This window comes from Pinus tabuliformis, chromosome 7, assembly GCF_031772625.1.
Source record: "Pinus tabuliformis cultivar Carrire ecotype Pingquan chromosome 7, CPIR1, whole genome shotgun sequence".
In the NCBI taxonomy this organism is placed as follows: Eukaryota; Viridiplantae; Streptophyta; class Pinopsida; order Pinales; family Pinaceae; genus Pinus; species Pinus tabuliformis.
The window spans coordinates 2008500391-2008572479 of NC_142293.1; the positions used below are offsets into that span (position 1 = coordinate 2008500391).

At 40.5% G+C, this 72089-nt stretch overlaps 3 protein-coding genes across 3 annotated transcripts; all 3 read right to left on the minus strand.

The window, feature by feature from the left end:
• Window positions 1-12988: 12988 nt before the first annotated feature.
• LOC149256538 (transcription factor MYB1-like) lies at window positions 12989-14838 on the minus strand. The gene is made up of 3 exons (XM_089457455.1): window positions 14560-14838; window positions 14209-14338; window positions 12989-14064 (listed from the first exon to the last, which is right to left on the minus strand). The coding sequence occupies exons 1-3, from the start codon at window positions 14708-14710 to the stop codon at window positions 13422-13424; spliced, it is 924 nt and encodes a 307-aa protein (XP_089313581.1). The 5' UTR covers window positions 14711-14838; the 3' UTR covers window positions 12989-13421.
• Window positions 14839-20478: 5640 nt separating this feature from the next.
• Window positions 20479-21123, minus strand: LOC149256539 (uncharacterized). The gene has a single exon (XM_089455400.1). It carries the CDS (start codon window positions 21121-21123, stop codon window positions 20479-20481), a length of 645 nt encoding a protein of 214 aa, XP_089311526.1.
• A 3776-nt stretch (window positions 21124-24899) lies between these two features.
• LOC149256540 (uncharacterized) lies at window positions 24900-25769 on the minus strand. Its single transcript, XM_089455401.1, has one exon. The coding sequence runs from the start codon at window positions 25767-25769 to the stop codon at window positions 24900-24902; it is 870 nt and encodes a 289-aa protein (XP_089311527.1).
• Between the last annotated feature and the right edge of the window lie 46320 nt (window positions 25770-72089).

Genomic DNA, 72089 nt, shown 5'->3' on the forward strand with positions numbered 1-72089 from the left:
TTGAGTTTCGTCATCTGTACACGAGGCACCTATATGAATGTTCTCAACAATTCCAGTTTTGACTGAAATGTCAATGGCAATAGTTTGGGAAATGTTTCCCAAATTCAACTCTGAATGAGGATGTTTCATGGGATTCTGAGCGTCCTTGACATATTCAGCCGTAAAGATTGATGAAAAATCATTTTCAAAGCCATCACCCTCAGGTAAAAACGAAGATCTATGATGGAGATCTTCCCATGGTAGATCATCTACACTTAGGATTTCGCGAAGTTGATCGTCAGATGACACGACTTCGGGAAACGCTATCTGTTCTGAGGTTGATGTGAAAAGTGATTCCTCACGGACCACATTCATTTGGTCGATTTGGGTTGAACGCGGGTCGGTAAAAAACTACACGGCTTCATAAGCAATTTCATATGGACTCAAAGGCATAGCATCACCGAATGAGTCTATCTCAGATTCAGATGGGACAATCCAAGGATCATCGTAAATAATAGTATCTAACGTAATCATATGAATGAATGCGAATGAAGGGTCTGCGTTGATTGGAGGAAAAGGAAAAGTTCCCAGTAAACCGGAATCTTTAACTAATCCTACGCCAACATCCTTATAAGGGATAGTCGTTTTACCGACATGCTGGATACTCTCTGAAGAGGCTAGGTCGGATGAAAAGAAAGCCAGCTGGTCTATTGTCACGATCTTACCATTATGTGGAAACTTTATAACTCTGAAGACCGATGAGACGACCGCTGTCATAGCGTAAGACCAACTGCGACCCAAGAGAAGGTTGTAGTCTAGAGGGGCATCAACCACCTCCACATCCAGACTAACGTTTTTCCTTCAACCCCTATACGCAAATCCTGTAAAATGCCAAACGGATGGAACCCATGGCCATCAAAGGCCTTAAGAATTGTCGGGGATTGGTTCAGCGAAGGAGAACCAAGCGATCTCCAACACTGAATCGACATAATACACGTGGAAGCTCCCTCATAAATTACAGTCCGATGAATAGGCCTGTTTTTTACTATCACTGGAATCTGGAAAGCCATCTGATGAGGGAGACGCGGTGTAATATTTTCTAGATCAAAGATTATCAGGTTCGGGTCCTGAACATCAACAGCTCCTATAGCCGACAAAAGTAATTTTCGTTGTGCTGGGCATGATTGCAGCACTTCTAAAGTCGACATTGCTGAGGGTGAAACAGCTAAATCCTCAACAATGTTGTAATTCTAGGCCGCTCTCGCATGTGGATTGAAAGCAGACCTTCGAAGTACACCCTTGGCGGGCGGTTTGATTACTAAGTCAGGGTTAGGTTTCTCGATCTGTAGTGGATCGGAACCGGGAGCTGAGGTTGATGGATTTGATTGAGAAGATTCTGCTTCTTTCGATCCATCAACAGGACTTTTACTACCATAATCATGTGATCGAGTCGCAATCCATACATGTGACATCATCAATATGGGTTCTTCACTGGCACTCGAGGAAGAACCTATGATCTTACTCTCGTGCTTTGGAAATGGATCTTTCAAAACAGCAGGAGTTGGGGAACCCTTGACGATTTTCACAACCTCGGCCCGATGAGGGCAATCTCTTGTAAAATGATCCTCTTCACAAATAAGACAAGGATATCGAGGTTTGCGCTTTTCGTCATTGGTTTCCGACTTTTCTTTTTTCTCCTTTGGAGCCTTGTCTGCTTTATCCTTCTTCTTACCTTTCTTTTTCCCACCGTTTTTTGATTTAGCTGTAGATGACTCTACAGCGTGAATGTCAGCGGAAATTTCAGGAGAAGATTCTCCTGTCGGGGAGTCTGGTAAGGTTATAATGGGCGAAGAATTCTTTGAAGACTTCTTCTTGCTTTTAGTATTTACCGTACCAATCATGCCATCAGCAGCATGAGACCCCGAAGGAGCAGCAGCAATTTGATTTGACTTTGGAAGATCTGGGATCTTTTCGTGTAACGTACCCGACTGAGTATAAACTAAGTCAAGGTACTGCGCTTGAGCAATTACTTGCTCTTCAGTAACTACTCCGGCCTTAGCTAGGTCTTCAGTAATCTTCGGTAATAATGATTTAACAAACCATTCAGCTAAGATTTGGTCCAGGATAAAAACTTTCACTAATCGCCTTCGACGTCTCCATTCATGAATATGATCGGAAATATAAGTGGACGTCGACTGTTTTAATGAAGTTAATAACTCGGTGCCATTATCATACTTGACCGGCAACTGAAAATGTGTTAAGAACGAGGTAGCTAACTGACTAAAATTATAAAAAGAGGCCCGTGGTAACTCAATGTACCACTTGGCTGCGAGACCAATGAGCGTACGCTGAAAAAGACGTAAACGGATCGAATCATCCGAGATAGAATTTGAAGCACACCAGAGGTGGTAAGTCATCACATGATTTGATGGATCCTCTCCAGACTTACCTTCGAACTTGGGTATGTCACTGGACAACTTATTTGGCATTGGCGGCCAGAATGGAAGATAATTTATTGGATCGTTCGTTAGGCGCGTCAAGTCTGGTAAATCCAAAGTTGCGATAAATGGCAATTTCCGATTAGGATCCCTAAAACTCTGGGTCACAAGACCAGTCCCAGGAGGAGGATATCTAGGATAACTTGCAACAGGAATCGCATTCGGGATATTGTATCCTCTCGGAAAACCAGGATTAACCGGACCATACTGGGGTTGCTGTGGTTGTTGATAAGTGTACCCAGGATACGGTTGATACTGGTAAACCGGTTGTTAGACAGCAGGCCCGTATTGGTACTGTCCCTGGTATGGTTGATAAACAAATTGTGGTTGACTAGTGACAACCGTACTTAAACCAGGCTGCCCCACAGGCATCTGAACCATAGTTTGAATCATGGATCCAGACAATGGTAAAGATGTCTGCGGAGTAGTGGTAGAGATAGTAGAAACCGGAGCTGTCGATACTCCAGAAGTAAGTGCGGTGGAAGAAACAGATGCTGCGGTAGTTGCAACAGTCGTTTGAGATGGAGTACTAGGTGCAATTGGCGACTGAGTAACTACCGAAGGTACAGAAGTTTGAACATTAGACTGGACTGGTTGCTGGGGTGGACCAGAAACCATAGGTTGTCCAGTTTGAGATGACAACTGTATGCTTGGCTGCAACACTTGTTGAACTTGCGATGGATCCCACACTATGTTCATTCCGGGGTATTGACCCATGACAGGTTGAGGATATTGAGATCCATAACCGGATTGAGGGTAGGATTGATAATTGAAAGGTACATTTCCCGTACCTTGAACATAAGATTGACCTTGGGGTGGTTGATAACCTTGACTCGAGTACTGACCTTGGGGTAGATACCCTTGAGGTAAGTACTGATACTGGGGTTGACCTTGAGGCATAAATTGATACTGAGGTTGACCCTGGGGTACATATTGAGGCTGGTGTTGACCTTGAGGAATAATATGTACCATAGGTACGTATTGTCCTTGAGGCTGCCCCCCAGACGCAAGTTGTGTACCTTGAGGTTGCCCCCCAGGCGTTAATTGAGGCTGCCCCCCAGGCAGTAATTGGCCACCTTGAGGTTGAGAACCAGGAATTGAACCTGACATCATATAAATGTCTCCTACGCCCAACGGTTTATTACCATTGTTTCCAGTTAATGACCCATGTCCAACGGGTTGAGGAGATGCTCCTGCAAAGGTACCAAAAAGTGATTGATACCTAGTAGGAACAAAAGGACCACCATACAAGAAAGATTCAGGAGATTGAGTGAACACGGACGACTGACTAGACATATTTACAGGATTATAAATACCTCCGGATGGATAAGGAGTACGATGTGGAGAAAAACTTATCCCTGAGTTGTCTAAATAATTAGTTAACGAAAGGTACCAAGTAGTACTTCTAGGTGGACTATAAAAGATAGATTCACGCTCCCTTAGATCAATAGTAGGTTGATCTTCAAGAATAGGGCCGCCTACGTCTTCTTCTGGAGCAAGTTCTTCAATAGCTATCAAACCAAAAGGAAGATTTTCGGTGATGACTCTTTCTACCCTAGGTGAATCAGGAACACTAGAAGTTGGAGTAACAGGTTCAGATATTTCAGGTTCTTCGCCTATATCACTAGTAGATGAAAAACTACCAGCAAGCTCAGAAACTGCAACAGCTTCACGATTATAACCTGTTTCTAGACTTTGGTATTCTGGATGGACTACCAACGAAGACTCTCCTTCTTCAGGTGAACCTACTTTACTGCCACTAGGAGGAGTTACAAGGACTTTCAAACCTTCGTAATGACCCGGGACGTCTTCAGGAGGTTCGCCCCGAAGTCTACGGGACTTCCTGAACAAATCGGCCACGGTAACAATCTCAGGAGACTGGCCCCGAAGTCTACGGGACTGTCTCGGTAATTCCGCCACAGTTAAAGCTTTTAACTACTGCACATGCAAACAAAGTAAAATCTCAAAGCAAACCACCTAAAGTCTCTAAAGAACCAAACAAATTTGAATCATACGCCTAAAGAATCTAGGGCATCAAACCATACAAAAACAGTAGCCTTCCGGACCGAAAACACTAGTTGGTGTTGAAGCCCAACATCGCCGAATTCAGTACAGAAGTGGTGGGTGGAACAGTTACCCCGGCAACCTGCTTAATGAATAGACTGGCACAAGTTCCTCCAGTTTAACCGTCTCGAGTGAAGTGAACCCCCCGGAAAATCCAAGTGAGTCTAGCCGACGTCTGCTCCAGGTACAGTGGGATCTTCCCTCCACCGTCACCTCGGGTAGAATCCTAAAGATAACGGTCACTAAGGTTACCAACAGCAACAAATACACCTGGGGGAACAGTCTACGCTCCGACAGCATGCAAGGGCAGAGTATCAAGTTCAATCCCCTTGCCGGCTCCTTGACAATAATCCAAGGTTTACTGACAAGTGACCCCTGGCTCCTCGACAACGGTTAATCCGAGGTTTACCGTTTGTAATACGTGTGTATCTAGCGTCATTCCCAACGAGGGAGGATTGATCCCCTCACTGGTTCGGACACGAGCTCGTGCTTCTCCTTTAAGAGGAGATTTCCCAGAGTATAAATGCAAAAGTTGGATTTATCCTACCACAAGATAAGCTACTTGTTTGGTTTTGCTGTCTTGGAGAGTTAATTACTCTCCTACTCCAAGACACTAGCCTGATCTATATTGGTGTTTCAGAGCCCTAGTAAATAAAAATTACTACGTTGATTTTACTTTAAGCGTTAATTTTTATGGCTTTTCTTTAAGACAAAAGGTAGCGAAGATGAAACTGATGGTGTGTATACTCGACTCAAATCCACAAAAAAAATGCACTTAGGATGACTTATACTAATTTTCTTTTTCAATGAATTCCCTAGCTAAGAGAGTTGGAGAATGAAAAATTTATAAAAGACAACTTTCTTGGCAAAGACAATCAAAGAAACAATCTCTTTATCTTTTCCAAAACATACAACACATGACCACTAATTATTCTACGAAAATTCTTTTTCCTTTCAAAGACTCAAATGCTACCAAAGCAAACTTTCCTTCAAAAGATATTTTTGTATTTTTTCCTAATTAATAAAGCATGTAAAACTTACTTTAACAAAAATCAAAGTTAAAAAAGCTATGGCAATCAAATCAACTCAATTTCACTCAAAAGCAAATCTAGAGAAATCCACCTAAAAACTAAATCAAACGAGGCAAAAGCCTACTAAAGATGATTCTTGGATGTTTTACTCAGTCAAAATGAAACTAAGGACTAGTTAATGCAGAACCAAAAACCAGTCAAAAACAAAAATCAAAATCTTTTGTTCTTTTTCTCAAGAATAAAATTCAAAGTTCAACCAACAAACTTTTTCGAGATTCGCAAAGAGAAGACACAAAGGTAGGTCTCTCACAAGGATGGATTCTATGACAGGCCCGACTCCTAAGAGAGTTGAACAAAACCAGGGAGATTCAAAGTTTGACAACCTCTAACGCCAAAGTCACTACAGGTCCAGTTAAAAATCAAACCCTAAGGCAAAATCTCTATGAATTTCACTAAAACTCTCGACACTGACGAAACAAGCTTAGGTGAAGATTTATGGCAGAAAACCAGTGGATCTGGGCAGTAAAAACAAATTAAAAGCAAAAACTAAGAGGCAAAAAGGAGAAAATTGAAATTTTCTCAATTTTGACAGGGTACGCAGGTGACCTGTTTGCATAGGTGCGGGTACGCTCTGTGCACAAAGCTGCAGTGTGTACAGGTACGCACTGTGCTTAATGTAGAGGCTGCGTACTTCTAGCAAAACCAAGAAAAACTAAAATGTAATTTAACCCTAAGCTAAGCCACCCAAACACACAGTCAGACAACCAAAAATCAGAAAGAAAATGACTTATCTCAAATCAAAGTTTCACACAAAGGAAAAATCATTCACATCAATGGAGTTCCCCAGTGGAGTCGCCATTTTGTCAAGTGGAAAGAGTCGATTTTGCGGACAAAACCAACCTCCCTAGAAGCTTAAGGCTTTCTAGTGACAAACAAGACAATTAAGAGCAATCCTTCTCTAAATATGCATTTATCATACAAGAAATCAAGTGTTTAGATCCTACCTGTAACCCAACGCTGTTGTAGTAGTCCAGCCTCATCGATTCAGATGAGCTCCTCCTTCTTTTCAAAACCTACATTCACTAACAATCAAACGATTAAATAGCACCTGAATATCTCATAAAACAAAACATATTTAACATACAGACCAAGGAGTATATGAAACAACTCATAAATAACAAATTGTTGAGAAGAATGGACTTATTTGTATTAATAGGAAACAAAAGAAACCATTACAACCTGAGCCTTGGTGTTGTGCAGGTCCCTCCCAGGGTCCAGCAAGAGTTTTCCTTTACTTTGACAAGCTCACCCACTTCCAAATGAAACAAGAAAGGATGGGAATCTCTCCTCACAAGTTTCTACAAGGAAGTCCTAATTCCAGCAGCATCTACCCTTAGGAATGTTCAGCTTTCAACCTCTCCTCCTTCTGGCCCAATGCCTGTATTTATAGTGCTATAGAGGAAGTTAATCAGGTCCACCATCAATGGGATAAGCCCCTCTTTGGATGGGTTAGCTCCCCTCTTGATGGGATAAGTTCCTCTTTCATAGGGATACATGAACCATCTGGAGGCGCTCAATACACGTCAAACAAGCTTCTATAATGCTCTAGAAATGACCACAAGTAACTTATTTAAGATGAAACTCATGCCTTTTGACCTTTACAGGGGTACGCACCCATCCCTTTACATACAGAGCGTACAAGTACGCAGGTATTGTGAACTTGGGTTGCGTACACGCAGGTAAGGCTGAGAGAAACTGCGTACCCAGAGATAAATGACTTTTAAATGAATTTTCTCTCTTTCTTGGAGTTTGACATGAGAAGCAGAGGCATGAGACTTGCCAAGGAGGATAGTATGACAGTTGATGGAGCCATACTAACTGCAAATAGCCATGGTGACATTTTTTAGTGTAACAAGTAGCATGCTTGGTTCATGAAAATCTCATTTGTATTCGTTCACTTGATAGCATGCTCCTTGAGGATTGAGAGCTTCAGTCACACTCACTGTCACTCGGTCCATGTAACTATGATCTTGACCTAAATTTTGTTGGTCGTTGACCACATATGTAGAAGATTTTGACTTTGATCTAATTTGTCTACTAGGCTCATAACTTGGATATTGTTTGATTGGTTTTACTAGACAATCTTTTCGTTGGTGATTTGGAACAATGTACTCTCTCTTTGCTAAAATTTTTATGAAAATATAATAAGAATAAGAATTTGAAAGGGTTTCCCTATTATGGGTGTTTGCATGGTCATTGACCAAATCATTGTGTCTCTTATTGCTCTAGATTCTCATATACTATCTATTCCATTTACTATTCTATCTACAATTGTCATTGATCATTGAAAGATTAAATTGTTTTGAAAGATTGTTAATTGAAGAAAATTATTGGGCTAAAGTGATTGTAACAAGATAGAACATTGGAAAATGAACAAACTTTGGGCCCTTGATCGATTTATTTGAGGGCTTAGATATTTCTTGATCAATCATTTAAACAAACAATTGATCGAGCTCATGTGTAACAAATGGTTATCTAGGATGTCGATCAAGTAATGGGCTCGATTAAGCTAATTTTTTCAAATTTCCTATCAATACAACTTGGGCACAGAATTAAAACAAGTGGCTTGATCAAGCTATGGGCTATATCTATCCTTAAATCTAGATCGAGCTATAGTCTAGATCAAGCCTTAAAGCTAGATCGAGCTACTATTTAACCACATTAAGGGCTTGATCAACGGTTTCTTAAACCATCGATCAATCTATTTGAAATTTTATCTCAAGCACTTGATCGAGCTACTAAGGGCCTAAAAAATAGAGTTTTAGCCCCCCTTCTATAGATTTCTCTACAACACAGTTTTGTACCCTCGTGGACTTAAGGTAGAAATTTTTTCTTAGATGATAGAGTTGATCATGTTGGATTCGTTAAGGAATCCTCTATCCAATGGCATATGAGTTTGACATTTTCAAATTCATATGATATTTTTCGTCTAATTTATTTTAAACATAATGCTTGAATTTTTTTTGAGCAATTTCAAAGGGGGTCCAATAAAAAATAAAAACCATAAAATATACAAAACTAATTTTTTTCAAAAATACCATTATCTTCATTTACTAGTCCTCTTGAAAAGGGTACTCATGGTTTTTAAATTTATTTAAATAGTAGAAGAAAATCTTACATGAACACGTGTGTGAAAAATGCAATTCAAATATTAATTTACCAACATTGAAATAAAAAAAAATATAATTTTGCATAAAAAATAATGTTTTAGCATGCATAACATAGTTTCTCTCAGGATGTTACAAAAAAAGGGGACCTAACTAGGGTTTGAAGCGGGGATGGTTGTAACGATGGTTTCCAGTGCATTCGGCCTGCACTCAGGTCACAAAGGTTGGGAGCCAAGCAGCTCCAATGGCCGCAGGGAGCTCACGACCTCTTCAAGGAAGCCCCTGGCACGAATCCTTGGGAGATCTCTGGGCCCATACACATTCTTGAGCACAACGAACCCCATGGGGCAGGAAACTCATGGAACATAGCATCGAGGGGCACCGATGGGCTGCAAAGACGACAACCTGAGTGGCCTGACTGGTATAAGATGTGTGAGGAATAGAGATGGAACACACACAGAAATGACGATGAGGGTTTCTGCAGCAACCGTGTTCACATCTGTTCAGGCCCATGGTCAAGAGATCTTCGGTGTTCATAGCGCTGGATCAGGAAGTCTATACGCCATAAACCTAGAGGTAAGGGAAAGCACACTTATCATTTACCTTATACACAATCAAGAGTCTGGCTGCGCTGTTCTTGTTTGGATATTGAATGGATCTGGGACAACCTACCCCACCATGGAAGATGGTAATATCCACAGATCTGGTATTAATCTAATAGATCAGGTACCTAGAGGACTGAATAGCCCATGCAAAGTTCAGATCTGGGGGAATACAAGGGCTAAGATACCCCTATGCCATGATTCATGGGGCCAAAACGCAGAAGAAAGCTTGAAAGGCAAGCTAAACGCGCGGAGATCTAGCGGTTTGCAATAGGACATCAGGGTCAATAGATCGAGGTCATTCTCAGACGGATCCATACCCTACAATGATGGGCACAACACAATTCTTCATCAAAACACCAGAAGGTAGGCATTATTGTATAAGGCTTTGGAAGGGCTGCAGGATCTAGGATCTAATATATAAAATCTAGAGCCTCCTAAGCATACCATTACATGGGCAAAATCTAATATACATGGGACACTGCTTATAGGATAACATCACCGTTCAGGATTACAACATAACCACAAATTCGACCATCATCATCAATCTCTGTTTGCGGGGCGGATGTTTTGGAACAAGCTCCAAAAACACAAGCTCCTTCAAGGACATAGTCAAGGGAAAAGGGAAAGCGCAGGCCATCCTGAAATAGCCCCTGAACTTCCTAAGCCCTACATCGTTGAACAAAAAACTAAGAATCCTGCTCTTACCATTGCAATGCCTGAGGTCAATGCCTTGTACTCTGATCTATATTCCCATTTAGTTATCTGTAGATTTGATGGGTTTTGGCCTAGATCTGACGGTCTGCACCACTGGATCCACACCACCTAGACACCAAACTGTGAAATTTACTTATGCCCCAAAGGCTTCTTCATAGTAAGATTCAATACAGAACATGAAAGGGAATACATCCTTAATAAGGGACCATGGTTCTGGGGCAACACAGGGCTCTTCATCACCCTGTGGTTTCCAAATTTCGACGCCAACACAATGGTGGTATCAAAGATGCCAGTCTGGGTCAGGCTGCACAACCTTCCATTACACTTCTGGCACCACAAGGTTCTAATCGCTATAGGGAACACCTTGGGGAAATTTCTAAAGACTGATGAAAATAGACTCACAAAGGGAATATTTACCTTTGCCAGAATATGTGTTGAAGTAGATCTCAGCCAGGGACTACCAGAAAGTATAATACTGAACTTCAACAACACGCAGTGGACACAATCCTTGGATTACAAAAACACAACATTCCGATGTCGTGGATGTCTACAAACAAGCCACCTTCTCAGTTCTTGTCCACAAGTAAGAAACATACCCAACTGGAACAAGCAGCAATAGAGGAAGCCTAAAGGATGGCAACATACAGAACCATTGGATGAAGAAGAAGATACAACAGAGACTACCAAATACAAAGTAGAAAAGGATGAAAAAAAGTCCAGCACAACACACAAAAGGAAGAGGAAGCCCCTAGTAATCCTTTGCAGCAACAGGATCCCTAGGAAAGGAAATATCTAGCAACAAGAGAACTCATGGATCAGAAGGATCTGAGTCGGACAAGGACTCTCCCATAACTATAATAGAAAATCAGCTATCCATTATAACTGCTACCCCCAACACTAGAGGATGGCCAAAGGTGGAGAAAGAGAAAGGGAGAAAAGAATAGCTTTTTTAGATTTTTATTTTTTATTGGTTTCTGTGAAAACTAGAACAATTTCTCTACATATGCTCTTTAGCATCTACAAAATGTAATTTTGTCTTATGAATAAAATTATGACTTTTTCCACGGGAAAAAAAACATAGTTCTCTAAGTGTACATCATATATATATACACACACACACACATTTTAAACTAAATTATGCTAGGTTAACACACAATGCTAAAATTTGCAAAGGCAACATAATTCTCTAGAAATTATCTTCCTTGAATCAAAATTCACAATGCTTATATGAATTTTCACAACTTAAATTCTATATATATAAATATATATATATTTAATTATTTTTTTGGGCTACATTTAACCTAAAAATATAACCATTCTTAGGACATTCACCCTAATATATTAAATATATCCCTTACCTTTAAATATCACTAAATATTTTACTTTTAATTTTTAAATTTAAACATAAAATTAAAAAAACAAATATCATTATGATTACTTTACGAAATCTAATCTAAACCATCTTCAATTTTAATGGAAATGGGGCTAAAATGATAGATCTATATAAATATGAGAAATGACAATGAAATATATCTTGTATTTGAAATATCATTTATCATTATATCATCTCGTGTGCTTTGCTTTTTACGAAATCTAATCTAAACCATCTTCAATTTTAATGGAAATGGGGCTAAAATGATAGATCTATATAAATATGAGAAATGACAATGAAATATATCTTGTATTTGAAATATCATTTATCATTATATCATCTCGTGTGCTTTGCTTTGTAAAATGGCGGCTACCAATATACCATCTTCTCTCTCGTCATCACCTTTTAGTTTGACACCGTTAACATACTCTACACTAGGCAAAGTTATGTTTCTCTCACCAACGTTAAAATGCAAAGTTTTCTAATTTCAAGTTATGTGTCTCTTAGAGAGAGTTAAAATGTAATGTCTTTCACTTCCATTTGATGACATTGTTATTTAAATGAAAATGCTGATTGGTCACATTTTTATACAAGAATATCCCAAGCATAGTTATGTCGAGTGATCAACTATGAAGAGTTTAGCATTGGCCCCCTCATTGAATCAATGTTCTTCCCTGTGGTGACCTGGCAATGGATGGGGACGGATCCCAAACCACCACTCTAATGCATTGCACCACTCATTGAATTAATGATCTTCACTATGGTGACCTAGAAATGGATGGGGATGGGTCCCCAAATCACCGTATCCTGAGGATGACTTCTGTTTATTAATAGATTTGTTCCAAAGGTTGTATGTCTTCCTCTGCGCATAAACTTACATCACGATTATTTTGCTGTCTTGTATATTTCTGAAAGTGTCTTCTTCAGATGTTGATCTTGCTTTGACACGGGCCATCTAGCCAAAATTTGCCCAAAAGCCTCCCAGAAAAATTGTGCTAGAAAAAACCACCACAGATCTACATGGTGGGAAGGAGCACAAAAAGAACACTACACTGTCATCAAAGAAGAATACTCTAGAGAAAACTTTGAATCACAAGAAAAAAAACAACTCTCAAGACAAGCAAGGAGAAATCCCCGCCCAAGGACAAAAAAGTGAACTCGACAACCCCTTAAGCATCAACAGTTATGAGGATTCGAATACTGCACAAAATAAATCTTCATTTAACAACAAAGCAGATCTCCTAGACCAAACTTCTTCTCCATCTATCTTCAAGAGGACGAACACAATAGATTGCGAAGCTAAGACACCAATGTCCCAAGAACCAGAAGAGAGGAAGGAAATGCAGGATAGGAAGTTGGAAGACCGTAGAGAAAAAAAAGAAAGCTACAACATCAATCTCGCCAAGAAAGACCACGAGCCAAACAATTAAAAACTAAGAAAATTATAGGTCCAATAGATCAATTTGGTCTCAGTGGACGTTAACCACTATCATCATCATCGTCATCTAAATGAAAGATGATATACCTCCTTTGTTAGAAACAAATTCCTGAAATAAAGTGAGTTTTAAGATGTTCTTTATACTTTATAATAATGAAGTAAAATAGCTTCCATATATAAGTCTAAGTCTGAGCATTAAGTAATCAATGCACATGGCCTTTGTCAATATTGTAAATGACAAAGTAAGTCTATGTCCGCGATGGTTGATTCCCATGCACGATTCCCCAAACCTGTGTGGTGAATCACGATAGGCAAGTTTTTAAATGTTCAAACATTTCGATGTATCTGTAAAATTTGCTCCTTCCTTTGTCATTTTCAAGTGAGACAATACCTTAATAAATCTTGGGAGCATAAAATATTTACAAGATATATCCATATATAATATAAAACCATGAAGTGCTTTTACGAGAAGAACCGAACGCAAAGGTTCACGTAATTCATCAAGCCAAATTATATTCTCACTGCACTACCTAGTCACATGGCCTACTATATTCTATGAAAGAAGAATAGACTGCTCCCCCGAATCTAAGAAGCTGCCAAAATAAGAAGAAATAAAATCTTTAGAATGTGGGGATTCCTGCTGAATCAAATCACAAGAAGAAGAAGCATGATTTTCTTGCAATATTATACTTTGACTAACGAAAGGGGACTGAGGCTGGTGCTGATCATCTGTTACATTGCTACTGTTTGGTTGAAGCCCACTAATCTCTTCCAATAGGTCGCACTGATAATCTCCCATGCAATCCTCCAACAATAATTGGCACCATGATTTGGAGGTATCTATTTCCACAACATGATGATTTGTTGCTTTCAAGCATTCTTCTTGATTAATACCATCATGGGTATCTGGTACACAATCATGATCATAACTGTCAAGATTGTCTCCATCTACTATTGCCCTTCCACAGTGTCTGACTGCCCTTGTTTTCAAGCGTAGTATATCATAGCTATCATTATCTTTATGTAGGAATCCTTTATCATAAATTGAGGGGGGAGGAATGGCCCTTTCTTTAAAAGCCTCCTGATATTTGAGGTCGAATTCACCCATTTGGACTCTCTTGCCTAACTGGGTATTCCAGTAATTCTTTATTTCATTGTCTGTCCGACCAGGGAGTCGACCTGCTATCAATGTCCATCTGCACAATACCAAGTGATATTAATCATCCTTTCACATTATGTATATATCACACTGAAATCATTGTATTAAATTCGTTTAAATGCCTTTTCCAAACATTCTATACAAAATTAGAATGTCATCAGATTTTGAAAAAATTAGATACCTATTGCCAAGAAGACGATGTAATCTAACGAGAAGTTCGTCTTCCTCGGGGGAAATATTTCCGCGCTTAATATCTGGACGAAGATAGTTCAACCAACGCAATCTACAGCTTTTCCCACATCGTCTGAGACCTGCAAAAACAAATTTCTTCAGCTCAAGCTTGTTCATGAAAGGAAAATTTATTCGAAAAACTTCAGAGATATTTGCTAGAGTGAGGTACAATATTTCTAGTAAATCAAACCACGTATACTACTTCGCCTCTCTAGGTTAACGGATCTTATTTTTGTAAAGGGTAGTCGGCAAATACGCATTATTCATAGTCAATCTACTCATAATTGGTAAAAGGTCTCACCTGCTTTCCTGGGAAGATCTATCCATTGAGCAATGCCATGAGTCTTAATGTATTCAATCAAAATCTTGTCTTCGCTAGGTGTCCAAGCCCCGCGTTGGAGACGCTCCTCATGTTTCGAATATCTCCAACAACCAGGAGATCTACCCATCATCTATCTATAACCTAATCGATGCAACAAACCCTCAACCAGCAGCTTATATCTTCCAGAGACCACTTCTTGATTTCTCCCCTCCGCAGATCAATAATAGGATGATAATATATAGAGAGAAACCACTCGACCACAGCTTTATCGCAATTTTTCCAACCACTTTTCAAATAAAGTGGGCCTCGTGATCCTACAAGAAAATCTAGATGCAGTTACTAAATCCTGGTGACTCACCGGACGAAGGCAATAAAGAGCGAAGGACGGCCAGTTGTGCCAAAAATGTATTTCCACGTTAACATGTTGATATAATTTCGCTGTTAATGTTCTGCTGTCCTTATTGTAATTATTCAATCCTTCGATCTCGCCACGAAGCCCATATTATATTGAGTTTGTGTTATAGTTTTAGAGGGCGTCTCATGTTCCTACCAGTCATTCTTAAGCACAACTGCCGTTCTTCAGCTCGCATCGAGAAAACAATGGCTGAAAGCATATAGGATATTCTAGTGGCAATAAATTAGTTTACTTAGATAAATTTATGACAAGCTCCAAGTTCAATGTATTGCGGCATCGATTATCCATAAGAAAAGTGTGTGTAATGAGAGCTCCAAGTGCAATGTATCGTGGCATCGATTATCCATAAGAAAATATGTGTAATGAGACAAGTCCGAAAGGAAGTTTTTTTGTTCACAGATTTGACAAAAATAAATCATACTCACATAGAACTATTATTGTGGCATCGATTATCCATAAGAAAATGTGTGTAATGAGACAAGTCCGAAAGGAATTTTTTTTGTTCACAGATTTGACAAAAATAAATCATACTCACATAGAACTATAGTTGGATTCAAATTTGGTAGATGTCAAGCTCATTACTAAAAAAATAATAGTAGTAAAAAAGGACATAACATAAAAAGACTAGACAAAATGAATACAAGTATTAATTTATATTTATTTTCACTTGCAATAATATATAGATTTAAAAGATGAGACAAAATGAATACAAGTATTAATTTATATTTATTTTCACTTGTAATAATATATAGGTAGGATTGGTTAGTTTTATTTGCAACCATATTTACCAATATGGTTGATATAGGTTGATAGGCCTTAAACATATATACAATCATATTTTCCAATGTAGTTGATATAGACTAATAGGCCTATATCAACCACAATAATAATTATTATGTGTACTTTTTAAATACCAATTATTTATAATTATTAATAACTATATAAATAATAACAACCATATTCTTAGATATTTATATATTTATGATTATTATATTAATACTATAATAATAATAATATTAGTAATATTAATTAATAATAATAAATGATAATAATATTATAAAAAGAAAATTATATTATTAAAATAATATAATAGTTATCATAATAATAATAATAATGTAGTATAATAATTATTATAGTAATAATACTATATTACTATTATAATAATAAAATCGATAATAATCTTCATAACATTAATTATTTAATAATAGCAATAATTATTTTAGTAAATGTGGTTGATATACTCATAAGGTTTTATTTCTATCTATGACACAAATCATTGATAAATATATACAGCTTGAGTGGGCCTAATGGTTAAGAGCATGTGTTTCCTCCTAAGAGGTCACAGGTTCAAAACCCAGAAGGGGGTAGAGTATGTATGCCTTCATAGACTTAGCAGTCAAATCGTTGCGCGGAGGTGGGTCCCTTGTCCCACAAACAAGGGGGTCTCATACACCAATTCGTTGCGCGGAGGTGGGTCCCTTGTCCCACAAACAAGGGGGTCTCATACACCAATTTGGTTTCTGGCTTGGCTATGACCCTAAAAATGGACATTATTATTATTATTATATATAGTAATAATAATAATTTATTATTCATTTTTTTACAAAATGTAAATAAATAATTACTTATTTTATTAAAAAATTTAGATTTTAATATTATTTTTAGAAAAAATATAAATATTTTTATTTTATTTTATTTTATTTTAAAAGTTATAATAATAATAATAAGAAGAAGAAGAAGAAGAAGAATTTACTGTATCAAATTAAACTATGAAAAACCCCTTGGAACATAATTAGATGTCATAGTTGTTAACAATGCCATTGGAAATGACTATGCTCTGCAACCCTAGCAGACCTGTGACTCTGCCATGAACTAATCTTCGTCGTGAACCTAATCCTCTAATGGTAACAGCAGCGCAACAAAGTAGGAAGATGCCTGCCAGGTCAGGATGAGAAAGGAAGCTGGGGGGAGAGATCCCCTCCTATCGAGAGGCCACAGTAGGGGATTCTCGCTAGAATCCAAGCAACTAGCCGCAAGTGTAGGAAATGAACTAGATGACTGGACCTGTCCTCGGGGCATGGTGGCAGGCTCGTAGCAGGGGAAAATGCCTGCCATGTGCAGCAGAGAAACTGAGATTCATCATCCCAATGAACAAATTGGAGAGATACATAAGCTTCATGAAGGACCACACGTTGATCTGCAAGTTCATAGGAGTGTGGCCGATGAAGAAAGACCTTATCAAGTGGATACATTACAAATCGCAACCCAAGGGCCATATCGAACTCAAGTTGGGTGCTGATGAGCCTCATCATTGGGTAATTATATGGGCCTTAATTCACCTCCTAGCTTAGTCAAACCAACTATTCTCACAACTTATTGCATACTTTTGATCATATTTTGCTTATGAGATGAGTTAGAGTTGGATATTTTGCTTTGTGGTCTGATGTGCATTTAATGCAGGATTAAAGGGTAAAAACAAGGTATTTGGCAAAGATCTTGGTCAAAACTCGAATGGGACAAGGGAGAGGAGTTACAGGAGGGAAATTCTCCTCATTTACTAACCCCCCCCCTGCCATTCGAATATTCCTCCATTAGCTCGGAGTGCAACCAGCCAAATCATGAGGACTAGAAGGCAGCTGAGCAAGTGGAAGTCAAAGTACCAGTTTATCTCTAGCTTGGGAGTTGAGCCTCCCTAATTTTAAAGAAGTCATTGGAGACATCAGATGCATAATTAGAGAGGGCTAAGACCTAAGTAGGATTCGAACTTTTGATTGTAATACTCTACTTTATTTTCGAGTTGCAAGACTTGTGACAGTTGTTGATGTACTCCATTGTTTTGATAATAAGAATGATTTTTGTTTTGAGCTAGCACTGAGTTAACTTAGAGGGCTGAATCTCTTGGGTTAGGGCCCAACCTTAGCAGCTAAGGCTCCTCTTTATTGTACATGTATGCTAGCATAGATTCATGGTTTAATCGTTCATTTGCTTAAGTAGCTGCATTTCCATTACAACAATGTAGATTGGATTGGTTGTGTTTCGGATTTCTAGTTATCGCATGAGCTTTGGAGTTTGTTGTCTTGATTCAGTACTTGGTTCATTTCATCGTTATCATCTTCAATCACTCTCTTTCTGTAATATAACTCACTGAGCACTTTTGCCCAAGAAAGTGCTCTGATACCACTTGTTATGGATCTGATATGAAATAGCTCTGATACCACTTGTTATAGATCTAACCCAGAAATATTACAGATATGATATAAGAATATAAGATTAAGCAAATATACCCAGAAATAATAAGATAGACATAGATAGAAATGATTCACTTTATATGCTCTTAACCTGCAAAAGGATACCCAAATACAGAATATGAGATAGGCAAGTTGATCTTGTAGGGGCTTCAAAGTAGCATCAAATTTCTGTTGCTGGGCCTGAAGAGATTTAGCAACTTCTCTTTGGACTAGTACAAAAATTGCTTCTTCACGGGGAATATCATTAGCATGCTTAGCTAATTCTTCTTGTGCAACATTTTTGGCGGCTTGAGTAGCAGATCTCGCAGAGCGGCGTTCAACAAGCTCTATTTGGAGTTGATTGACTTGTCGGTTATAAGATGATAAGGCAAGCGAAATCCATTGAGCGGCAATAACACTACCATCAACAGGACTGGAAGAGCTAGTGAACTGAATATGTTGAAAAGATATGGCAAGCTGCTAAAGATTGTTGCGGAAGTCTGAAGAAAGTTGTGAAACCCTTGCTTCATTTTTCTCAACAATAGTTCTCTCATGTTGCAAATAGAATGCATGGCATTCTTTTCTGTATCTAGCTGTAATTGCTTCTAGCCTGGTTCTAAGAGTATCAGTAGCATCAGGGTCGGAAGCCACAAGGCTTGGAGTTTTTACCATAAGGCTTTGAATGAATCTGTTTTCTTGCTCAAGAGCCTGTAATTTTTCAACAAGTGACTGAGATCTGAGCAAGATTTCAATGGATTTTTGAAAAATTTTCACTGCACATTGTATAACTTCGGCCCAAGAATTTGGCATAGGCGGAATTTCTTCATTACCCAGATGCTGGCGAGCATTAGGCGATTCTGGAGCATGATTAATAGTTGGCTGAGCAAAAGAAACTGAAGGACCCTTCTACGCAGTGCCAGAGAGAGGATGTCTGGGAGGGATTGGCTGCGCAGTTCCTTGAGGGTTCTGTGCAGTCACTGGATGGTGCTGCGCAGCCTCTGGAGTGCACTGCGTAGTCTCATCATCATCAATAATTATAGTATTTTCGGGATCCAGATTCATATTTGCATCATAAAGATCAGGCATGACAGCATTCTCACAGTGAGGAAGAGAATTCTCCAAAATATACTGATTAAAAATCCTGTCATAAGAAGAAGCGGAATCATATTCTTGAGGATCCTGAACATTCTGAGGGAAAATATTATGATAATGTTGAGAAGTCGATCTGGATCTAGTGACAAGACCAGTGATTTCAATAGGGTTCCGCACCATGGACTAAGTTTAGGGCTTAAGAACAAAAGAGATTAAGGCAGGAACAATACTGAAACACAACCGATAATAAAACTGATAAATAAAACTGAAAATAAAAATGCTTAAGGACACAAAATTATGCAAAACACATAATATGTAAAACAAATCTCTTGTATTATCAAACTAGTTTCGTCCTTTATGGACTCATCAGTGATACAAAAGAAATGAGATACATGTTGTCCTTATATAGCAAAAGTGGACAGGGCAAGTGCCATGTTAGAAACTTCTAGAATAGAGACTTCTAGAATAGTGTCTTCTAGAAACATCATGAATAGAGACTTCTAGAAACATCTTGAACAGAGACTTCTAGAAACTTCTTGAATAGAGTCTTCTAGAAACATCATGAATAGAGACTTCTAGAAACATCTTGAATAGAGACTTCTAGAAACATCTTGAATAGAGTCTTCTAGAGTCTTCTAGAAATATCTTAAATATTTGCAGCAAAATATACACTGGTCCTGAAAGAATCATGGCCGACGATCTGAACTGCTCATGTAGAATGACCCAATCTTTCGCGGATTTCTTCAACAGATCAAAGGCTTGGGAATATGTTGTAGCAAAGGGTAGCACTGGAATTCTCCATGCAGTTTAGGGTTTAGGGAACCCCCCGAGGTTTAAAGCTCTAGTGGCTTTGCAGAAGTCCAGCTTCAACACCAAGGGGGCCCTTTTGAGGCCAGAAGAGTGAGGAGGACCTCGCGCATAGACCTGCTGCATTAGAGAATCCCTTTGATCCCAATGAACTTTGGCAAAACATGCCTGGAGAAAATCTGGTGGATAACCCCGCGACCGAAGCCTGCTGTAGAATGCACGCTTGAGCTCTAGAAACCCCAACTCACAGCTCTCTCGAAGAAGGTATCTTTGAAGCTCGTTGATGACGAAAGCCACTTTCTGGTGCTGAGGATGCCATGAAGAGAAGGGAATGTACTGATAGGCATTTAGAGGCTTCTAAAAACATCGAGTAGAAAGCTTTCCAGAGGTATGAAAAAGTGGACCTTTGAAAAGCATGATGTCCAGAATGTTGACACTAGAAGATGAGATGCAAGAAGTGATCTGAATGTGTTCAGGGTAGATGGACTGGTAACAATCCAAGAACTGAACCAATCTGTCTCTGGAGCCGTTCCAAACCAAACAACCATCGTTGATGAAACGTCTGAAAAGCTGAATCTCGAGAGCAGGAAATCTTCTGAAGACTTCTTGCTCAAGATGGCAAAGAAAGAGGCAGGCATAAACCACAGCAAAGTTGCTGCCCATAGCAGTGCCTCTAATCTGCCGGAAAAAAGTGCCATCAAACTGAAGAAAATTCCATTTAAGCACCAATTCTGCTGCACTTACCAGAAAATTGACATCTTCTGGAGTAAAGAGTTCAGCAGTGCTTTGCTCAAGCATTTCCCGTAAGGCATGCAGGCCTTCCTGAGTGGGAATGCTCGGATATAGAGACTCTACGTCAAAGGTTACAAGAAATGAATCGGCTGCAAAACGTTTGGATTCAATATCTTGTAATAAAGTAAGAGAATCTGGAAGATGATTAGGCTGAGCAAGCAAGGTGCTGAGAAGTTTGTAATGCAAGAATTTGGAAAGAGGTTCCAACATAAAACCATTGTAGGCACAGATGGGCCTACCGACAGGTGGGTTTTTATGAACTTTCCAAATGAAGTAGAGCCTGCAAGCTCTAGCATTATGAGTTTTGACTTGCATTATGTATTCCCATTGTTGCACTGAAAGAAGATTTATATATCTGGCTTGAAGCTGCCTGAGAGATCTTTTGATGGCCATCCATGGAACTCCTGCATACTGCTTGTATGCATTGAGATCGGAGAGTTGCCGGTGAGCTTCTGCAGCATAAATATCTCTATCCAAAACAACAATGCCCAGATTTTTATCTGCCGGTTTGATTACAATAGGGATTTGACGAAGACTCCTTAGTGCAAGCAGCTAGGATCTGGAGAATCTGGGTTTGGAGGAAAATCTTACAGAAGCAATGCGGTCTTGAAGGATGGATATGCCAATATGGAGAGAGTGATTAAGGTGAATATCATTAATAGGAGGTTCCCAAGTGGGATTAGGCAAGCGAAAGGGATTGTAGGTTTCGTCTACAGAAAGTCTGAAAAATCACCTGAGATGAAAAAGTTGAGAGAAGTAAGCATACTCTTTGAAGATGTCATCTATGGCCATAGGGGGAGGCTGCGGAATATATTTGTGCCCTAGGCCCAGCAATTTGGTTTGGCTGAAGGAAAGAGGAATGGAAGAAAGATTGTGGATAGAAAGATTGCTAATCCTACGATCTATCTGGGAAGGAGTCATTTTTCCAATCAGATAATCCAAGTAGGAAGCGGGGCTGATGGAGGGCAACCAGAAAAGATGACGGAGCTTGCTTACACTAAAGGAGCCTTGCCTTTGTTTTAGGCAAGGTACTGGGGCAAATTTAGCTACAGTGGCGCATATGGGGCAGCTTCCAGATTCAAACCAGTGCTCGGGAAAGGTTGGTTTGGAATGGAGGCCGACTACCCAGCAACAGATCGAGTGGAGCGATTCCCTTGGTGGAACCGCCCCCTGCCAACCCCGTTTTTTGGCTGAGGATGCTGTGCATTAGGCTGCTGGGGCAGCTGTTGAAGCTGCTGCTGTCTCTGAGGTTGTCTGCGCAGTTGCTGGGGCTGACTACGCAGAGGCTGCTGGGGAAGCTGTTGCCTCTTCTGACTGCGTAAAGGCTGTTGTTGTAGCTGGGGCTGTTATTGCTACTGCTATTGTTGTCGTTGGTGCTGCTGCTGCTATTGTTGTCGCTACTGCTACTGCTGTCTATGCTGCTGGGGCTGTCTTCATTGCTGATTATTTTGTTGCTGCTGCTGCTGTTGAGATGCTGCTGGGATGCCAGAAGTCTGAAGCTCTATGAGATAGGCAAGTTGATCTTGCAGGGGCTTCAAAGTAGCATCAAATTTCTGTTGCTGGGCCTGAAGAGATTTAGCAACTTCTCTTTGGACTAGTACAGAAATTGCTTCTTCACGGGGAATATCATTAGCATGCTTAGCTAATTCTTCTCGTGCGACATTTCTGGCGGCTTGAGCAGAAGATCTCGCTGAGCGGCGTTCAACAAGCTCTATTTGGAATTGATTGACTTGTCGGTTGTAAGACGACAAGGCAAGCGAAATCCATTGAGCAGCAATAACACTACCATCAACAGGACCGGAAGAGCTAGTGAACTGAATATGCTGAAAAGGCATGGCAAGCTGCTGAAGATTGTTGCGGAAGTCTGAAGCAAGTTGTGAAACCCTTGCTTCATTTTTCTCAACAATAGTTCTCTCATGCTTCAAATAGAATGCATGGCATTCTTTTCTGTATCTAGCTGTAATTTCTTCTAGCCCGGTTTTAAGAGTATCAGTAGCATCAGGGTCGGAAGCCACAAGGCCTGGAGTTTTTACCATAAGGCTTTGAATGACTCTGTTGTCTTGATCAAGAGCCTGCAATATTTCAACAAGTGACTGAGATCTGAGCAAGATTTTAGTGGCTTTTTGAAAATCTTTCACTGCACATTGTATAACTTCGGCCCAAGAATTTGGCATATGTGGAATTTCTTCATTACCCGGATGCTCGCAAGCATTAGGCGATTCTAGAGCATGATTAATAGTTGGTTGAGCAAAAGAAACTGAAGGACCCTTCTGCACAATGCCAGAGAGAGGATCTCTGGGAGGGATTGGCTGCGCAGTTCCTTGAGGGTGCTATGCAGTCACCGGATGTTGCTGCGCAGTCTCTGGAGGGCACTGCGCAGTCTCATCATCATCAATAATTACAATATTTTCGGGCTCCAGATTCAGATTTGCATCATAAAAATCAGGCACGACAACATTCTCACGGTGAGGAAGAGTATTCTCCAAAATATACTGATTAAAAATCCTGTCATAAGAAGAAGCAGAATCATATTCTTGAGGATCCTGAACATTCTGAGGGAAAATATTATGAGAATGTTGAGAAGCCGATCTGGATCTAGTGACAGGACCAGTGATTTCAGTAGGGTTCCGCGCCATGGACTAAGTTTAGGGCTTAAGAACAAAAGAGATTAAGGCGGGAACAATACTGAAACACAACCGATAATAAAACCGATAAATAAAACTGAAAATAAAAATGCTTAAGGACACAAAATTATGCAAAACACATAATATGTAAAAAAAAATTCTTATATTATCAAACTAGTTTCATCCTTTATGGACTCATCAGTGATACAAAAGAAATGAGATACAAGCTATCCTTATATAGCAAAAGTGGACAGGGCAAGTGCCATGTTAGAAACTTCTAGAATAAAGACTTCTAGAATAGTGTCTTTTAGAAACATCATGAATAGAGACTTCTAGAAACATCTTGAATAGAGACTTCTAGAAACTTCTTGAATAGAGACTTCTAGAGACTTCTAGAAACATCATGAATAGAGACTTCTAGAAACATCTTGAATAGAGACTTCTAGAAACATCTTGAATAGAGTCTTCTAGAGTCTTCTAGAAATATCTTAAATATTTGTAGAAAAATATGCATTGCTCCTGAAAGAATCATGGTCGAGGATCTGAACTACTCATGTAGAATGACCCATTCTTTCGCGGATTTCTCCAACAGATCAAAGGCTTGGGAATATGCTGTAGCAAAGGGTAGCGCTGGAATTCTCCATGCAGTTTAGGGTTTAGGGAACCCCCGAGGTTTAAAGCTCTAGTGGCTTCGCAGAAGTCCAGTTTCAACACCAAGGGGGCCCTTTTGAGGCCGGAAGAGTGAAGAGGACCTCGCACATAGACCTGTTGCATTAGAGCATCCATTTAATCCCAATGAACTTTGGAAAAACAAGCCTGGAGAAAATCCAGTGGATAACCTCTCGACCGAAGTCTACTGTAGAATGCACGCCTGAGCTCTAGAAACCCCAACTCACTACTCTCTCGAAGAAGGTATCTCTGCAACTCATTGACCACGAATGCCACTTTCTGGTGCCAAGGATGCCATGAAGAGAAAGGAATATACTGATAGGCATTCAATGGTTCCTGAAAACATCGAGTAGAAATCTTTCCAGAGGTATGGAAGTTTGGACCTTTGAAAAGCACAATGTCCAGAATGTTGACACTAGAAGATGAGATGCAAGAAGTGATCCGAATGTGCTCAGGATAGATGGACTGGTAGCAATCCAAGAACTGAACCAATCTGTCTCTGGAGCCATTCCAAACCATGCAACCATCGTCAATGAAGCGTTAGAATAGATGAATCTTAGGCGCATGGAATCTTCTGAAGAATTCTTGCTCAAGGTGGCAAAGAAAGAGGCAGGCATAAACCACAGCAAAGTTGCTGCCCATAGCTGTGCCTCGAATTTGCCGATAGTAAGTGCCGCAAAACTGAAGACAGTGCTAGTTGAGCACCAATTCTGCTGCGCTGACTAGAAAGTTGACATCCTCTGCAGTAAAGATTTCAGCAGTGCTTTGCTCAAGCATTTCCTGTAGGGCATGCAAGCCTTCCTGAGTGGGAATGCTGGGATATAGAGACTCCACATCAAAAGTTACAAGAAAAGAATTGGCAGCAAAATGCTTAGATTCAATATCTTGTAATAAAGTAAGAGAATCTGGAAGATGATTTGGTTGAGCAAGCAAAGTGCTGAGAAGTTTATAATGCAAGAATTTGGAGAGAGGTTCTAACATAAAACCTTTGTAGGCACAGATAGGCCTACCGACAGGCGGGTTTTTATGAACTTTCCAAATGAAGTAGAGTCTGCAAGCTCTAGCATTATGAGTTTTGACATGCATTATGTATTCCCATTGTTGCACCGAAAGAAGATTTCTATATCTGGCTTGAAGGTGACTGAGAGATCTTCTGATGGCCATCCATGGAACTGCTGCATACTGCCTGTAGACATTAAGATCGGAGAGTTGCCGGTGAGCTTCTGCAACATAGCTATCTCTATCCAGAACAAGAATGCCCAGATTTTTATCTGTCGGTTTGATTACAATAGGGAGCCGACGAAGTCTCCTTAGTGCAAGCAGCTGGGATCTGGAGAATCTGGGTTTGGAGGAAAATCTTACAGAAGCAATGCGGTCCTGAAGGATGGATATGCCAATATGGAGAGAGCGATTAAGGTCAGGATCATTAATAAGAGCTTCCCAAGTGGGATTAGGCAAGTGAAAGAGATTGTAGGTTTTGTCTACAGAAAGTCTGAAAAATCGCCTGAGACGACAAAGACAAGAGAAGTAAGCATACTCTTTGAAGATGTCATATATGGCCATAGGGGGAGGCCACGGAATATATTTGTGCCCTAGCCCTAGCAATTTGGTTTGGCTGAAGGAAAGAGAAATGGAAGAAAGATTATGGATAGCAAGATTGCTAATCCTACGATCTATCTGGGAAGGAGTCATTTTTCCAATCAGATAAGCCAAGTAGGAAGCAGGGCTGATGGAGGGCAACCAGAAAAGATGACAGAGCTTGCTTACACTAAAGGAGCCTTGCCTTTGTTTTGGGCAAGGTTCTGGGGAAAATTTAGCTACAGTGGCACATATGGGGCAGCTTCCAAATTCAAACCAGTGCTCAGGAAAGGCTGGTTTGGAACGGAGGCCAGCTGCCCAGCAACAGATTGAGTGGAGCGATTCCCTCGGCGGAACCGCCCCCTGCCAACCCCGTTTTTTGGCTGAGGATGCTGCACAGTAGGCTGCTGGGGCAGCTGTTGAAGCTGTTGCTGTCTCTGAGGTTGTCTGCGCAGTTGCTGGGGCTGACTACGCAGAGGCTGCTGGGGAAGCTGTTGCCTCTTCTGACTGTGTAAAGGCTGCTGCTGTAGCTGGGGCTGTTGTTGCTGTTGTTGTTGTCGCTGCTATTGCTGTCGTTGTTGCTGCTACTGTCTACGTTGTTGAGGCTGTCTTCGTTGTTAATTATTTTGTTGCTCCTTCTACTGTTGTGATGCTGTTGGGATGTCAGAAGTCTGAAGCTCTATGAGTTAGGCAAGTTGATCTTGTAGGGGCTTCAAAGTAGCATCAAATTTCTGTTGCTGGCCCTGAAGAGATTTAGCAACTTCTCTTTGGACTAGTTCAGAAATTGCTTCTTCGCGGGGAATATCATTAGCATGCTTAGCGAATTCTTCTCGTGCGGCATTTCTGGTGGCTTGAGCAGCAGATCTCGCTAAGCAGCGTTCAACAAGCTCTATTTGGAATTGATTGACTTGTCGGTTGTAAGACGACAAGGCAAGCGAAATCCATTGAGTGGCAATAACACTACCATCAACAGGACCGAAAGAGCTAGTGAACTGAATATGCTGAAAATGCATCGCAAACTGCTGAAGATTGTTGCGGAAGTCTAAAGCAAGTTGTGAAACCCTTGCTTCATTTTTCTCAACAATAGTTCTCTCATGTTGCAAATAGAATCCATGACATTCTTTTCTGTATCTAGCTGTAATTACTTCTAGCCTGGTTTTAAGAGTATCAGTAGCATCAGAGTCGAAAGCCACAAGGCCTGGAGTTTTTACCATAAGGCTTTTAATGACTCTGTTTTCTTGCTCAAGAGCCTGTAATTTTTCAACAAGTGACTGAGATCTGAGCAAGATTTTAGTGGCTTTCTGAAAATCTTTCACTGCACATTGTATAACTTCGGCCCAAGAATTTGGCATAGGAGGAATTTATTCATTACCTAGATGCTGGTGAGCATTAAGCGATTCTGGAGCATGATTAATAATTGGCTGAGCAAAAGAAACTTAAGGACCCTTCTGCGCAGTTTCTGAGAGAGGATCTCTGGGAGGGATTGGCTAGGCAGTTCCTTGAGGGTGCTGTGCAGTCACTGGATGGTGCTGCGCAATCTCTAGAGAGCACTGCGCAGTCTCATCATCATCAATAATTACAGTATTTTCGGGCTGCAAATTCAGATTTGCATCATAAAAATCAGGCATGACAGCATTCTCACGGTGAGGAAGAGAATTCTCCAAAATATACTGATTAAAAATCCTGTCATAAGAAGAAGCAGAATCATATTCTTGAAGATCTTGAACATTCTGAGGGCAAATATTATGAGAATGTTGAGAAGCCGATCTGGATCTAGTGATAGGACCAGTGATTTCAGTAGGGTTCTGCGCCATGGACTAAGTTTAGGGCTTAAGAACAAAAGAGATTAAGGTGGGAACAATACTAAAACACAACCGATAATAAAACCGATAAATAAAACTGAAAATAAAAATGCTTAAGGACACAAAATTATGCAAAACACATAATATGTAAAACAAATCTCTTGTATTATCAAACTAGTTTCGTCCTTTATGGACTCATCAGTGATACAAAAGAAATGAGATACAAGCTATCCTTATATAGCAAAAGTGGACACGGCAAGTGCCATGTTAGAACTTCTAGAATAGAGACTTCTAGAATAGTGTCTTCTAGAAACATCATGAATAGAGACTTCTAGAAACATCTTGAATAGAGACTTCTAGAAACTTCTTGAATAGAGACTTCTAGAGACTTCTAGAAACATCATGAATAGAGACTTCTAGAAACATCTTGAATAGAGACTTTTAGAAATTTCTAGAGACTTCTAGAAACATCTTGAATAGAGTCTTCTAGAAATATCTTAAATATTTGCAGAAAAAATATGCACTGCTCCTGAAAGAATCATGGCCGAGGATCTGAACTGCTCATGTAGAATGACCCAATCTTTTGCGGATTTCTCCAACAAATTAAAGGCTTGGGAATATGTTGTAGCAAAGGGTAGTGCTGGAATTCTCCATGCAGTTTAGGGTATAGGGAACCCCCGAGGTTTAAAGCTCTAGTCGCTTCGTAGAAGTCTAGTTTCAACACCAAGGGGGCCCTTTTGAGGCTGGAAGAGTGAAGAGGACCTCGCACATAGACCTGCTGCATTAGAGCATCCGTTTGATCCGAATGAAATTTGGCAAAACAAGACTAACACATATTTCATTAAAATTGGAACTTTTTTATTACAAGGACACTAATAGAATTGAGTTTTTTGGTTATTTTGAAATTCTAGATCCACAATTTAATTCCAAATTTAATGAAATATGTGTTGACTGGAGAAAATCCGGTGGATAACCTCTCAACTGATGTCTACTGTAGAATGCATGCCTGAACTCTAGAAACCCCAACTCACTGCTCTCTCGAAGAAGGTATCTCTGCAACTCATTGACCACGAATGCCACTTTCTGGTGCCGAGGATGCCATGAAGAGAAAGGAATATACTGAAAGGCATTCAATGGTTTCTGAGAACATCGAGTAGAAAGCTTTCCAGAGGTATGGAAGTTTGGACCTTTGAAAAGCACAATGTCCAGAATGTTGACACTAGAAGACGAGATGCAAGAAGTGATCTGAATGTGCTCAGGATAGATGGACTAGTAGCAATCCAAGAACTGAACCAATCTGTCTCTAGAGCCATTCCAAACCATGCAGCCATCGTCGATGAAGCATCTAAAGAGCTGAATCTCGGTGGCTGGGCATCTTCTGAAGACTTCTTGCTCAAGGTGGCAAAGAAAGAGGGAGGCATAAACCACAACAAAATTGCTGCCCATAGTTGTGCCTCGAATTTGCCGATATTAAGTGCCACAAAACTGAAGAAAGTGCCATTTGAGCACCAATTCTGCTGCACTAACCAGAAAGTTGACATCTTCTGGAGTAAAGAGTTCAGCAGTGCTTTGCTCAAGCATTTCCCGTAAGGCATGCAAGCCTTCCTGAGTGGGAATGCTGGGATATAGAGACTCCACATCAAAAGTTACAAGAAAAGAATCGGCAACAAGATGCTTAGATTCAATATCCTGTAATAAAGTAAGAGAATCTGGAAGATGATTTGGTTGAGCAAGCAAAGTGCTGAGAAGTTTATAATGCAAGAATTTGGAGAGAGGTTCTAACATAAAACCGTTGTAGGCACAGATAGACCTACTGGCAGGTGGGTTTTTATGAACTTTCCAAATGAAGTAGAGCCTGCAAGCTCTAGCATTATGAGTTTTGACTTGCATTATGTATTCCCATTGTTGCACTGAAAGAAGATTCCTATATCTGGCTTGAAGCTGACTGAGGGATCTTCTGATGGCCATCCATGGAACTGCTGCATACTGCCTGTAGACATTGAGATCAGAGAGTTGCCGGCGAGCTTCGGCAATATAACTGTCCCTGTCTAGAACCACAATGCCTATATTTTTATCTGCCGGTTTAATTACAATAGGGAGACGACGAAGACTCCCTAGTGCAAGCAGTTGGGATCTAGAGAATCTGGGTTTTGAGGAAAAATCAACAGAGGCAATACGGTCTTGAAGGATGGAGAGGCCAATATGAAGAGAGCGATTAAGGTCCGGATCATTGATAGGAGGCTCCCAGGTGGGATTAGGCAGGCGGAAAGGATTGCGGGAATCATCTACAGAAAGTCTAAAAAACCTTCTGAGACGGCAAAGGCGAGAAAAGTAAGCATATTCTTTGAAGATGTCATCAATGGCCATAGGAGAAGGCCGAGGAATATATTTATGCCCTAGGCCCAACAATTTGGTTTGGCTGAAGGAAAGAGTAATGGCAGAGAGAATGTGGATAGCAAGATTGCTAATCCTACGATCAATCTGGGAAGGGGTCATTTTTCCAATCAGATAAGCCAAGTAGGATGCGGGGCTGATGGAGGGCAACCAGAAAAGATGACGAAGCTTGCTTACACTAAAGGAGCCTTGCCTTTGTTTTGGGCAAGGTTTTGGGGCAAATTTAGCTGCAGCGGCGCATATGGGGTAGCTTCCGGATTCAAACCGTTGCTCGGGAAAGGCTGGTTTGGAACGGAGGCCGACTGCCTAGCAACAGATTGAGTGGAGCGATTCCCTTGGCAGAACCGCCCCCTGCCAACCCTGTTTTTTGGCTGAGGATGCTGTGCAGTAGGCTGCTGGGGTAGCTGTTGAAGCTGCTGCAGTCTCTGAGGTTATCTGCTCAGTTGCTGGGGCTGACTACGCAGAGGCTGTTCGGGAAGTTGTTGCCTCTTCTGACTATGTAAATGCTGCTGCTGTAGCTGGGGCTATTGCTACTGCTGCTGCTACTATTGTTGTTGTTGTCGCTGCTGCTGTTGTTGTCTACGCTACTGGGGCTGTCTTCGTTGTTGATTATTTTTTTGCTGCTGCTGCTGTTGAGATGCTGCTGGGATGCCAGAAGTCTTAAGCTCTATGAGATAGGCAAGTTGATCATGTAGGGGCTTCAAAGTAGCATCAAATTTCTGTTGCTGGGCCTGAAGAGATTTAGCAACTTCTCTTTGGACTAGTATAGAAATTGCTTCTTCATGGGGAATATCATTAGCATGCTTAGCTAATTCTTCTCATGTGGCATTTTTGGCGGCTTGAGCAGCAGATCTTGCTAAGCGGCTTTCAACAAGCTCTATTTGGAATTGATTGACTTGTTGGTTGTAAGATGACAAGGCAAGCGAAATCCATTGAGCGGCAATAACACTACCATCAACAGGACCGGAAGAGATAGTGAACTGAATATGCTGAAAAGGCATGGCAAGCTACTGAAGATTGTTGCAGAAGTCTGAAGCAAGTTATGAAACCCTTCCTTCATTTTTCTCAACAATAGTTCTCTCATGTTGTAAATAGAATGCATGGCATTATTTTCTGTATCTAGTTGTAATTGCTTCTAGCCCGGATTTAAGAGTATCAGTAGCATCAGGGTCGGAAGCCACAAGGCCTGGAGTTTTTACCATAAGGCTTTGAATGACTCTGTTGTCTTGCTCAAGAGCCTGCAATTTTTCAACAAGCGACTGAGATCTGAGCAAGATTTCAGTGGCTTTTTGAAAATCTTTCACTGCACATTGTATAACTTCGGCCCAAGAATTTGGCATAGGCGGAATTTCTTCATTACCCGGATGCTGGCAAGCATTAGATGATTCTGGAGCATGATCAATAGTTGGCTGAGCAAAAGAAACTGAAGGACCCTTCTGCGCAGTGCCGGAGAGAGGATCTCTGGGAGGGATTGGCTGCGCAGTTCCTTGAGGGTGTTGTGCAGTCACTGGATGGTGCTGCGCAGTCTCTGGAGGGCACTGCGCAGTCTCATCAACATCAATAATTACAGTATAAAAAATGAAAAGAATGAAAATGTAAGGCCACGAACTGCTGGTATTGTATCAGAGCACTTTCATAATAAACCTAACCAATCACTGTCCGATTCATTTCAAAAACATTTCTCCACTTTTTCCCAAGAAAGTGCTTTCTTACCACTTGTTATGGATCTGATATGAAATAGCTCTGATACCACTTGTTATAGATCTAAACCAGAAATATTACAAATCTGATATAAAAATATAAGATAATGCAAATATATTCAGAAATAATAAGATAGACATAGATAGAAATGATTCACTTTATATGCTCTTAACCTGCTAAAAGATACCCAAATACAAAATATGCGAAGAAAGATACCCAGAACATAGAATAGTGAGAGACAATAGCAAATATTTTATTATTCAGAAAGCAATGTTCACTGGCCTCTTCGAGGGGGCAACATACAATAGAGCAAAGCTCGATACAAAAATAAGACACAATGCTCCTCGTAGGGAGTCTCTATCCTTTATATATGACTCATACATGCAATACCAAGGATCAATACCATGGTTTTATTAATACCATCTATCTAATACTACGACCCATTTGCAACTAACTGTGGTCCCGTCATTAATTGCGGGTTAACCACTTACAATTATTAATATGGGCTTTATTTACTCTTGACTATGAATCGATCCCATTACATAAATAAGGGGGTTAGGGTGAGACCCTAACATGCCCTCCCCCTCAAGGCTGAAGCTGTGGAAACTGCTGAAGAATAGTGGCTAGTTCGCAAGTTGCATCTTCCTGAGAGGTGTATTTCCACTTGACGAGGACTTCCCTAATCATGCGGCCCCGCAGGTGCCTGTCTCATGTGTCTAGGACCTGTTCAGGTTGGAGCCAGATTGACCCTTCTTTGTCCAATTCAGGTAGACTGGTTTGAATTCTGCAGTTGTTCCCAATCACTTTCTTGAGGCATGAGACATGGAAAAATGGATGGATTTTTGCAGTAGGTGGCAAAGCCAACTTGTAAACCACTTCTCCAATGCGCTTAAGTACTTGATATGGTCTGTAGAATTTTGGAGATAGTTTCTGACAACCCTTGTCTTTGAGTGATGTTTTCTTATATGGTTGCAGCCTCAAAAAGTCCTGATCCCCTTCTTGAAATTGGCGCTCCGAGCAATGCTGGTCTACCTGTTGCTTCATGCGGTTTTGAGCTTGATGAAGATTCTCTCTAAGATGGGCGAGCATGGTTGTGCGGTGTTGTAGGAGTTGATCCACTGCTTGTACCTTTGAGAACCCCTTGGTATAAGAAGTAGGGGAAGGAGGGAGTTGACCATATACTGCTTCATAGGGAGTCATTTTGGTGGTGGCATGATAGTTGGTGTTATACCACCATTCAGCCAGAGGTAACCACTGTACCCAAAGATGTTGTTTTTCTGAAGTGAAACACCTAAGGTAGGTTTCCAGACATTTGTTGACGGCTTCAGTTTGACCATCCGTTTGCGGATAATAGGAAGTACTGAGTTTTAGTTGAGTGCCTTGTAGCCTGAAGAGTTCCTGCCAAAAATTGTTGGTGAAGATCAGGTCGCGATCGGACACAATAGAAGTGGGCATGCCATGCAATTTGAAGATCCGATCCATGAAAGATTGAGTGACCAAAGTCGGTGTAAACGGGTTGGGTAGGGTGCAGAAATGAGCATACTTCGAAAGTCTGTCCACAACCACCATGATGACTGACTTGTTTCCTGACTTTGGAAGACCTGTAATGAAATCCATAGAAACCTCCATCCAAATTGATGTCGGGATGGGCAACGGTTGTAATGTGCCTGGTGTGTTGACGGTCTCCCCTTTGTGGTGTTGACAGACATCGCATTCTGCTACGAAAGTAAGGATGTCCATTTTCATACCTGTCCAAAAAAATGATCTTCTGGTGCGAGCATACGTCTTCTGAAATCCTGAATGTCCTGCAATGGGGGATGAGTGCAATTCTACCAAAATACGGCTTTTGAGGGTGGATGTTGGTGATATTACGATTCTGTCCCTGTAGCGAAGAATCTCATCCTGCCACGAGTAGGCCTTGGTGGAATTTGGATCTACCTGCAATTGAGAAATGAGTTGGGAGAGCCCGGGATGTGAAAACCATTCCTTGCGAGCCTCTTCAATCCATTCTGGAATGGGGAGGGAAATTGCTAGCAGAGTACTTTCCTCCTCAAATTGGCGAGATAATGCATCTGCTACACTATTGTCTTGCCCTTTCTTGTAAATGATCTCATAATCATATCCCAGAATTTTGGCGAGCCATTTATTTTGTTGTGGGGAGGATAGGCGTTGCTCCAAAAAATATTTAAGACTGTGATGGTCTGTGCAGATTTGGAAACGTCGCTCCAATAAGTAAGGTCGCCAGGTCTCTACTGCATGTAAGATGGCCATCATTTCCTTCTCGTAGGTAGATTGGCCCAGATTCTTCCCACTTATTTGTTGGCTTGTGAAGGCCAAAGGTCGCCCTTCCTGCATTAAGACTGCCCCAATACCTGTACCCAAAGCATCACATTCAATGACAAAAGATTTGGTGAAGTCCGGTAGTGCTAAGACTGGACTGGAACACATGGCATTTTTAAGAGCTGTAAATTCCTGTTGTGCGTCCTCATTCCAGAAGAATGAATTTTTCTTCAGGAGTTGAGTAAGGGGCTTTGCTATGCGACCATAGTTGCAGACAAATTTACGATAATAGCCTGTGAGACCCAAAAATCCTCTCAAGCTCTTCAAGGTCTTAGGTTGAGGCCAATCCTGCATTGGCTGGATCTTTTTGGGGTCCACATTGACACCTTCACGCCCCAAAATGTGGCCCAAATACTCAACTTCTTCCATGCCAAACGAACACTTGGACATCTTGACAAATAATTTATGCTTGCGGAGCAGTTGCAAGAGTAGATCTACATGCTGAAGATGTGCAGCCCAAGTGCAACTATAGATGAGGATGCCATTGAAGAAGACAAGGACAAATTTCTTGAGATATGGTTTGAGAATGTGGTTCATAAGGCTCTGAAAAGTAGAGGGGGCATTACAAAGACCGAATGGCATGACCAAGAACTCATAATGGCCTTCATGAGTTCTGAAAGCAGTCTTTGGAATGTCGACTTCCTTCATGCGGATTTGGTGGTAGCCCGAGCGAAGATCCAGCTTAGTGAAGAATTGAGCCCCGTTGAGTTCATCCAACAAATTGTCAACCACCGGGATGGGAAATTTATATTTGACTGTCAACTTATTGAGGGCCCTGAAGTCTGGACACATCCGCCACTCCCCATCTTTCTTGAGCAACATGACCACCGGTGATGAATAAGGACTAATGCTGGGATGAATGACACCTGCTTCCAAAAGTTCCTTGATTATTTTTTCTATTTCATTCTTTTGGGTGAATGGATATCTGTATGGGTGCACATTTGGGGGTTGGGCCCCTGGAACCAAGGTGATGCTATGATCATGTTCCCTTCTCGAGGGTGGCAACTCATGAGGCTTGTCAAAGACCGCCAGATGGTTATTTAAAATCTGTTGCATCTCAGGATGAATCAATAGAGACTTGGTTTCGACTGCCTCGATGGCATTAAATTGAGCTATAACTCGATGATGGCCCTTTTTTAGCAATTTTTCCATCCTATGCGAGTTGATGATAGAGGGAGCTCCCGCCTGGAGTCCACGGAGGGTATGTGTGGCGCTGTTCTGCTTAAAACTCATATATAACTCTTGGAAATCCATTGTGATTGGCCTAAGAGTACGAAGCCATTCAGCACTGAGGACAATGTCGCACCCTCCCATGTGTATGGAAAACATGTGGGTCTTCAACTGATAATCCCCCATTTGAAGATTGACATTTTCACAACGGCCTTCACATTTCATTGTGCCCCCATCCACAATTTGGACTTGGAAGTTAGAAACTGCTCGTACAAAACAATGCACTGCTTCTGTGACTTTTTGATGGATGAAATTATGTGTACTTCCACTATCAATCAAGACTACTACTGGGCGTTGTTTAATAAAACCTCTGATTTTGAGAGTTTGAGGTGAAGAAATCCCTGCCAAAGCATGCAATGAAATAACTGGTTCGTTAGGGACATTGTCCTTCTGGTTTTCCTCTTCCACCACCTCATGTTCCTCTAGTGGTGGATCTTCCTCCGATGAGCTGTAGTCAGTGGCATCAATTTGAAAAAATTTGGGCTCCTTGCATTTATGACCTGGGGAGTATTTTTCATCACAGTAGTAACATAAGCCTTGCTTTCTTCTTTCGGCCATTTCTACAGGTGACACCTTTTGAACCTTAAGTGTTTGAGTCGTGCTGTGAGCCTGTGGGGTGTGACCCTTAGCGGTGAAATTTGGGCAATTGTACTGGGTTTCTAACGCACTTTCCACATTACGAGCTACCTTACAAGCCTTCGTCCATGTGGGAGGGTGGTTCAGTAAGACGTGGGCTTTCATGGCTTCTTAAAGACCGCTGATAAAACATTCCATGTAGAACACATCTGTGAGACCCCTAGTGCGGAAGGCTAAGGCTTCAAAGGCTGTAATATATTCATCCATTGTGCCAATCTGTTGGAGCTTAGTAAGACGACCCAAAAAAGAAGATTCCTGCTCAAAGCGTTCTGTAAGAGCTTTTTTGAAGGAGTTCCAAGTCCTAAAAGGTCCATTGCAACGTTGATGCCATTCCCACCATTGCCACCTTTCATTGTCCAAGTACATGCTCCCCACCATAAGCTCAGACTCATTATCCAAGATGTTATTCAGATTGAAATATTGCTCCATTTCTTCTATCCGTGCTGCCGGGTGAGAACCATCAAATTTATGCATATCCAACTTGGGAGGTCGCGGACGGGATTGTTGGTGGGGCCCCCGAGGTGAGGAGAGTGGCTAGACTCACCCTCACTGTGTCCATTGCCAATATACGCCTCCTCATGGGCTTCCTCCTTGCCCGTCGGGATTATGCTCGGGATCAGGCTATTTAGTCGGTCAAGTTGAATGTGGAGGGATTGCAAGGATTCTTCAAGTTTGTCCATCCTTTCATTGGCCATAGCTTGAGCTCTAGTTTCTACCATGCACCGACCTGATGTTTTTGAAAATTGGGACCGCCTAAAAAAAAAATTTCACTAAGAATTGAATGGTACCACCGTGCTCAGCTCGTCGTCCTGATTCTGATGGGCTAGATCACCAATAAGCGCCCCGGGAGATCTCAGACTTTTTTTTTTTTTTCTGAAAACTCCTAACGGAGTTTTACTCCTTCCTTATGAATACTGCAGTCGCCAAATCCTCAAAATGTCAATGCGGCCAAAAGTCCTGCGAAAATTATACCCCGGTATAGGAACCCCACACAACTACTCAGATCTGGTGGATCTGAGAGATCTGAATGGCAGATCAGATAGCTCTGGGTGGCGGAACAGACTGCTACTATGGATTTGATGGATCTAATAGATCGGAATGGCTGGTCTGCTAACTCGGAACTGCGGGACTGATGTCTGCTACTGCTACACCTCTTTGCGTGCTGATATGGCAGAGATGATGCGTGATCCCCAGATAGAAAAGGGAACTATGGTCTCAAGGAGTGTCAGGTGCTACAGATCGCAATATACATAAGGGTTTGACAGTAGTACTTGGCCCAATGTTTCAGGGCTCTAACTAAGGAGGATCAACCGTACCCTTAGCCGTACAACCCGACTACCTTATCGTATGGGAAAGTAATCTCTCCGAGTGCTGTTCTCGGTGTACTGTTGTAGCAAGACAGCCGATGGTTTATCTATGGCGAGGTTGCAGAGGAGCTAAGGGGCTTTCGATATACCCAGAAGGTACTTGGAAGACAGTGTGTACGTGGTTCTGTCTAATGCGCTACTACTCGAAGCGGTACCCACAGGGGTTACAAGGGAGTCCAACAAGCGTGACCACCTCTTGTATTTCCTGTGTGCATGCCTCCCCAAATCCATAGGTTTATGCGCTCAACGACAGATCCCGTGTTTTAAAGATGCCGGAACACGTCTCTAGCCAAAAAAAAAATTGCTAAGAAATGGAGATCCCACTGGCCCTAGAAAGTGCTCTAATACCACTTGTTATGCTCTTAACCTGCAAAAAGATACCCAAATACAGAATATCCGAAGAAAGATACCTAGAACATAGAATAGTGAGAGACAATAGCAAATATTTTATTATTCAGAAAGCAATGTTCACTGGCCTCTTCGAGGGGGCAACCTCCAATAGAGCATAGCTCGATACAAAAGTAAGACATAATGCTCCTCACGGGGAGTCTCTATCCATTATATATGACTCATACATGCAATACCAAGGATCAATACTGTTGTGGGGAAAAATGCCTATGCAGGACAATCCTATCCACCTAAGGTGTGACAGTTCCTTAGCAACAAACAGAGACAGCTATTCTAGTATTCTTCCTTTATGAATTAAGAATGAAGAGAGATGGATGGACTAACCGGTGTCTTCCATTTGTCCCTTGATCCAGATCCTCTTCTCTTTGGGAGTTCACAGCTACTTGCCTTCTTGCTCGCCCAGCTTCAACAGGTCTCTGCAAGATCACAAGAGAAGAACACTACACAAAGACATAGATTCATAATCATAACCAGTTCAGGATTAGAAGTAAACTAAACATACTAATGCAATCATACATCAAAGATACATCAGTATATAGGAGGAACCAAGATAGCTTTATTGATGAATAACAAAGTTCAGGAAGAGATACAACCCAGAGGGCTCCAATCCAGCATCTCCTTCCCAGCAAAATGGAATTCCTATCTTCACCTCCCTTCAAAGCATTAAGCGCCCAATGATTCCAGTCTCAAACCAACAACAATTCTTTGCAATAACAAAATTCCAGCCCCTAGATCTCATGGAGGAGAGATCCATATATAGATGTTTGGAGAGAGGATGAGTCAGCTTGAGATCTGACTAGTGTCCTCTCCCTCTGTCAGTTCTTGATTCCACTTGGAGGTTCTTGCTTCCACTTGGAGATTGGGAACCTCTTACTCATCACCAGTCGAATTCCCTGAGGCAAGTGTCATTTTAGAAGCTTCCTGGGTTTTGACACCTTGAGAAATGAGCTTGCCACATGTCCACTCTCGCTCAGTACAGGTAGCCAGTGTTGGCTTTGACATTCAGCATAGGTAGCCAGTGGAGCCATTGACATTCAGCATAGACAGCCAGTGGAGCCATTGACATGATCCTGAATTGACTTGTTTTTGAGCAGTTTCAGGTGGAGAACTTCTGTGAATTGTTGTGGTTTGTTAGCCTTGTTCCTCTAGGGGTAGGAACAACATGTTTAGGGACTTTGGATCCCTCAGATTATGGACATTTCATGCTCAATGCTGTAAGGCACAAAAATGTCTATAACAGTTGCCCCTTAAAGTGTGAGGCCGTTTATCGGGTGAAATGCTTTATCCAGGAGGGTCTGAAGTTCATCCAATGCTGGGAGGAGACTTGTAATAAGATACAATACAATACATTATTTTTCATACTGCTTTCATGATCTAGCTGAGGCGGGTATTCCCATGCTCAGCTTTATAAATTCATTTTCTGTACATAGAACAGACAATCGTCTGATGGTAGACTGATAATTTTGATGAAATTATCATCCTTTGAGTAGGATGATCATCTGCTGCAATGATGTACATGTCAATGTCTTTATTTTTCCTGAATATATATCGCAGCCCGGATGGATGAAACTAGATCCGGGGTCTTCAAACTCGTTCGATCTTCACTCTAAGTACAAGTCGATCCATGTGAGAATTGTTCTGAAGTCCAACATGGAAAGACATCGCTTGATTACCGGTCAATGAGGTAAACCGTTAACAAGCGCGAAAGGAATCACCGATAATGATAATGACCCTCAAGGTACTGCAGTACAATTCACGTGGTGTGAATAAAGGACTTGGTGTCGAACACCACACAAAATCTTTCGGTCGAAGGTCATTGATGTATACCTGTCACCGGAAGTGAGAAACTTGCCATTGAGGCATGCAAGCTTCAAAGTACTGAAGGGGTTGTTCCTAGATCAACTTCTTGGATAATGAGCTGATGTCGACAAGAAGCGATCCGTCAAAGGAGGGCCTTAATGAATCCCACATCAGTGACACGGAACGGAGCTAATGATTTTGATGGAGGTGAAAACGATCTGTGACATATGATTCAGGGTGGCAGTCATGAAAGGATCAAGGATAATGTATGGCAGTGGATGGGACACGGCTGACTTTTTCTGAACGACTTCTCTTGAACATATGGCGACACTGATGCGATGGATCGGTAGCATTACCCCAAATATGGATGGTATGGCGAGACCATGGTGATGTGACCGATGAATGAAACAACCCAACCCGATTGTGGTACGGAGGAAAAGTGTCATGTTCAAGAGCGACTTGCTACCATCAAAGTTTTCTTTAGTTTCTCCCAATTTTTCCCCAGTCATTGCTGACCAGTACCTCTTTATTTTTGTCAATCTTGAGGAGGATAACATATGCTTGTTCTATAACCTGCCCTTCGGGCAAGCCCATCGCTATGTTTTAACGAGCCTAGAGATAGTGAAACTCGTTCTCGTCTAAAGACAAGTTTGTCGCTATTTAGTGATTTTAACGAGTCTAACGACAAGGATAACTCGGTCCTTTTCATTTTTAGAGAGTCTGAAAAGGTACATAAAGTTAACTCCAAAATTCCTTTTTCGTCATCTAATCCCTTTAGTCTAAAAAAGTATAAAACAATACAGAAGGGATGAGTTTTCGATAGTTTTAATGAGCCGAACAAAACAAGCGCTCGATCGTTTTGTGCAATAATCCCTCAGGTCCAAAAAGATTAAAATCTAGAAGAGGGATAGCACTTCCGGTCGCTTTAACGAGCTGGAAGGCCAAAACTCGGCAATCTTTTCATATTTTACGAGTCAGTTGAAAAGAGCTTAAAGAAGACTCGTCTTTTGAGGAACGAGTGATAAACAGGGTTAGCAGTTGATTCCAGGTACAGGTTGGAATTTTCCAATCACGGCAGTGTCACAAGGATGGCTAGGTGAAATCACTCTTCGCAGCTGTTCCTCAAAATGGGTAAACAATCATATGGAGGTGAACGATCGGCCAAATGAAAAGTGGAGGTGACGGTGCAAACACGACAAGGCTTTGATGGCTGATAAGGTTACATTCACAGATGGCTATTTACCAGGAATCGGTTCATTTTTTATTTTAAAATGAGCTTAAACGCTGGTGGAAACACTTGCTCATTGCTTATGTTTATTTTTTAACGAGCATGAAGTTCGCGTTAAAACTGCTTGGATCTTGCGTTTATTTTTTAACGAGCATGAACTTTGTGCTAAAACTGCTCGATTAACCCAGTCATATGATAAGAGTGTCTCATTGAGATTCTATTTTTTATGGAGCTTCATCTCACAAAGCTTTGCCCCGCACCTTTCTTTATGCAAGTTAGGAAACGACTAACCTAAAAAAACAGATAAATAACCGCTCTTTGCTTGCACTCCAAAAGGTTTGCATGCCCCCAGGTATAAAACAGAGTTTCAAGGTTACCTCTACTTCTTTTCCGTCAAAACATTTGTTTTAACGAGAGAGGCTTACCTCTTTCAGGTTACCCAAAGATTGTCTCGTTCGCGGGCATGAATGAAACACTTCTTTGGCAATGTCTACCGAGATAAAAAAAGGTGAGCGACGTAGCCCGCCAACTCACATAACTTTGACAAAAGAATCTTATTCTAGAACAACCCCTCTTCCTAGACGGACGGGGTATGGACTAGTCATATTCTCCTGCGGAAACCTACCCTATACCCAAAGTTTTCCTGCCGAAGCAGACCAGGACGCATGCCCCCTGGGTTCCAGTCATATCCTCCCGGATTACTCGCGCTCATCGGGAGGACGGACCGTGGGTTGAGACACTTCTTGCATGAATAGACCATTTAGCGATGGTATATGACTATTTGCGATGCGTGATCCGGGAAATGAAAGTTGGTCCACGAGCTTGACCATTCTTCCTTCATGCGGAAAACACATTACTCTAAAGAGTGATAAGACGATGGCTCCCATGCAATAGATATAGTCTCATCCAAGGAGTAGGTTATAATCCAAGGGTCCTTGAATGACCATCACGTTCATTTGAATGGTCTTCCCTTTCAATGTTATGGGCACATTGGGGAGGATCCCTAAAGGTCGACTGGTTCCTTTATCAAAGCCTGATAGATTTCTTATTTTAGGCAAAAGCGTTGGCGAACCAAGCGCTTTCCAAGCAATAGAGGAAAGGATACTCACAGATGCCCCCTCATCAATGATAGTGCCAGCCATTACCATTCTGTATATTTGGACGATAATTCTGAATGGTATACTGGCTGGCAACCGGGGTCTGCCTAGTTGGTTCCAGTCGAACGAGACAACTAGGTTGCTTGGTGGTGGGACCGAATAGACGGCCGGATATCGCTCTGACGAACTTCCCTCCTACGATAAAGGAATGGGGGCATTGCCCCCTTGTTCATCAGAGTCAGTGTTGATGAAGAGAATTTGGACGGTGTCGTCTTTATTCTCCTCTGTGATGGTGTCATTCGAAGATAGAGCCTCTGAAGGCAAAACCGGGTCAACTGCCGTTTCAACCTTTAGACTTTCGTCAGGTATGGATTCAGACAGTTCATCTTCAATGATAGGTGCTTCGGCTGACCACCTGAGTGGGCCAGCCAGGTTCTCAACTAGCGAAGGACTTGGCAGGAGTCTTTGATATCCAGGAGGAAGTTGCGCTCGTAAAATCGGGCGATCTTCCAGAACTCTTTTTGCCTCGTCTAAGAAGGGACAATGGTGGATGGCATGATCGCCTTCACACAGTCTGCAGGGAAATTTAGCTTTCCCTCTCTGTCCTGGGGCTTCACTCCCGCTAGTTGACGGTGAGCAGTCAACATGGCTATCAGAGGTCGACGCTACCGAATTGTGCAAACGGGGAGACCAGTCCCTTAGTATCCGAGGGATGCAGGGACAATCTCTGTGGAAGTGGTCTCCTTTGCATATGACGCATGGCGATTTAGGCCTTGCCAGTGCTGTGTGTGGATTTTTGTCAGATGACACTTGTTTTCCCCCAGTCGCTTTTGGCTCCTTCTTCTTCTTCTCTTTCTTCTTACTCTCCTTCTTCTCCTTAGGAACTCGGTTTTTTGTTTTACCAGTTCCGTCAAGCGAAGAGGAAGGAGGAGAGGAAGATGAAGTAGAAAACTGGTGGGAAACTCTGGTCTGGTCTAACTGTTGACTTGACTGTTCAGGAATATTGGTGTTCTGAACGACATTGGTTGAAAAGAGCCAGACCGGCAGGCCAATTGTCAATCCTGGAAGTGACAAAGTGGCCATGTGGGGCGCACCAACATCTCCCCAAGAGGAGAAGGGACTAGGATTTCCACCAAGGGGAATTCCTTGGTTGGTGGGCTCCATCTTTTCAACCTAAAGATCAACGCGGGAATAAAGGGTGATTGTTCTGTTTAAAATAAATTGTTAACGACGCTTTAGACACAACTTGCTTTTTCACTTTTAAAGAGTCGAGAAAAAGCTAAAGATGTCTCTAGTCTCCTTCGATGTTTTAACGAGCCCGAAGTGACAAATGCTTGGATGGACTTTTTCTGTTATAGAGTCTGAAAAAGGCCAAAAGAAACTGCTCTGGAGTTCTAGGCAGAGGGTGTGCCAAACTTTTCGCAAAACCGCAGAATACTTTTTAGGGTACGGGCGGTCGATCTTCCTGAATGTTGTGTTCAGTGCATTGCGATCAGTAGGGCGGCCGACACGGCTTCCTAAGGATAAAGGTTTTATGCCTATAGGGGTCTCCCAATATATACGCGACGGTACATGGGAGCACAATCCGTACTGGCGCTATCGTCCCTCAGGAGGAATCACCCACCTTCAACGAGATCGACAGTCACCAGGCTTTACGACGCCGGAACACGTCTCTAGCCTAGACCTCTATGTTGTGCGTTATGTTGCAAAGCGTTGTTAAGTTCATTCAGTTTATTTTAAGTTGATCTTTTTAGAAGTTTGCCTTTCTGGATCACCACGAGATGTATGATACAATTCCTAAATGCAGTCTAAAGATGATAAGCAAGCTTTATATCTTTTCAACTTTGAAAATCCTAGCTACTAAGGGAAAAGAAAGACACCATCTTTTCTCAAAGAGCAATCAACACACTCTAATGCACTTTTCCTAAATCAAGCACGCAAACTATCAAAAATGCAAATGCACAATGTTTGTTTTCCGCTTTCTTAGTATTGATGCCTACAAAGAAAGCTTTTTGTACAACTTTGAATTCGCTTTTAAATGACAAGTACAAACAAGTTTTCTTTTCGAAATCAGAAAGGGTTGAAGAGATTACAACACTTTACGACTTTCGAAATGAACACTTGTTTCGACACTTAAAAGAGACAAACTCAAACCAATAAGCAAAAGAAAATGTATAATCAACTGTAAATAGCCAATGAACTCTCTCCTAAGATCACAATCAACAGATCTGAATCAAGGGCTACAGGATGATTATTTCACTCATGCAAAGGAAAACTGTAAATGACGCCACAAACACATAAAAACACTCACAGTCTTTTTGTACAAAAGGAGGCGGAATCTAAGCAGAGAAAATGAGTTATCAGACTGGTACCTATGCTGGTTACAGGCTGCAAAAATCAGAGATCAAAACAGGGCAACAGAGAGCAGAGAACCCCAGCTGCACAAGGAAAAACTGGTTCAACGCAACCTCAACACTGTGGTTTTGACATTCAGCGCAGGTGGCCTTCACGGGACCTGCATTGAAATGCAGAATGCCTTTACAGTGGTCGCGCTGAAGGAGAAACTCTCGTTTCTCACTAGGTTCTGGGTCACAGATTGCTAATTAATCTACAGTTTCAGGCCAAATCAAAACCACAAGCAAGGTGTAATCAAAAGAATGCTTTGAGGGAGTACTAAGATCTATCACAAAGGATCATCAAATCATTTGTGAGTCCATTGTTCAGATCATAGACAAATCCAGTGATTGGATCAAGGCAGCAACTGTCTACTTTGCATCTGAGAAGAGCAGATGCAGTTCGATTGTTGCTGTTGAGTCTATGAAACAAACAATGATAGAAACACAAATAAAATGACTAAACAGATGTTCCCAGCGGAGTCGCCAATTTGTTGTGGGGAAAAATGCCTATGCAAGACGATCCTATCCACCTAAGGTGTGACAGTGCCTTAGCAACAAACAAAGACAACTATTCTAGTATTCTTCCTTTATGAATTAAGAATGAAGAGAGATGGATGGACTAACCGATGTCTTCCGTTTGTCCTTTGATCCAGATCCTCTTCTCTTTGGGAGTTCACAGCTACTTGCCTTCTTGCTCGCCCAGCTTCAACAGTTCTCTGCAAGATCACAAGAGAAGAACACTACACAAAGACATAGATTCATAATCATAACCAGTTCAGGATTAGAAGTAAACTAAACATACTAATGCAATCATACATCAAAGATACATCAGTATATAGGAGGCACCAAGATAGCTTTATTGATGAATAACAAGGTTCAGGAAGAGATACAACCCAGAGGGATCCAATCCAGCATCTCCTTCCCAGTAGAATGGAATTCCTATCTTCACCTCCCTTCAAAGCATTAAGCACCCAATGATTCCAGTCTCAAACCAACAGCAATTCTTTGCAATAACAAAATTCTAGCCCCTAGATCTCATGGAGGAGAGATCCATATATAGATGTTTGGAGAGAGGATGAGTCAGCTTGAGATCTGACTAGTGTCCTCTCCCTCTGTCAGTTCTTGATTCCACTTGGAGGTTCTTGCTTCCACTTGGAGATTGGGAACCTCTTACTCATCACCAGTCGAATTCCCCGAGGCAAGTGTCATTTTGGAAGCTTCCTGGGTTTTGACACCTTGAGAAATGAGCTTGCCACATGTCCACTCTCGCTCAGCGCAGGTAGCCAGTGTTGGCTTTGACATTCAGCACAGGTAGCCAATGGAGCCATTGACATTCAGCATAGACAGCCAGTGGAGCCATTGACATGATCCTGAATTGACTTGTTTTTGAGCAGTTTCAGGTGGAGAACTTCTGTGAATTGCTGTGGTTTGTTAGCCTTGTTCCTCTAGGGGTAGGAACAACATGTTTAAGGACTTTGGATCCCTTAGATTATGGACATTTCATGCTCAATGTTGTAAGGCACAAAAATTTCTATAACAAATACCATGGTTTTATCAATACCATCTATATAATACTACGGCCCATTTGCAGCTAACTGTGGTCCCGTCATTAATTGCGGGTTAACCACTTACAATTATTAATATGGGCTTTATTGACTCTTGACTATGACTCGATCCCATTACATAAGTAAGGGGGTTAGGGTGGGACCCTAACACCCTAGCAGCTAAGGCTCCTCTTCGTTCATGGTTTAATTGTTCATTTGCTTAAGTAGCTGCATTTCAACTACAACAGTGTAGATTGGATTGGTTGTGTTTCGGATTTCTAGTTATCGCATGAGCTTTGGAGTTTGTTGTCTTGATTATGTACTTGGTTCATTTCATCGTTATCATCTTCAATCACTCTCTTTCTGTAATATAACTCACTCAGATTCTCATTTCCTTCAGCATGAAATGCTTAAGCGGAAGCGAACAAATCACATCTTAGTCAAATTATACCCGTAGATCTCCTTACCATTTGATTCATAATAAACCTGACCAATCACTGTCTGATTCATTTCAACACTTGACTTTATGCACTCCAGATCTCCACTGTTGATCTATCTAGCTCGATCCAACGGTTGTTGTGTCATCTCAATACTTTATGTGCTCCAAACCTCCACCATCGATGTGTCTAGCTTGATCCAATGGCTATTGCGTTGTCTCAATACTTTATGCGCTTCCAATCTCCATCATTGATCAAACCCACATGATCTGACGGCTATCGTGCAATCTCGTGCGGGTTCTTGCATGACCGATATCCACCCGAGAGCATGCGAGAAAAGTGCTTTTCCCGTGCCACGTGTCATTCACTTAGGCTAATCGCACAAAATTTAGAAATATAACTTACAGCTTTGAGGGCGCGCGAAAAACTGCTTACTACCTACGAAAACCCACTCCATCATTCCACACGTTTTTTTTTCCTTTTGTCACCATGTGACTTGATGTGATCGATCCATATATTGACTTCATCTCTGTGATAAGATCTCCACTGCTCATGTTCTGATTAGTCTTGTTCGTCCATCTCTCGACTTAACCTCCCGCGATAAGATCTCTGCCATTCATCTCCCGTTAGTCTTGTTCGTCCATCTATTGACTTAACCTCTCGCGATAAGATCTCTGCCATTCATCTTCTGATTAATCCTGTTTGTCCATATCTTGACTTAATCTCCCGCAATAAGATCTCTGCCATTCATCTCTCGTTAGTCTTGTTCATCCATCTATTCATGTAATCTCCTGCAATAAGATCTCCATCGCTCATCTTCCATTTTTACTGTTCGTTGATTGATCCAACGGTTCCTATGCACCTCTGCTTCGTTACATCCTCCTTTCATAGATTTTGATCTTTGGTTTCTCTTTCGCTTGACTCCTTGCATGCTTGATTTTAACGAAACACCAAAAACATGAAAACGAACTTAGTTTAGATTCCTTGCTTACACATTAGTTTGGTTTAATTCTCTTTACTCCTGTAACTTAGAGAGTAGTAGTAGGTTAGTGTTGATTTAGCAATTTTGCTTAGTTTAATTGTTTAAATGGTTAATTAGGATATGGTGTGATTTCACTTTACATGTTGTTTTCTTCATTTCTATAGTAGAGTAGCTCTCTTAGAATAAATTTTCTCTTCTTCCATCAAAGAATCAGGCTTCTTCTGACTTTATAGAAATCTGGCTTGGAACCTCTAGGGTCTCTTGCAAAATGAATAAGTGACAACACTTCACTTCTACTTGTGCATATAGAAATGTCACCTCCAAGTTTGTAGGAACCCTGAGTTGATAAGTAAAGCTGGTAGCCCAAGAATTGTAGCATCCTTACTGCAATACTGTCGCTCATCACTTTTTGGAGCTGTTTCCGGGGAGGTGTCTGAGTAGAATGTGAGTACTGCTTTCTTTTCTTCTATTTCTAGTTTGCTTTCTTTTCTTCTATTTCTAGTCTTCAACTTTCTTCCATTAGCTTATTTCTACAAAAGTAATCTAGTAGCTTCCTTTCTTTCATTTGTCATTATCTGCTTTCCTTTCCATTCTGCAAGTAGAATTTCAATTCAGCATGTAGTTTCTTTCTGTCAGTAGTTTTCATTCAATCAATAATTTCATTTTTACAGAGTACTTTCTTGCTAAAAAATCTTATAAAAACCCCAAAAAATATTTCCTTTCATGCCTCGTAGGAGTAGGGACAATTTAGGGAAATTCTTGCCAAATACCCCCACTACATCCAACATACAACCTTCTCTCTTCTTCGGTGGTTGTGAACTGGAGGAACCTTTAGGTGAGAAACCTGACATATTTGAAGAACCTATAGGGGAAGAAGAAGAAGAAGAACCCATTCCTACTTAACCAATGGCCGAAAACCGAAGTGACAGAGAAAAATAGAGAGAGAACTGAGGGTGCCTTCCCCATCAAGGAAATCAATGGGGACACTAAGATGAAGAATATAATCCCCTCTACCCTACCGCATTTCCATGGCCTGACCATAGAGGACCCTAGTGCTTTCCTATTTGATTTTGTTGTTATATGCCAAACTTATGACTATACAGATGATGAGAAAAAGTTAAAACTGTTTCCATCTACCCTCAAGGATGCAACATTGCGCTGGTTCATGGGTTTACTTGCAGATAGCATAACAACTTGGGCTCAGATGCAGCAGGCTTTTAATAACAAATATAGGGACTATTGTAGGTCAAAGGATACTAAAGACGAGATTTTCAGGATGACCATGGGCAAGGATGAGTCCTTAGAAGGCTATGAAGAAAGATTCTAGCTCAGTTACAAAAGGGCCAGGTGCACACTTGACCCTAAGTCACTAAAGTTGGTCCTACTCAGAGAAGGGAAGATCTTCTAGATACAATACATTTGTTAGCAGGAGGAGATATCTACCAGTTACCCTATGAGGATATCAAGACTGTCTTTAGAAAGCTTCTAGGATAGCCAGGAAAAATGGTAGGGTTAGTCAACCTATGGCTAGTACATCATCTTCCAACTCATCCATCAAGGGTGAAATTGGAAATATGTTGGAAGATTTCAAAAGTGAGATGTTGCAAACCCTTGCCTTACAATGAGACACCATGAACATCAAAAGGAAGCAAGAGGATTCAAAGAGAGCCTTGGCCATCTTTTGTCCTAGATGCACTAGGAGGCATCCTAGGAATGAATGTGAATTGAACTGCATTGAGATTTGCTCGGTCTGTGAAGAAAACCACTCCATAGACAAGTGCTCTTCTTTACCCAGACTCAAAGTTTTATATCAAGGAGTTGAAGGGGCCACTGAGCAGCTTTGTTACATCAAGCAAAGGAGACCTCCTAGGCCTAGACCATACCAGCAGGGTATGCAAGGGTCATCCCATGCATATTACAACCCCAACCAGATCACAATTATACCTTCTTGGGGACCCCTTGCTCATCCTACCTGGTCTACACCCCCTCCTTGGTGCTATGCATCTCAATATCATTCCCAAACAACCAACCATTCATTTCAACTTTATGTTCCACCACAACCTCACTGGAATACCCCACATCAGGGGTGGAGGCCCCAATACAGCAATGCTCTAGCTCTATTGCCTCCACCACCTACCCAACCACAACTCCTACACTCTTCTCCACCCAAGCAACCCCAGATGCCTGCCCAACCAAATCTGAACCCAAAAAATAGGCATGCTCAACAAGTATATAGTGGAGAGACATCATATCTAGCTTATGCTATAGAAATCCAAGAGATCAACCTAATATCTAGGAGAATTCTCTGAGATAACCAACCTCCCTCTCCACATAAGGAGGTTGAGGAAGAAAGAGAGGAAAGAAAGCTTAAAGTAAATCCACCCTTTCTTGAGAGATTAGCCCAACCATTCTAGCCTACCCTAGAAGAACTTGAACTTATGGGAGAATTGAAAAATCTACGTGTAAAGATCCCCCTTCTCCAAGCAATAAAAGATGTTCCCATTTACAATAAGTTGATTAAGGAGAATTGCTTCAAGAATCCTCGAAGAAGAAAAAGTGATGCCCCTACCATTAATGTCATTGGGCAGCTATCTCACTTGATGCTCGGGTAGGCAATATGTATGAAATATTTGGACCCTAGAAGCCCTGTAGTAGATGTGCACATCAATGGCACCATTGTCCCACACACTCTGATCGATCTTGGGGTTGACATTAATGTGATGGCCAAGGACACCATTCTTAAGATCAATCTCCAAGGGGCATTAAGGAAGACCACAATATTTCTACAACTTGCAGACCATTCCATAGTCACCCCTGAGGGAATTTTGGAGGATGTGATGGTCTCCATTGACTCCTACGAGTACCCTATAGATTTCCTAGTTCTCTAGTGTAAGGCTAAGCTCACTGGTTACCCTCTCCTCCTTGGGAGGCCATGGTTGGTCACAGCTGATGCTTACATTAGTTGCAGAGCTGGGAATATGACCATCAAGAATGGGCATATTTCCAAACAATTAGTCCTATACCCTCCTGCTCAACCTTCTCTAGAGCATGATTTACCTTTATGGTTGGAAGAGGAGGAAGAAGATGAGGCTTATTCAACCCAACTTTATGCTTTGAAAGAAACCATAGGAGGAGGACAACAAGATGAGGATGACTTAATTGAACACCTTCTCCAAATTCCAACTCCTAGTTTGTTACCATTAGAAGAAGTAAGGGAAACGTAGAAAAATCATCCAATTGACTTATTCTTGGCCAATTCCTACCCACTCCGTGTCAAAACCATAGCTTTTGGCTCAGAGAAAACTTTGAAAATTAATCCATCCCTTTCTGCTCTTGAAGAGGAGAAGCTATGCAACATGTTGAGAGAAAACCTAGAAGGCTTCGCTTGGAGTTATAAGGAAACGAAGGGAGTACACCCCTCAATGTGTACAAGCGACATATACATAAAATAAGGTTGCAAGCCAGTCCAGAAACCACAAAGGACGATGAATCCAACTCTTAAAAATATAGTCGAAGAAGAACTACAAAAACTGCTAGATGCAGGATTCATTTACCCTATCTCTGATAGTGGGTGGGTCTCTCCTTTAGTGTTAGTTCCCAAGAAAAATGGTAAGTGGAGGATTTGTGTCGATTACCGGGAGTTGAACAAAGCCATAAAGAAGGATCATTTTCCCCTACCCTTCATTGATCAAGTGCTATATGGCCTGGCAGGGAAGAAGTTCTTTTCTTTCATAGAAGTATTCAGTGGGTACAACCAAATCCAAATCTGCCTAGAAGACCAAGATAAGACCACATTCACCTATTCTTGGAGTACTTTTTCCTATAGGATCCTTCCTTTTGGCCTATGTAATGCTCCTGCCACTTTCCAGAGAGAAGTCTTGAATATTTTTGTTGAATTAGTACATGATGCGGTGGAAATCTATATGGATGATTTTACTCCTTATGGTTGTGATTTTCAAGAAGCCCTGACTAACCTAGGCAAAGTATTGCACAAATGCATTGAAATGAACCTATCTCTCAGTCCATAAAAATATGAATTCTTAATGACTGGAGGGACCGTGCTAGGTCATTCAGTATCTCTGCAAGGACTGCGAGTGGACCCAAACAAAATAGCAATCATCCAAAGGGTCCCACCTCCAAAAAAGTAGAGGGATGTCAGGAGTTTCTTGGGGTTAGCTGAATACTACCGAAGGTTCATAAAGGACTTCAACAAGTTGGCCTCTCCTTTACTTGGGTTGCTGGCCAAAGATTCTGAGTTTATATGGTAAAAAAGCTATCAAGAGGCCTTAGACAATTTAAAGGGTAATTTAACCCCTGCACCAATTCTTTGAGGCCCAAAATAGGCCCTCCCTTTTCATATTCATGTTGATGCCTCACACAAAGCCATAGGAGCAGCCTTAGGTCAGATAGAGGAGAAATTTCCCTATGCCATCTATTTTATCAGTAAGAACCTGTCAAAGGCTGAGCTAAATTATACTGTGACCGAAAAGGAACTCCTAGCTATTGTGCATTCATTAAACAAATTTAGGCATTACATTACAGGCTACCAAACATTTTTGCATACTAACCATGCTGCAATCAAATATTTAATGAACAAACCAGATGTGAATGTTAGAATTATAAGATGGCTACTTTTATTACAACAGTTTGACCTAACTATTGTTGATAAGCATGGTAAGGAAAATTGCTGTTGAAGACTTTCTATCTAGGATGAATCTGCGTGCAGGTGAAGAAGGAATGGTGGATGACCAGATAGTAGACGAGCATTTGTTTTCTATTTCAGTTCTCTCCCCATGGTTTGCTAATATAGCAAACTATTTGGTATCAGCATAGTTCCCACCAAACTCTCCCTCCAAAGAAACGAGCAAGATAGTCAAGAAAAGCGCCCCCTTCACCTGGATTCAGGGCAACCTTTTCAAACTTCGCCTAGATCAAATCTTGAGAAGGTGTGTAAGGGAAGAGGAAGTTTTTGACATCCTTATGACCTATCATGATGGGCCTTATGGAGGTCACTTTGTAGCAAAGATGACATCATTCAAAGTGTTACAAGCGGGCTATTATTGGCCCACTCTTCATCAGGATGTGAAGAAGTACATTAGTCAGTGTGATCAGTGCCAGAGGATGGAAAGACTACTCCAAGAGATGAAATGACCCTACAACCTTAAGTGACTTTCGAGCTATTTGACAAGTGGGGCATGGACTTCATTTGGCCTATTAACCCTCCTTCAAAGCAAAAATAGTACATTATTGTGTGTACTGATTATTTGACTAAGTGGGCTTAAACCAAGGCGATTAAGGTAGCAACATAAGAGAATGTGGCTGAGTTCCTAAGGGAGAATGTATTCTACAAATTTGGGTACCCTAAAGGGCTAGTCACAGACCAAGGTAACCAGTTTACCTCAAACATGATTGAAGAAGTGCTTAGCCATCACAAAATCAGGCATAAGACCTCCACTCCTTATCATCCACACGCTAATGGGAAGTGGAGGTGACCAACAGGTCTTGACCAAGGTAGTGTGCAACAACAGGAAGGATTGGGCGAGAGACTAGTTGAGGACACCTGAGCCTATAATAAAACATGGAAGACCACCAATAGATTTACAACCTATGAGTTGGTCTACGGGAAAAAGGCTTTTTTCTCTATTGAGTTTGAATATAACACATTGAGGATGGAAGCACAACTAGATTTGGATCTCAGTCATGCACAGAAAGAAAGATTGTTCCCTTTGAATGGCTTGGATGATTCAGAATGCAGGCCCTCCTACATATAGAGATACTTTAGCTTTAGAGGAAGATCTGGCATGATAGACATATTAAGGAGAAGCAATTTCAAGAGGGCGATTGGGCACTGTTATATGAATCTAGGTATAAAGACTTCAAGGGCAAGCTAAGGACAAGATGGCTCAGACCTTATGTGGTGGAAATATGCCATTATAATGGTTCAGTGCAAATCATAACTATAGATGAAGAAGCCATTCCATTGCTTGTTAATGGACACCGATTGAAAATGTACAAGAGGCCTTTATCAAAGCAAGAGTTCATTGACAATATCAATAAAATAGTGATGATGGTGGAGCAAGTTCTAGCTCCTCCCTCATCAAGTCATTAAAAAAAAAAATAAGGACTCAGGTGAAAACCTCCATGAGGCACCTGAGTCCCATCTTTGGGTTGAAAACCTCGTGAGGCAGCCCAAGGATGAGAAAAAATAGAAAGAAGAATAAGAAGATCCTTGGGTGAAAACCTTCCTTGAGGCGCCTAGGGAAAATATCCAGGGTGAAAACCTCTCTGAGGTAGCCTAGGTGTTTTTCAAAAAAAAGAAAAAAAAAGAGGGAAGAAAGAGAAAAAGACAATTGTTATTTGCAGGTGGGCGAAAAAGACAATCAAGTAATAAAGGGAAGATCCAAAGGGAACCCTGCCTCACATATATTCATCTCCTCCACTCCTTACCATGCATCTCTCCATCAATTCCATTTTTTTTTTCACTTCATTGCTTCTATTTAGGCGAAGACTATGTTTTCTATAAGATCCCATGTATTCCTATAGGATCCCCCGAGACCTATAGGAAGAAATTCGAGGGTGAATGGTAGGTTGGTTAGGTCCTATAGTAGCCTATCCCACAGAATATCAATCATTAGCAATAGGTCTTCACTAGGTTGATCCACGAGCTCTAGACAGCAGACTCCAGACAGTAGACATCAGATAGCAGAGGAGGAAGAAGAATTACCATGTAGAAATTAAACAACATAGCACATTTGATCTTTGACAACTGTAGCATGGCATCGATACCATAGGTAAGTATCCCGCTCACTCACTCATATGCATAATTTGATCAAAAGTTGTAAATTTTTATAAGTGAAAAGGTGGCCAGTTAACTTGGCCACCTTCGACAAAGCAAACAATTAGGTGGAAAAAAGGAAATTCTGTTTAAAATCAAAAGAGAATGCAGAGTCCGAAAACAGTGATTTATTTATGATGGCATTAAAATCCAATGTAAGGTGGGGCACCAACCCATGTTAAAGTTCGAGCGATAGCATAAGATTTAAGTAAGCGTGGGTTCGAGAGGTAGATAAAGTGCTCCGCGGGAGAGCAATGTGTACGAGTTATAACTTAGGCTCAACCCCCATAGTTGACCATGACATCAAGGTGTTTGACCAAGATCTACGGCCTGAGATTTCTGTGGGGGTTCAAGCCTGATGAAAATCCCATACACTCCCTACCCCCACAGCGAGCCACCCAAATCGCTCCACTCCATCTCATCTCCTTCACGTCATCTGCCACCCTCATTCATTACCATCCACCTCATTCACCATACCCCGTCACCTCATCTGCCATTCCATAGATACAATGTTGTTTATGGCTACCATTTTAGGATGCTTAAGGAATTAGGATTTGGGGTAGAAACACTAGTTCACCAAATACTCATCATACCCTATTTCTTGATGTAATCACGCATAGACTCCAGTAGCAAAGTAAAGGAAGGAAATTCCCAAAAATTGGCTCACATCATGGGGTTGATCAGGATCCTCATTGAGGATGCCCTCCAAAACCTTAGGATCCCTATAACATGGTCAGTCTTCAGAGACTTACTAGTAGAGGATGACATCAAAACCCTCACCTATGATGTTAGTCCATTTTTCAATGAGGAGAAGGGAAAACAAAATGAAGTACTGTAAATACACCTTCATTTACTACCATCCCACCCATTGCATCCACCACAGTCCATTCCCCTAAACCAGTCATTCATCACCTTCCTATCCAACCAAACTCTTCATCCTCATCTAGTTCATATCCATCTGTTTCAAGCCCTTCCTCAAGTACCAACACTTTACCTGCTAGTCAAGCCAGAATCCAAGCCATGGAAAACCGATATGCACCTTTGGTTTTACCAGCTCAGCTCCATGCCATGCCCCAAGATTACCAAAGCAAAATCTTTTTGTTTGATGCTACTAGTTAGTATACTACCCAACAACATGTGAACAAAATGAATGACTATTTTGAATTGCATGAGATAGATGAATCTGATGTCCAAATGAGGTTGTTCATCCAAACATTAACCAGGGATGTTAAGAAATGATTCAAAGCTTTAGCTGCTAATCATATTGCATATTTAACTGCTTTTCATAGATTATTCATTGATAGATGGTAGAGAAAGAAAAACCCTCTACAAATACTTTCTAAATATGATAACATTAGAAGAGCTCCTAATGAGTCAGTTCAGGATTATTGTACTAGGTTCAATAGCATCTACAATGAAATCCTTGCTAATATTAAGCCTCCACCTGACCTAGCATTAATCAAATTCCTTGATGGTTTTGACACTGACATGTCATACCAATTAAGGGAAAGAAACCCTGAAACATTGGAACAAATGCAAAGTAATGTTGTTAGTGTAGAGGCCAACCTATTAGCCAAGAAAGCTAGAATGAGAAATGAAAAGAGAGTTGTCATTAAAGAGGAAACTTCCACTTCTAATGGTAAAATAGATAGTTTAGAAAAGAGTGTAGAGAGAATAATGGATAGATTAGAAAACATGGAAAGAAAAACTCAATGGGAGAACCAACAGCCACCCCCAATAAGAAACCCCAACTTCAAGAAGAATCCTAACACTGGAAAGAATGCAATACCAGATCAGCAAATTAGGCCACCCTTCTAGGAAAACTATGTTGAGGGTTCACAAAGCCATGAAGGAGAGGATGACACCCATATAAACTTATTAGGAATCAAAAATGAAGATTTTGTTTTTCTTACTCGGGAAGAACATGAATTGTACATGTTGCAACTATTGCAATTAGAATCTAGAGAGTCCTTTGACTTTAAATAGGGCTATGAATTAGCCATATATGAGGTTCACAAATAGTATAGTCTAATAAGTAAAAAGAAAAATGAAGCTCCCACTAAGAGATCAATCTAGACCCAAACTAAAAAGATAATAGAAGCTCTTGTCACTAAAGTTTTACAAATCCTCCCTAGGGGAACACAGGAGACTTCTACCCCAAAAATTGTAGATATAACTTCATCCAAAACTCAAACTAAAACAATTACTCAAAACATTCCAAATAAGAGAATTCAAAACAAAACTGTTGAAACATAGACCGAAGTGCCTAACACTAAAAAAGAAGATAAAAACACACAGACCACATTCTCTAAGGAAGATCTCATCCAAACAAGCAAAGCTCAACTGCCTTTCAACATTAAAACTGAGATAGAAAAATTGAAAATATCAGTCCCTTTGACTGAGCTAGTGAAAAATGAGTCATATAGATCACAGATCACAGAAACTTTAAATATAGGTGAAGGAGAAGATGTTGTCAATTTGAATGATGATCAACCTGAGTTATTGTTTGGCCCTGAGGTAAATGGTACTCATCAGCAAGGAGGAATCCCTCCTTTCTACATTAGCCTGAACATTCATGACAAGATATTACATAATTCTATGCTAAACTTAGGGCCATTCTGTAACTTGATGCCAAACGCAATCATGGAGAGACTAAACTTAGATATCACCAAACCATATAAGGACTTGCTTTCCTTTGACTCTGGTCAAGTTAAATGCCTTGGCTTGATTAAAGATTTATGTGTAACTCTAGTCCAATGCCCAACAAAGAGTATTGTGATGGACATAGTAGTTGTATACATCCCACCCAAATATGGAATGTTTTTATCTCACTAATGGGGAGAAAAATTGCAGGGATCCTTGCAATCAGATATGTCATATGCCACCATCTCCGTTTTTGGTCAACAAAGGAAACTTTATAGAGAGACCTTGATGAAATATATGGTGAGCAATGTAGAAAAACCACATAATTTCCCTATATACTCCATGCATTATGATATGGACTCTTTCATCTTATATAATTCAGACCATGACAAAAAGGAAATCACAGTTGTAGAACAGAAATACAAAATAGGTGACTGTGAAGAAATTTTTCATGAGTCTTTATGGCATCTAGATTTTGATGGATCTGTGAATAGACTTGGAGCAGGTGCAGGAGTGTGGATTCACAACATGGAGAATAATCATTATGAAGTTCATGCATTTAGGTTAAATTTTAAATGCACAAATAAAATGGGAGAAGATGAAGCTCTAATCTTAGGATTACAAATGGTTAGAAAACTTGGAGCCAAGAGAGTTTCTATACTGGGAGACTCAGAGTTGATTATTAAACAAATCAAAGGTGAATACTCTGTAAATAATCCCCAACTGAGTCAATATAGAGAGAATGTCTTAGATTTGATCAAAGACCTTCTTGAAACAGACTTTGCTATCATTCCTAGGAAATAGAATATGCAAACACATAGTCTAGCCACTTTTACTAGTACTTGCAAACTGCCTTTTCAACCCAACCACCAGTACACTGCAGAAGTGAGACATAGGCCTATTATACGAGACAATTTGAAGTATTAGAATATTTTCTCACAGGATTCTCAGATTTATGATTTCATGAATGTTGAAGGTGAGTTTTAGAATTGTAATATAGATATAGATTGTATAGTAGAAAATAACATAGATAGTGGGATAGAGGTAAATATTTTAGATATAGGTAAGCCCACTAATTTCACAAAACTAGAAGTAGATAACTTAGAAAATGTAGAAATAGAAGAAATAATGAATGATGATCCTAAAATTATTAACCTTAAAAATATTTTTTTTCCTAAGGGATTAAACCCCTTAGAAGATTTTTTTCATTCCAGCGATGTAACTAGGAAACTGAAAATGGAGCCTTTAAGAGCAGATATAGAAGAATGTAACATAGGACTGAACAAAAACCTAAACTTGTTAAATTATCAAAAGCGCTACCTCCAGATGAAAAGGTTAAATACATAAATTTTTTTAACAAGTTTCAAGATGTATTTGCATGGAGTTATGAAGACCTAAAGTCTTATGACACCAACATAATTCAACGCAACATACCTATCAAAGAAGATCATAAACATTTTAAACATAAACTCAGGAGAATTAATCCAGTTCTTATGCCATCTATTGAGAAGGAAGTAAAAAGAATGTATCATGCCGAAATTATAGCTCCCATTAGATATTCAGATTGGGTCTCAAACTTAGTCACTACTAGGAAAAAGACAGGAGAAATCAAACTTTGTGTTGATTTCAGAAATTTAAACAAGGTCTCATTGAAAGACAACTATCCTCTTCCAAAAATTGACCATGTCCTTCAGAGGGTAGTAGGTTCATCTAGAATTTCATTGCTTGATGGATTTTCTGGATATAACCAAATCTTAGTTCAACCAGAGGACCAAGCCAAAACTATGTTTACTACTCCTTGTGGTACCTACATGTATTTGAAAATGCCTTTTGGATTAATGAATGTAGTAGCAACATTTCAAAGAGCTAGGGATATAGCTTTTTCTAAAGAAATCCATGACTTCCTAGTTGTTTACCAAGATGACATCACAGTCTTTTCTAAATCTGATAATGAACACCTAGATCACTTGAGAAGAGTTTTCATTAAATGCAGGAAATTTGGTATTTCCTTAAATCCCAAAAAGACACTCTTTGGTCTAGAAGAAGGTAAACTGTTGGGACATATAATATCCAAAGATAGAATTAGAATAGATCCCGCTAGAATAGAGGCAATCATGACCATCACCCATCCTAGAAACATCAAAGAATTATAGTCATTTCTAGGAAAAATAAATTTTCTTAGGAGATTCATTTCAAATTTAGCAGAATTGATTAGAGAATTAAATAACATGTTAAAACAGATTCATCACTTAAATGGACAGTGGAAGCTAAACAATCTTTTGAGGCCATCAAACAAGCCCTTACCAAAACTCTAGTCCTTATAAGTCCTGACTTTCAAAAAGATTTTATAATTTTTTCTTTTGCTTCAGAACATATTATTGCAACAATCTTGTTGCGAAAGAATGATCAAGGATATGAACAACCCATTGCATTTTTCAGTAAATATTTAAGAGATGCAACCCTAAAATACAACATAATGGAAAAATAGGCATTAGCTTTAGTGAAAGATATTAAAGATTTTAGAGTATACATCTTGTATTCACACATCATTGCTTATGTTCCAAACTCAATAATAAAGGACATTTTGACACAAAATGGGCCTGAAGGGAAGAGAGACAAATGGATTGCCACAATTTTGGAATATGACATAGAAATAAAGCCTACTAAACTTATTAAAGGCTATGGTTTAGCCAAACTCATGGCTGAATCGAATGTTGGAAATAATACTGAGAGGGGGGGTGAATCAGTATTATCAAGTTCTTTTAACAAATCTTCCTTATTTATACTTTGAATTATTTTTGCATATCAATACCATAAAATAATGAGGATGAACAAGAAAGATAGATAGTCACACCAAAGAACACCAGATATAAGGTGGAAACCCAATGTGGGTGAAAACCACCTGCTGCAATATGTATCTATCTTCTTTCAAATTAGAAACCCTTTTTACAATGATTTTGTACTGGTGCAGTCCTTTACCAGTACACAGGCTGTAACCTGCAGAGAGCTACAACTCTCTCTCGTTTTCCACTCTCTCCTAGAAGGGAGCTACAACCCCCTACTTCTTTTCTTACAAGGACCACTTTTCATAAATTTTCAAACTGGATCCATAAACATCAAATGACCATCAAGTACATGTAAATTACACAGTCAACTGCAGTAACCAGATCAACAATAACAGAACTAAACCCAGAACACCTTATCAACAGAGAAATTCAGTCAACAGAAGATCTTAAGACTGATACGCAGTTTTTCTTTCTCTGGCCTGCGTCGCTACGCACTTCACCTTCTGTTTCCCTGCGTATACCCGCAGAGAGCCTTCTGCTGCGCCGCGTACCCACGCACTGTTTCTTCAATCGCGCTACATACTGTTACTGTAGGTACGCACCCAGAGACACTATCGCGCCGTGTACTGCTACTGAAGCCACGCAGTCATAGATACTATCGCGTCGCGTACTTTTACTGTGCGTACGCACCTGAACCTCTGTCGCGCTGCATACCCACGCAGTTCTGCTTCTTCTGCTCTGCGTACCCACGCAGTTCTGCTTCTTCTGCTCTGCGTACCCACGCAGCTCTCCTGTTTCTCTTCTGCGTACCCACGCACTTGCACCGTTAATCACCTGCGTACTTCTGATTAGGGCCGATTTGGCAGTTCACCAGTGTGCCACAGTTAGTCGGATGCCCAGATCTGATCATGTGCTCGAGAGATCACCCTTCACAGATTCGCTTTCAACTTCACTTTCATATAGATCAAGCTTTTAAGACAATAACCCAATATTTCAGATCTTAAGATATTCAATTTGCAAAAGATACTTAGCCAAGTGATCTCCTTTGCTTTATATAGGCAAGCTCCTCCTAAAATCATGGATCAATACCATAGATAACCAATACCAGGGGCCCAAAAACATGGGGCTCAATAATAATAATAATATAAAACAATACCACGGGCCAAAACCATAGAATCAGGAGCGGCGGGCTAAATACCACGGGCCAAACATAGGAAACCCCACGTGAACGCGCTTCTCTGCCTTGAAGTAAGTGAAACTGGGGGTACGCACCTTCTGAACGGGTTACCTGCGTGTCTGGCCGCGGTCCCTTCACGGTGTACCTGCGTGTACGCATCTTCTGAACTGTTCTCCTGCGTACTTCTTAAATTTTCAACATTTTGAGAGCCTGATCAGAGCATTGCCACTTGGGGGTGTTGCCATCAAGTACAACATCTGTAACATAGAGCCATACCAGAATCATAATGCCAACAATCTCCCCCTTTGGACTTGATGGCAACCTCAAAATCTTCAGCTTCATTCTCCCCCTTTGACATCAAGGGCAAAGGGTTATGCTCCCCCTGAATATGAACCAGATCTGCAAAGAAGAACCATAATCCACCAAACACCATAAATGACCATGAAAGAGATAGAGACATATTGCAGCTATAATCAGACCAGCATCCATGATCTCCTTCTGTACATCCTCCATAATGCCAACAATGCATTATATGCTCCCCCTGAACCTGTGCCATTCAATCTTCAACCAATCCGCAACCCAACCCATGTACGTATATACCTCAGATGAACCATGCGTACAACCATCAATCAGAAGAGTTTCAACAATAAGATGATGCATCAACAACCCCCAGCTTTTGCCTGAGGTATTCAAAAGTCTCCCTGGGCAATGGTTTGGTGAGTATATCAGCAACTTGTTCCTTAGAAGGAACATACTCCAACTTGACCTTCTGTTCAAGCACTTGTTCCCAGAGAAAATGATACTTGATGGGTATGTGCTTGGTTTTTGAATGCATGACAGGATTCTTTGAGATGCTGATTGCACTTGTGTTATCACATAAGATGGGGATAGGTGGTGTACAAGTGATTTGAAAATCCTGCAAAGTCTGCATCATCCAAAGGAGTTGAGTGCAGCAAGATGCAACAGCAACATATTCTGCTTCGGCTGTAGACAAGGCAATCGAACTCTGTTTCTTGCTGAACCAAGATACTAGTCTGGAACCCATAAAGAACGCACCACCACTTGTGCTTTTCCTGTCATCCATGCTTCCAGCCTAATCTGCATCTGTATAAGCATGAAGTGTGAGATCTGTATCTCTAGGATACCATAAGCCATAATTTTGAGTCCCTTGAAGATATTTGAAAATTCTCTTCACTGCCTGAAGATGAGTCTCCTTCAGATTTGCCTGAAATCTTCCAACAATTCCAACTGCATGCATGATGTCCGGTCGGGTACCTGTCAGATAAAGTAAACTTCCAATCATAGATCTGTAGGTTGGTTGATGCACTGCTGCAGATTCATCGTTTGCACCGAGGCTACATCCTATGACCGTGGGTGTACATACTAGTTTTGCATCTTCCATGCCATATTTCTTCAAAATCTGTTTGAGATACTTGGTTTGAGACAAAAAGATCCCTCCTTCTTTTTGTTGGATTTGCAAACCAAGAAAATATGTCAGTTCTCCCAGCAAGGACATTTCGAATTCTTTCTACATCACCAAGGCAAAGCTTTGACTCAAAGCTTCTTCATTGCTGCCAAAGATAATGTCATCTACATACACAACAAGTGTTATTAATTTGTCATTTTCAACTTTTATATAAAGATTGCTATCTGCTGATCCTTTTGAAAAACCTTGTTGATGAAGATATTTGTCCAAATGATAGTACCAAGCTCTTGGAGCTTGTTTGAGACCATAGAGAGCCTTTTTCAATCTGCATACAAGATTTGGATCATTTCCAAGAATGAACCCATCTGGCTGCTCAATGTATACTTCTTCTTCCAAGTCTCCATTCAGAAAGGCTGTTTTCATGTCCATTTGAAATACTTTGAAGTTTTGAGAACTTGAGAGAGCAAGGAACATTCCGATGGCCTCAAGTCTTGCAACAGGAGCAAAGGTTTCTTCAAAGTCTATTCCTTCTTACTACGCATACCCTTTACAAACAAGTCTAGCCTTGTTTCTGATTACTTCTCCATTTTCATTCAATTTGTTTTTTAAGACCCATTTTGTTCCGATAACATTCTTATCCTTTGGTCTAGGAACCAGATCCCAAGTGTTGTTCTTTTCGATCTGCTCAAGTTCTTCATCCATTGCTTTCACCCAACATTCATCTTTGCATGCCTCTTTCACATTTTGTGGTTCAGTGGAGGAGAGTAATGCCAAATAGCTTGAAGCTTCTGCAACTGTTCTTCTTGTTTGTACACCTGCTTCTTTCTGCCCCACAATCTGAGATTCTGGATGATTCTTCTGAACATATCTGGATGGAGTCTTCTCTTCTATTCTTGTCTGCTCCTCTGGTTCTTCTTGAGGTTCTTCTTCTTCATCATTCTGTCTTTGAGGGTAGCCTTCATCTTCTTCGATGTCTTCATGATGTACTTGCCTAGGAATGTATCCCTTCTCATCAACCACTACATCAATGCTATCAACAATTCTGCCAAGTCTTTTATTGTATCACTTGTATGCTTTGCTATGTGGGGAATAACCAAGAAGAATGCCTTCATCTGCTCTAGGTTCAAGTTTTCCAAGTTGCTCATCAGTATTCTTAATATAACATTTTCTCCCAAAGATTTTGAAGTGCTTTACCGAAGGAGTCTCACCACACCAGAGCTCATGAGGGGTTTGAGTGCTGTTCACCCGGACATTTGTTTTGTTGAGAATAACAACCGCAACATGTGCAGCTTCACCCCAGAAAGTTGCGGGAGTTCCCGACTCATCAAGCATAGCACGAGCCATTTGTTGGACTGTTCTGTTCATTCTTTCCACAACTCCATTTTGCTGAGGAGTTCTAGCTGTAGAGAATTCTCTTCTTATCCCATTTTCTTCACAGAAATCGAAAAATTCATTTGAGGTAAACTCTCCACCTCTGTCGGATCTGAGGCACTTGATTTTGTGTCCTGATTCGTTTTCAACCAAGGCTTTGAAGGATTTGAATTTTTCGAATGCTTCATCTTTGTGCTTCATAAGTCCTAACCAGACAAACCTGGAGAAATCGTCAATGAATAATATCAAGTATTCTTCTCCTCGAGGTGTTCTTTTCCTGAATGGACCACATGTATCTGTATGTACTAGCTCAAGAGGCATGCTAACTGATCCTTCCTTCTCTGGAAAGTTAGTTCTGGTTTGCTTTCCAAACTGACATGATTTGCATATGGTGTTGTCTGGAATTTTGATATCTGGAAGATCGTGAACTGCCTGATATTTGCATGCTTTCCTTATTTGTGAAAAGCTTAGATGCCCCAACCTCCGATGCCATAACCAGTGCTCATCATCCTTGCTCAGATAGCATTGTTGTTGTCCTTCTTCAAATATGTATAGATTATTTGGAGTTCTTTTACCTTTGATCACTATTTTACCTGTATCAAGATCACGAACAAGACATCCATTTGATCTGAATATCACCTCGGTTCTTTGATCACACATCTAGCTGACACTTAGAAGATTATGCTTCATTCCATCAACATACAAAACATTTCCAGCCTTGACCTTTTCTTTTAACTGAGCAATGCCTTTTCCTTTTATAGTTGCGGGAGTATCATTTCCAAAAGAAACTTTCTTTCCTTTTTCTAGAGCAGAATATGACTCAAGTTTTTCTTTATCACCTGTCATATGCTTCGAACATCCACTGTCAATGTACCATAGATTTTCCTGTCCTTCTGCATAAAATGCTATCCCACATCTTTTTGTTTGTGGTTCCTTTATTCTCCATGTTTTGGTGCTTGAGGCTTGTTCCTTTGTCTGCTAAAACCTGCTCCTGCATTCAGAATCTTTATGACCAAAGTTATTGAAAATAGAACATTCAACTTCATTTTCAAGGGCCGAAACGTTGTTATAGGTTCTTTTTGTAATCCCGGTCATGCTTCTTTGTTTTTGAGCTTCTCTAGTCATGATAGTTTTATATGCAACACATTGAGCTGCTTTGTGACCAAAGTTATGGCGAGAGAAACATTGTCCATTGAAGAAACTTCTGCGGTTATCAAATCTACTGGCCAAATGATTGTAATTTCCATTGTCATCCATTCTTGAACCAAATTGAGAAGATTTTACCTGTGGCTGGTTGTAGCTTTTGTTCACCCTTAAGACGGATTGCCCTTGATAGTCTCTGTTTGCAATTCATCCCTGCTTTACTTGATGGTCTCCATTGTGCTTTTTCTCATTCCTTCTTGCTACATCAAGATAACTTTTTGAGGTGGATGCTTGAGAAGTTTCTCCATTATAGCCCAGACCTGTCTTGTTTAGAGGCGAACGCTGTACATTGATAATCTCATCCAAAGTTTCAGATCCTTTGACAAACTTAAGATTAATAGCTTTTGTTTTCTCAATCTCTTTTCTAAGACCAACAATTTCACCTTCTAATTTTTCAAGATGTTTTTCCTTTTCATCAATTTGAAATTGTAGAGTATCAATGATCATATTCTTTTCTTCAATACATCTCTTGAGTTTAGTAATTTCTTCATAAAGGCTATCCACATCTATAGCATCCATATAATCATCATCTTCAAATGCCATTAATAGTTTATAGTCATTACCTTGTTCATCTTCATCACTATTTGATAGACCATCACTATCTTCATGAGTGTAGTAGCTTTTCTTATTTGCACTCTGTTTCTTGTTCCATCTAGCAGGTTCCTTTCCTTTATCCTTATAAAGACATTTTGCAGCATAATGACCTACTCTTCCACAAGCAAAGCATTTAAAAGGTAACTTACCTCTGAACCTTCTAGAACCCCTTTGAAGATTTCTGACAAAATTTGATTCTTCTTCTTCTTCTGGCACGTGACTTGCTTCATAATAATCTCCTTTGCCTGAAGCCTTGAAAGCAGCTTCTCTTCTGTCTGATGGATCTCCCTTTCTCATTTCATAAGCAGTTAGAATTCCGTGTAGCTGAGACATAGTAAGAATTCGTAGATTTTCCTTTTCTTCTATTGCAAACACTTTAGATTCAAACTTGGGGGACAATGATCTTAGAACTTTTTCAACCACAATAGCCTCTTTTATTTGTTCACCCAAGTTTTTCATGCAATTAACAATCTCATCTACCCAAAGAAAATAGTTAGCCACACTTTCATCATTATACATCCTGAGATTCTTATACTGAATCCTGAGAGTTTGAAGTTTAGCATGCTTTACCTGTTCATCTCCTTCGTAGCTCAAGACAATCTTGTCCCATATTTCTTTTGCGGATTTATATTGCATAACCTTTACGAATTCTGTTTGAGATAAGCATCCCAGCAAAGTATTGACTGCTTTAGCATTTGTTTCATATTTCTTCTTTTCGGCCGTATCTGTAGGAGTAGTTGAAGGAAAAGTGTAGCCTGTATCTATGATATCCCAAACTTCTGTACCAAGGGATTGAAGATAGGCAGTAACTCTTACCTTCTAATAATTGAAGTTTGTCCCATCAAAAATTGGTGGCCTGATTGATGCTTCCCTCTCGTAGTTGCTCATGACGAATGATCTTCCTTCAAGCGATCAAGCTTCTCCGAAGGACCTGCTCTGATACCAATTGTTGGAAATAATACTGAGAGGGGGGGTGAATCAGTATTATCAAGTTCTTTTAACAAATCTTCCTTATTTATAATTTGAATTATTTTTGCATATCAGTACCATAAAATAATGAGCATGAACAAGAAAGACAGATAGTCACACCAAAGAACACCAGATATAAGGTGGAAAGCCAATGTGGGTGAAAACCACCTGCTGCAATATGTCTCTATCTTCTTTCAAATTAGAAACCCTTTTTACAATGATTTTGTACTGGTGCAGTCCTTTACCAGTACACAGGCTGCAACCTGCAGAGAGCTACAACTCTCTCTCGTTTTCCAGTCTCTCCTAGAAGGGAGCTACAACCCCCTACTTCTTTTCTTACAAGGACCACTTTTCATAAATTTTCAAACTGGATCCATAAACATCAAATGATCATCAAGTACATGTAAATTACACAGTCAACTGCAGTAACCAGATCAACAATAACAGAACTAAACCCAGAACACCTTATCAACAGAAAAATTCAGTCAACAGAAGATCTTAAGACAGATACGCAGTTTTTCTTTCTCTGGCCTGCGTCGCTACGCACTTCACCTTCTGTTTCCCTGCGTATACCTGCAGAGAGCCTTCTGCTGCGCCGCGTACCCACGCACTGTTTCTTCAATCGCGCTGCGTACTGTTACTGTAGGTACGCACCCAGAGACACTATCGCGCCGCGTACTGCTACTGAAGCCACGCAGTCATAGATACTATCGCGCCGCATACTTTTACTGTGCTTACGCACCTGAACCTCTGTCGCGCTGCGTACCTACGCAGTTCTGCTTCTTCTGCTCTGCGTACCCACGCAGTTCTGCTTCTTCTGCTCTGCGTACCCACACAGCTCTCATGTTTCTCTTCTGCGTACCCACGCACTTGCACTGTTAATCACCTGCGTACTTATGATTAGGGCCGATTTGGCAGTTCACCAGTGTGCCACAGTTAGTCGGATGCCCAGATCTGATCATGTGCTCGAGAGATCACCCTTCACATATTCGCTTTCAACTTCACTTTCATATAGATCAAGCTTTTAAGACAATAACCCAATATTTCAGATCTTAAGATATTCAATTTGCAAAAGATACTTAGCCAAGTGATCTCCTTTGATTTATATAGGCAAGCTCCTCCTAAAATCATGGATCAATACCATAGATAACCAATACCAGGGGCCCAAAAACATGGGGCTCAATAATAATAATAATATAAAACAATACCACGGGCCAAAACCATAGAATCAGGAGCGGCGGGCTAAATACCACTGGCCAAACATAGGAAACCCCACATGAATGCGCTTCTCTGCCTTGAAGTAAGTGAAACTGGGGGTACGCACCTTCTGAACGGGTTACCTACGTGTCTGGTCGCGGTCCCTTCATGGTGTACCTTACCTGCGTGTACGCATGTTCTGAACTGTTCTCCTGCGTACTTCTTAAATTTTCAACATTTTGAGAGCCTGATCAGAGCATTTCCACTTGGGGGTGTTGCCATCAAGTACAACATCTGTAACATAGAGCCATACCAGAATCATAATGCCAACATCGAATTCTCAGGACCTAGATATAAATTTCATTGGTGCCCTTGATGATCAGGAAGAGATGGCGACTCCATAGATCAGTGAACCTTTTGTAGATTCACCTTGGTATGTATATATCCTATTTGTATTACTAAACTTACAAGCTCCTTCTAGTTTATCTATAACTAAAGAAAGATTTTTGAAAATGAAATCATGAGATATTGTATCATAGATAATGCTTTATTTTGGAAAGACAATGGTGGTATTCTTTTAAATTGTTTACTAAAAGATGAAGCTGATAAAAATATGCAAGAATTTCATGCAGGAGATTGTGGAGGACACTTGTATTGGAAGACTACTGCTGATAAAATTTTGAGAGCTGGTTTTTAGTGGGCCACTCTTTTTGCAGATGTTAAAAAACATGTGACCTACTGTCATAAGTGCTAGATATTTGAGGGAAAAAGAAAGCTTTTATCTTTACCTCTCAAACCCATCCCCACAGAAATGCCATTTCAGCAATGGGGTTTAGACTTCATTGGAGAAATTCACCCAGCCTCCCTAGCCCAACATAAATGGATTTTGATAGCCACTGATTATTTTACCAAATGGATAGAAGACATCCCTTCTAGACAAGATACAGACTCTGTCATTATCTCCTTCCTTGAAAATAATATTTTGTCAAGATTTGGATGCCCCCAAAAGCTCATTACTGATAATGCAACTACTTTTAAATCCAAGAAAATGGTATACTTTTGTAACAAATACCACATCACCCTTGGCCACTCCACTGCCTATTACCCTCAAGGTAATGGACTTACATAATCCTCTAACAAAAGCCTTGTCAATATCATTAAGAAATTACTGGAAGACAACAAAAAGACATGGAACAAAAGGTTGGTCAATGCCTTATGGGCAGACAGACTAACTACCAAAAAGTCCATTAGTACATCTCCCTATCAATTAGTATATGGGATGGATGCTAGTTTTCCATCCACTTTGGGAGTGCCAATGATGAAGATCATCCATGAGTTGCAGGTATAACCAAATGATATCCATAGGAGAATAAATCAAACAATACACTTGCAGCAGACCAGAGAATAAGTATATGTCAAATCACAAGTAATCCATCATAAAATCAAAAAGATTTTTAATAAAAAGACTAAAGTTGATGATTTTTACATAGGTGACAAAGTACTTATATGGGATTCTAGAAGAGAAGACAAGGGAAAACATGGAAAATTTGACTTTCTGTGGCAAGGCCCTTATGTCATTTATGGTTACAGAGGTAATAATGTTTTTTTCTTGAGAGAGATAGATGGATCAAATCTACCAGGAGGACCTGTCAATGGTAGAATGTTGAAGCATTACTTTTCCACAGATTAATAATAGTTCAGTTTACTTTACTCATTGTATATAACAATGTATAATTTATATTGGATTGGATGGTAATATTTTGAAGTTGAAGCCTGGAGAGAAGGCCCTGAGCTTTGAAGGGTTCACCATCATAAGTATGAATAAAGCAGAATCACAGAAGAATAATTTACAAGGTAGCTTCAGACACATTTTCAAATGCTACTGATCTTGAAATTCTTGACATTTCACCAGGAAATTCCATCCCCATGTGGAGCCACTGTTAGGGTCCTATAATAATAGGATTCATAATTTTGAATTGTCTATGGTTAGTCTTGTAATATTGTACATACTTTTTCTTTATGCAAAATGTTTTCCATATTAAAAATTAAAAAATGTAAAGAGGGTATGTCCTAAAAGAATAATCAAAGGACAAAAACAAGAAGAAAAGATCAAAAAAGTGAAAAATGTGAACCCCAAACAAAAAATAAAACAGATCATGAAAGTGTGAAAATTCAAGTGCCACTACTTGTTACTTTACTATGCAAAATAATGATTGTGTGCAGCTTGTCATAAATGCCACAACCCATGATGGTCAAATAGCTTAATCTCGACTCATTCATGTTCTGGATTTTATGTTGATAGATAGAGAATAAAGATCTTGCCAAACTATTCAACCTTGGCATATCAGTAGTTAGGTAGAGAATAAAAATGTTCTCATCAGCTTAATCTGATCCATTGGAAGTTATAAGGTTAGAATTAGAGAGTTTTCTTGTCAAAAGAAAAGGAAATAAAGGGTTTGATACCTTAAATGCACCCAAAAAAGTGAAAAAAAAATGTTAGGATAAATGATGGGTAGGTAGAAGAAAGGTTGCAAATGGACAAGGTTTTTAGTCAAAAGCACATTTATCATGTTTAATCCTATGTTTCATGTGCAAGAGCATTTATGAGAGTGAAAAGATGTTCACAAGCTTCTTTAATTGACTTCCCCCCATTTCATTTCACCCCACATACTCATTTACTAATTTCCCCATTATCCCCTCATTTCTTATGAAATACCTCTTTCCCTTCATGCTGACCCTTATCCCTTTGTTTCATACATTTCCCCAATAAGTTACCTTCCAAAACTCACCCCCTACCCAAAAACCCCTTTTCCCTAGTGTGAAACCCATTCCCTATTGCAAAAATCACCTTCCCCCTTATTAATTTCCTCATTTTCCCTTCAAAACCCATAAAACCCCCTTATCCTAAGTTTTTATCCCCACCACATTATTTAAATTAATTCCCCGATTCATATTTCCTTGACAAAAACCTTTTAACCCACCAACCCTTGGTGCAGTTAAACTAACCCTGCCACATTAACCCCTGGTCCCACTCCATTAGACCCGCTGATTATATTTTAAATCCCCACCTTAGTTATTAATTAATTACAATTAATTGTAATTAAGCCTCGGGCCCCGCAAATCCTGACTCCATTTCCCTCTATGCATATTGACCATGCAACAGTCGTCTGATCTTCCACTTGCAGATCTGACGGTGCGCATCCATATCACACTTGTTCACTATCCAACCATTACCAGCCCAAGAGCACGTGAGATTCATGGTTTTCCTGGGCACTATATTGCTACCTAGTAGCCCCAGGCAAAATCGCGTGCTCTCAAGGAAATACCACTTGCCTACCAAAAGTGGTGCAATGATCCATAAAATTGCCTCCCCACCAATACCAGAAACCATACATTGTTCATTTGTAAAATTCTGCGCGAAATTGTAACCGTTGCCAGTTTAAAGGCTGGAGAAGCTTTTCTGCAAAACCCTGAACCTCTGCGACCAAAATTTATTGTTGTTTATCACCCGAAGAAGCTCCAGACGCCTAATTCAACCATCTAGTTCATAGCTGCATCAACCATACCCTCTACAGCCATCATTCAAACCAGTTTGCAAGCCATACTACCAAAATTCCAGGTATTTTTGGAAAACTGAAACGACCCTCTAAATTTGAAAATGTATAGTCAACTTTAACGATTAATTAATTGAAATTAATTAATACATTTGCCTGATTAAAGAGTAATTTTCCTATATACCCAAAACCCCTCTTTTGTAAACTGCAATTACCCTCTCACTATACCAGAGTTTCCCAAACCTCACTTCTATAGCTAATACAGACCTAATCCCAATCCATAAACTCATTCATGGCTTCCCATACCTGATCCAGGTGGATGTTGGTGGCCACCCACCTATCCCATTTGGAACCCCACAACTGTCTCTCGACATTTTCAGTTTCCTTAATTATAGCGCAGTTTACTATTTTTAGCAGTTTTTCGGGTCCTAAACTTCCGGAGCCGTTTTGAGGCCCTAAACGACGTTTTTTTGGGAAATATAGCTCCACAACTTTTTAGGTAAAAAATCGTCTTTTCCATCATAGTCCTCAGAGAGATCTTTCCAACGGGCTATCATGTGCGTCAAACGGAGATCATATGCCAAAGTTACGACCCCGGGAAGTTGATGTACCAATTTACCCAAACGGGGCCCATAGTTTGGCGTTTCATCTTCTAGGGTTAGGTTTTGGAATGTTAAGGGTTTTCCATTGTTTCTCAATAATAAATAGGCCTTCGAGCCTCATTGTAAAGACAGTTCGGAACAGTTCAAAGGCATGTAGCCGACACATCTCTTCTCAGAGATAAGCTACCATCGCCCTAGCTGGGTTATTTCTATTTGTAAGCATATTTCAGTATTCTCCATTAATGAAATGAAGTATTATTTCTGCTGCATCTCTGTTTTTATGGTTATTGCATCTCTGTATTTATGGTTATCTCTATAATCTATTGCATTCCTGTTTAAATCTGGATCAGTGGTATCAGAGAGGTCTGCTTTTTCTCTGTTTTTCTTTGCATGTCCCCAACGAGGTCGGGATATAAGGAGTTAGGGCTTGAATTGGTCGAACCTTTGCAAGACCAGCCTCGCAAATCTCGACGACCTCCCATGGCGGATGAGAAGAAAGACGAGGGGGCAGGAGATCCTATCAGAATCTTGCTCGAAGAAGCCCTCGAGCGGCAAAGGAACGCGATGATGGATAGCTTTGCGCAGA

Coding starts and splice junctions, on each gene's coding strand:
- LOC149256539 (XM_089455400.1), bottom strand. CDS start 21,123: ATGTTGGAACCTCTTTCCAAATTCTTGCATTACAAACTTCTCAGCACC.
- LOC149256538 (XM_089457455.1), bottom strand. CDS start 14,710: ATGATGGGTAGATCTCCTGGTTGTTGGAGATATTCGAAACATGAGGAG. Junction 14,339..14,559: donor AGATCTTCCCAGGAAAGCAG/GTGAGACCTTTT, acceptor TTGTTTTTGCAG/GTCTCAGACGATGTGGGAAA. Junction 14,065..14,208: donor CATCGTCTTCTTGGCAATAG/GTATCTAATTTT, acceptor GGTATTGTGCAG/ATGGACATTGATAGCAGGTC.
- LOC149256540 (XM_089455401.1), bottom strand. CDS start 25,769: ATGGCCATATATGACATCTTCAAAGAGTATGCTTACTTCTCTTGTCTT.